The sequence below is a fragment of the Bos indicus genome, chromosome 3 (assembly GCF_029378745.1).
Source record: "Bos indicus isolate NIAB-ARS_2022 breed Sahiwal x Tharparkar chromosome 3, NIAB-ARS_B.indTharparkar_mat_pri_1.0, whole genome shotgun sequence".
In the NCBI taxonomy this organism is placed as follows: Eukaryota; Metazoa; Chordata; class Mammalia; order Artiodactyla; family Bovidae; genus Bos; species Bos indicus.
The window spans coordinates 119,235,945-119,295,206 of record NC_091762.1 but is presented as its reverse complement, the minus strand read 5'-3'; the positions used below and the strand labels follow the sequence as shown (position 1 = coordinate 119,295,206).

The window sequence follows — 59,262 nt, the reverse complement described above, 5'->3', positions numbered from 1 at the left end:
TAGAAATTGTATTGGTGAAGGGTTTTTCACTTATTGGGCCAATGTTTGCTGTTAAGTCTCCATACTCCTTACCTACTGTGTCCTTGGCAATGTATTGATTGATATAATGGGTGTATAGAAATGTAAGTAGTAGCCTCAATGGTTGTAACCTTGGACTCTTGAGTTAATTCTTTTCTTGATTGAGCCCACCTCACCTTTGCCCTATAGGAATGCAGCTTTGTCCAATGCTTTTTTGGAGGCTGGTGCCTGAATTTGGAATAATCACCTTTAGAGAAAGATAAGTTTCTTAAAATGTTAACAGGCCTCCTGGCCAGAAGATGATGTAATTCACCTGAACTTTTGCATACGATAAGTTTGAAAGCCTGGCTTCGATTAGGACCAGGAACTGCTGTCCTTGCTTGACTCCACCCTTCCCCCATTATCCTCTATGCACAACTTAAGGTATAAAAACTACTTTGGAAAATAAAGTGCGGGCCTTGTTCACTGAAACTTGGTCTCCCCATGTTGCTCTCTCTCTCAAATTCTGGCTGAGTCTCCATCTGGAGCGCAGAACCCACCATGCTTGCTAATTATGCCTGGGCTTCTAAGATCCGACCGGGGAGGCCTCAGTGTCTCCTCTCCTTCGGGAGAACGGAAGGACGCCTGCGGCCTACGTAAGTGGTGCAAACTTCTTGTCTTGAAGTTTTATTGGTCTCCCGCGTAAACCAAGCTACTCAGCCTCTTTTCTCCACTGAATTTTCCTACTGAGCTATCCTCATTCTATTACTCTTTATATCCTTAATTAACGTTTAATTAAGCAGTTGTTTCCTGATGCTCACCGATGCCATCCCCGCTTCGAATACCCTGGATCAGCCGGGGCTGGCCCCGGCAATGCTTCTCTCTGTAACTGATAAAGCAAGCAGAAATATTGTTATATGATAGAATTGGTTCAAAGTATCAACCACATGGACCTCCCTGGCATCAGTTCAGTTCAGCACTAAGTTGTGTCCGATTCTTTGAGACCCCATGGATTGCAGTATGCCAGGGTTCCCTGTACATCACCAACTCCTGGAAAATTGCTCAAACTCATAACCATGAGTAAACGATGCCATCCAACCATCTCATCCCCTGTCGTCCCCTTTTTCTCCTGCCTTCAATCTTTCCCAGCATTAGGGTCTTTTCTAATGAGTCAGTTCTTTGCATCAGGTAGCCAAGGTATTGGAGTTTCAGCTTCAGCATCATTCCTTCCAATGAATACTCAGGACTGACTTCCTGTAGGATTAACTAGTTTGATTTCCTTGCAGTCCAAGGGACTCTCAAGAGTCTTATCCAACACCACAGTTCAAAGGCATCAATTCTTCAGTGCTCAGCTTTCTTTATAGTCCAACTCTCACATCCATACACGACTACTGGAAAAACCATAGCTTTGACTAGACGGACTTTTGTTGGCAAAATAATGTCTCTGCTTTTTAATATGCTGTCTAGGTTTGTCATAGCTTTTCTTCCAAGGAGCAAGCATCTTTGAATTTCATTGCTGCAGTCACCATCTGCAGTGATTTTTGAGCCCCACCCCCAAAATAAAATCTGTCATTGTTTCCACTGTTTCCCCATATATTTGCCATAAAGTAATGGGACCAGATGCCATGATCTTAGTTTTCTGGATGTTGAATTTTAAGCCCGTTTTTTCAATCTCCTCTTTATCTTTCATCAAGAGGCTCTTTAGTTCTTCACTTTGTGCCATTAGGGTGGTATCATCAGCATATCTAAGGTTATTGATATTTCTCCCGGCAATCTTGATTCCAGCTTGTGCTTCATCAGCCTGGCATTTTGCATGATTTACTCTGCATAGAAGTAAAATAACGAGGAGACAATATACAGCCTTGATGTACTCTTTTCCCAATTTGAAATCAGTGTGTTGTTCCATGTCTGGTTCTAACTGTTCCTTCTTGACCTGCATCCAGATTTCTAAGGAGGCAGGTAAGGTGTTCTGGTATTTCTATCTCTTGAAGAATTTTCCAGTTTGTGGTGATCCACACAATCAAAAGCTTTGATGTAGTCAATGAAGCAGAAGTAGATGTTTTTCTGGAATTTTGAGCAATACTTTGCTGACATGTGAGATAAGTGCAATTGTGCGGTAGTTTGAGCATTCTTTGCATTGCCTTTCTTTGGGATTGGAATGAAAACTGACTTTTCCAGTCCTGTGGCCACTGCTGAGTTTTCCAAATTTTCTGACATATTGAGTGCAGCATTGTCATAGCATCATCTTTTAGGATTTGAACTAGGTCAACTGGTATTCCATCACCTCCACTAGCTTTCTTCATAGTGATGCTTCCTAAGGCCCTCTTGACTTTGCATTCCAGGATGTCTGGCTCTAGGTGAGTGATCACACCATCCTGGTTATCTGGGTCATGAAGATCTCTTTTTTGTATAGTTCTTCTGTGTATTCTTGCCACAGTCAGCTCCCAGTCTTGTTTTTGCTAACTGTATGGAGCCTCTCCATCTTTGGCTACAAAGAATATAATCAATCTGATTTTGGTATTGACATCTGGTGATATCCATATGTAGAGTCATCTCTTGTGTTGATGGAAGAGGATACTTGCTATGACCAGTGTGTTTTCTTGGCAAAACTCTGTTAGCCTTTGCTCTGCTTCATTTTGTACTCCAAGGCCAGACTTGCCTGTTAGTCCAGGTGTTTCTTGACTTCCTACTTTTGCATCCCCATCCCCTATGATGGAAAGACATGTTTTTTTGGTGTTACTTCTAGACAGTCGTGTAGGTCTTCACAGAAACATTGCAACTTCACCTTATTTGGCATTAGTGGTTGAGACATAGACTTGGATTATGGTGATATTGAATGGTTTGCCTTGGAAATGAACAGAGATCATTCTGTCGTTTTTAAGAAAGCACCCCAGTACTGCATTTTGGACTCTTGTTGACTATGAGGGCCACTCTATTTCTTCTAAGGGATTTTTGCCCACAGTAGTAGATAAAATGGTCGTCTGAATTAAATTCACCCATTCCAGTTCATTTTAGTTCACTGATTCCTAAAATGTCGACGTTTATTCTTGCCATCTCCTGTTTGACCATTTCCAATTTACCTTGATTCATGGACCTAACATTCCAGGTTCCTATGCAATATTGTTCTTTACAGCATTGGACTTTACTTCCATCACCAGTCAATTCCACAACTGGCTGTTGCTTTTACTTTGGGTCTGTCTCTTCATTCTTTCTGGAGTTATTTCTCCACTCTTCACAGTTCATTCAGTTCAGTTCAGTCGCTCAGTCGTGTCCGACTCTTTGCGACCCCATGAATCGCAGCACGCCAGGCCTCCCTGTCCATCACCAACTCCTGGAGTTCACTCAGACTCATGTCCATCGAGTCGGTGATGCCATCCAGCCATCTCATCCTCTGTCGTCCCCTTCTCCTCCTGCCCCCAATCCCTCCCAGCATCAGGGTCTTTTCCAATGGGTCAACTCTTCGCATGAGGTGGCCAAAGTACTGGAGTTTCAGCTTTAGCATCATTCCTTTCAAAGAAAGAAATCCCAGGGCTGATCTCCTTCAGAATGGACTGGTTGGATCTCCTTGCAGCCCAAGGGACTCTCAAGAGTCTTCTCCAACACCACAGTTCAAAAGCATCAGTTCTTCAGCGCTCAGCTTTCTTCACAGTCCAACTCTCACATCCATACATGACCACTGGAAAAACCATAGCCTTGACTAGACAGACCTTTGTTGGCAAAGTAATGTCTCTGCTTTTAATATGCTATCTAGGTTGGTCATAACTTTTCTTCCAAGGAGTAAGCGTCTTTTAATTTCATGGCTGCAGTCACCATCTGCAGTGATTTTGGAGCCCCCCAAAATAAAGTCTGACACTGTTTCCACTGTTTCTCCATCTATTTCCCATGAAGTGATGGGACTGGATGCCATGATCTTTGTTTTCTGAATGTTGATCTTTAAGCCAACTTTTCACTCTCGTCTTTCACTTTCATCAAGAGGCTTTTTAGTTCCTCTTCACTTTCTGCCATAAGGGTGGTGTCATCAGCATATCTGAGGTTATTGATATTTCTCCTGGCAATCTTGATTCCAGCTTGTGTTTCTTCCAGCCCAGCATTTCTCATGATGTACTCTGCATAGAAGTTAAATAAGCAGGATGACAATATACAGTCTTGACGTACTCTTTTTCCTATTTGGAACCAGTCTGTTGTTCCATGTCCAGTTCTAACTGTTGCTTCCTGACCTGCACACAAATTTCTCAAGAGACAGGTCAGGTGGTCTGGTGTTCCTATCTCTTTCAGAATTTTCCACAGTTTATTGTGATCCACACAGTCAAAGGCTTTGGCATAGTCAATAAAGCAGAAATAGATGTTTTTCTGGAACTCTCTTGCTTTTTCCATGATCCAGCAGATGTTGGCAATTTGGTCTCTGGTTCCTCTGCCTTTTCTAAAACCAGCTTGAACATCTGGAAGTTCATGGTTCATGTATTGCTGAAGCCTGGCTTGAGAATTTTCAGCATCCCTTTACTAGCGTGTGAGATGAGTGCAATTGTGCAGTAGTGTGAGCATTCTTTGGCATTGCCTTTCTTTGAAATTGGAAAGAAAACTGACCTTTTCCAGTCCTGTGGCCACTGCTGAGTTTTCCAAATTTGCTGGCATATTGAGTGCAGCACTTCCACAGCATCATCTTTCAGGATTTGAAAGAGCTCAACTGGAATTCCATCATCTCCACTAGCTTTGTTCGTAGTGATGTTTTCTAAGGCCCACTTGAATTCACATTCCAGGATGTCTGGCTCTAGGTGAGTGATCACACCATTGTGATTACTGGGTCATGAAGATCTTTTTTGTACAGTTCTGTGTATTCTTGCCATCTCTTCTTAATATCTTCTGCTTCTGTTAGGTCCATACCATTTCTGTCCTTTATCGAGCCCATCTTTGCATGAAATGTTCCCTTGGTATCTCTAATTTTCTTGAAGAGATCTCTAGTCTTTCCCATTCTGTTGTTTTCCTCTATTTCTTTGCATTGATCACTGAGGAAGGCTTTCTTATCTCTTCTTGCTATTCTTTGGAACTCTGCATTCAGATGCTTATATCTTTCCTTTTCTCCTTTGCTTTTCATTTCTCTTCTTCTCACAGCTGTTTTTAAGGCCTCCCCAGACAGCCATTTTGCCTTTTTGCATTTCTTTTCCATGGGGATGGTCCTGATCCCTCTCTCCTGTACAATGTCACGAACCTCATTCCATAGTTCATCAGGCACTCTATCTATCAGATCTAGTCCCTTAAATCTATTTCTCACTTCCACTGTATAATCATAAGGGATTTGATTTAGGTCATACCTGAATGGTCTAGTGGTTTTCCCTACTTTCTTCAATTTCAGTCTGAATTTGGCAGTAAGAAGTTCATGATCTGAGCCACAGTCTGCTCCCGGTCTTGTTTTTGTTGACTGTATAGCAAAGAATATAATCAATCTTCTACAGTAGCATATTGGGCACCTGGGGAATTCATCTTTTAGTGTCCTATCTTTTTGCCTTTTCATACCCTTCCTGGGGTTCTCAAGGCAAGAATACTGAAGTGGTTTGCCATTCCCTTCTCCAGTGGACCATGTTTTGTCAGAACTCTGCACCATGACCGGACTGTCTTGGGTGGCCCTACATAGCATGGTTCATAGTTTCTTTGAGTTACACAAGGCTGTGGTCCATGGGATCAGTTTGATTAGTTTTCTATGATTGTGGTTTTCCTTCTGTCTGCCCTCTGATGGCTAAAGACAAGAGGCTTATGAATTTTCCTGATGGGAGAGACTGACTTAGGGGAAAATGGGTGTTGTTCTGATGGGTAGGACCATGCTCAGTAAATTTTAATCCAATTTCTGTTGATGGGCAAGGCTGTGTTCCCCCCCCCCCCATTGTTTAACCTGTTTAATGGTAGGTGTAATGAAGATAATCACATGTATGGATGTAAGAGTTGGAGTATAAAAAATCTATAAAGACTATAAGGAGTGAAGGCAGGAGAAGGAGATGACAGAGGATGAGATGGTTGTATGGTATCACCAACTTGGTTGACATGAGTTTGTGTAAGCTCTGGGAGTTGGTGATGGACAGGGAATCCTGGCATGCTGCAATCCATGGGGTTGCAAAGAGTCAGACAGGACTGAGAGACTGAACTAAAGTGAACGAAGATAATGGCAACCTCTTTCAAAAGTCTTGTGCATGCACTGTTGCATTCAGTGTAGCCATTTTATTATTGAAGATGAAAGAAAAAAACAACATTTTGGCATATTATGCTTTATTATTTCAAGAAAGGTTGAAATGCAACTGAAAAAAAAAAAAGTGTTCACTGTATGCAGAAGGTGCTGTGACTGACCTTATTGAAACATTGTATGTTTCAAAGTGATTTGAAAAATTCTGTCCTGGAGATTTCTCACTGAATGATAATCCATGGTGAGGTACACCAGTTGAAGATGAGAGTGATCAAGTCAAGACATTAATTGAAAAAAATCAGCATTGTACCATATGGGAGATAGCCAACATATTGGAAATACCCACATCCAGCATGGTAAATCATTTACTCAGCTTGGTTATGTTAAGCATTTTGTTGTTTGGGTTCCATGTAAGTTAAGCAAAGAAAACCTTCTTGACTGTATTTCAGCTTCCAATTTTCTAATTAAATGTGACAAATGTTTCAGTTTTAAAACAAATTGTGACACGGGATGAAAAGTGGATACTGTACAATAATGTGGAACAGAAAGGATGATGGGACAAGTGAAATGAACCACCACCAATCACATCAAAAACTGACCTTCATTCAAAGTAAGTGATGTTGCATATGTGGTGGGTTTGGAACGGAGTCGTCTATCGTGAGCTCCTCCTGGAAAAGAAAGCAATTAATTCCAACAAGCACTGCTACCAATGAGACCAACTGAAGCATCACTCAATGAAAAGCATCCGGAATTAGTCAACATATACTGTAGAATCTTTCATCAGGATAATTCAAGACCACATGTTTCTTTGATGACCAGGCAAAACTGTTATAGCTTGGCTGGGAAGTTCTGATTCATTCACCATATTCAGCAAACACTACACCTTCAGATTTTGATTTATTTAGGTCTTTACAAAATTCTCTTAATGGAAAACATTTTAATTTCCTGGAAGACTGTAAAAGGTACCTAAAGCAGTTCTTGGCTCAAAACGATCAAGAGTTTTGGGAGGATGGAATTGTAAAGTTTCCTGAAAAATGGCAGAAGATAGTGGAACAAAATGGTGAATACATTGTTCAATAAATTCTTTGTGAAAATGAAAAATGTGCCTTTTATTTTACTTAAAAACAAAAAGAGTGTTTTGGTAAATCCAATATATAAAAATATATATACAATATATATAAAATCCTAAAGATAGACACAAATCTGTTATAATAGCAAATTTAGCATAGTGTCAATATACGAAGCCAACACATTAAAATCAGCAGCATTACTATGCACTGTCAATGAACTATTTAACAAAGAATTAATAAAGCCAATCATTTACAAAAATATCAAAAAGAAAAAGTACTGAGGACTCAACTTAGCCAGGGAAACAAAAGAGTTATAGAACTAGAAACCATAGCTGAAAGCGATTAAAGGTATCAACATAAATGAAAGATATCCCATGTGCATGAGTTGGAAAATGGGAAAATTACCCACTGTGATCTAAGATTCAGTGTAATCCTTATCAAAATCATAATGCTGTTTTTTTGCAGAAAATGAAAATTATGTTTTAAAATTCATATGGAGTCTCAAGAAAGACCAAATAGCTAAAAAAAAAAAAAATCTTGGAAACAAAGTTGGTGGTCTCAGAATTCTAAATTTGAAATATATTACAAATCTACAGTAATCAAAACTGGTGGTACTGGCACAAAGACAGATCTGTAGAACAACGGAGGTGAACAGAGAGCCCAGAAATGAAACTTCATGGATATAATCAAATGATTGAAAACAAGAGTGCCAAGACATCTCATGGGGAAAAGACAACTCTTTCAACAAACAGCACGGGGAAACTGTGTGCAAAAGTATAAAGTTGACCCCTTAGCTTGCATCGTAACAAAAAGTAACTCAAAATGGATTAAAAACATCACTGTATGACATCAACCTCTTAAATTCCCAGAAGAAAACGTACAAGAAAAAGCTTTATGCTGTCGGATTTGGCAATGATTTTTCGGCTATGACTCCAAAAGCACAGGACACAAAAGTAAAAATAGGAAACAAGATGGCGGTGGAGGAGGTGGACGTGGGGTACGTCTCTCTCCACAGATACATCAGTGATACACCTTCAGACAGCAGTGCATGCAGAACACCAGCTGCGAGCGGACAGGAGGACCTGACCAGAGGAAAAGAATCTATAGAACCACGCAGAACTCGGTAGGATGAAGGAACAAGGGGGAAGAACAGGAGTGTTAGAAGGACTGGACCTGCCTCAGCAGGCAGGGGAACTGAAGCAGGGTACTGATCCCCACACAGGGCAATTGTCTGAGGCAGAGGAGAACATTTAAGGCTGAGAGTGAAACAGCTGATCTGTGGCAGCCTAAATGGAATGAGAATGAGACAGTCCTTGCTGCAGCCACATGTACTCTGGACAGGAATGCTGGTCTCCTGGAAGGCGTAGCAGCTGGGCATTGCAGTTTAGGGATTGTGGTGCAATCCCAGGGTGAGAGCTGCTGTTGACAATAGAGAGACTGATTGAGGGGATGTGAGGGAGGAGATTGTGGGGGAAATGCCTGTGGAGGAAAGCCAGGCAGCCATGACTGCTGAGTCGCGCGAAGCGGGTGGAGCCATGACCATAGCCTCTCCCTATACGCCAGTATGGCATGTGAACAATAGAGAGGCTGGCCCATCAAATGCCTAAGCCACTGAATTAGAGAGTAGGACCCCACCTAGTTCAGTTCAGTTCAGTCGCTCAGTCGTGTCCGACTCTTTGTGACCCCATGAATCGCAGCACGCCAGGCCTCCCTGTCCATCACCAACTCCCGGAGTTCACTCAGACTCACGTCCATCGAGTCGGTGATGCCATCCAGCCATCTCATCCTCTGTCGTCCCCTTCTCCTCCTGCCCCCAATCCCTCCTAGCATCAGAGTCTTTTCCAATGAGTCAACTCTTCGCATGAGGTGGCCAAAATACTGGAGTTTCAGCTTTAGCAGCATTCCTTCCAAAGAAATCCCAGGGCTGATCTCCTTCAGAATGAACTGGTTGGTTGTCTTTGCAGTCCAAGGCACTCTCAAGAGTCTTCTCCAACACCACAGTTCAAAAGCATCAATTTTTCTGCACTGAGCTTTCTTCACAGTCCAACTCTCACATCCATACATGAACACTGGAAAAACCATAGCCTTGACTAGACGGACCTTTGTTGGCAAAGTAATGTCTCTGCTTTTGAATATGCTATCTAGGTTGGTCATAACTTTCCTTCCAAGAAGTAAGCGTCTTTTAATTTCATGGCTGCAGTCACCATCTGCAGTGATTTTGGAGCCCAAAAAAATAAAGTCTGACACTGTTTCCACTGTTTCCCCATCTATTCCCGATGAAGTGGTGGGACCAGATGTCATGATCTTCGTTTTCTGAATCTTGAGCTTTAAGCCAACTTTTTCACTCTCCACCTTCACCTTCAGCAAAAGACTTTTTAGTTCCTCTTCACTTTCTGCCATAAAGGTGGTGTCATCAGCATATCTGAGGTTATTGATATTTCTCTTGGCAATTTTGATTCCAGCTTGTGTTTCTTCCAGTCCAGTGTTTCTCATGATGTACTCTGCATAGAAGTTAAATAAGCAGGGTGACAATATACAGCCTTGATGTACTCCTTTTCCTGTTTGGAACCAGTCTGTTGTTCCATGTCCAGTTCTAACTGTTGCTTCCTGACCTGCATATAGGTTTCTCAAGAGGCAGGTCAGGTGGTCTGGTATTCCCATCTCTTTCAGAATTTTCCACAGATTATTGTGATCCACACAGTCAAAGGCTTTGGCATTGTCAATAAAGCAGAAATAGATGTTTTTCTGGAACTCTCTTGCTTTTTTGATGATCCAGCAGATGTTGGCAATTTCTACAACCAGCTTGAACATCTGGAAGTTCATGGTTCACGTATTGCTGAAGCCTGGCTTGGAGAATTTTGAGCATTGCTTTACTAGCATGTGAGATGAGTGCAATTGTGCAGTAGTTTGAGCATTCTTTGGCATTGCCTTTCTTTGGGATTGGAATGAACACTGACCTTTTCCAGTCCTATGGCCACTGCTGAGTTTTCTGACTTTGCAGGCATATTGAGTGCAGCACTTTCATAGCATCATCTTTCAGGATTTGGAATAGCTCAACTGGAATGCCATCACCTCCACTAGCTTTGTTCGTAGTGATGCTCTCTAAGGTCCACTTGAATTCACATTCCAGGATGTCTGACTCTAGGTGAGTGATCACACCATTGTGATTATTTGGGTCTTGAAGACCTTTTTTGTACAGTTCTTCTGTGTATTCTTGCCACCTCTTCTTAATATCTTCTGCTTCTGTTAGGTCCATTACCATTTCTGTCCTTTATCGAGCCCATCTTTGCATGAAATGTTCCCTTGGTATCTCTAATTTTCTTGAAGAAATTTCTAGTGTTTCCCATTCTGTTGTTTGCCTCTATTTCTTTGCATTGATTGCTGAGCAAGGCTTTCTTATCTCTTCTTGCTATTCTTTGGAACTCTGCTTTCAGATGCTTATATCTTTTATTTTATCCTTTGCTTTTCAGTTCTCTTCTTTTCACAGCTATTTGTAAGGCCTCCCCAGACAGTCATTTTGCTTTTTTGCATTTCTTTTCCATGGGGATAGTCTTGATCCCTGTCTCCTATACAATGTCACGAACCTCATTCCATAGTTCATCAGGCACTCTATCTATCAAATCTAGGCCCTTAAATCTATTTCTCACTTCCACTGTATAATCATAATGGATTTGATTTAGGTCATACCTGAATGGCCTAGTGGTTTTCCCTACTTTCTTCAATTTAAGTCTGAATTTGGCAATAAGGAATTCATGATCTGAGCCACAGTCAGCTCCTGGCCTTGTTTTTGTTGACTGTGTACAGCTTCTCCATCTATGGCTGCAAAGAATATAATCAATCTGATTTCGGTGTTGACCATCTGGTGATGTCCATGTGTAGAATCTTCTCTTGTGTTGTTGAAAGAGGGTGTTTGCTATGACCAGTGCATTTTCTTGGCAAAACTCTATTAGTCTTTGCCCTGCTTCATTCCGTATTCCAAGGCCAAATTTGCCTGTTACTCCAGGTGTTTCTTGACTTCCTACTTTTGCATTCCAGTCCCCTATAATGAAAAGGACATCTTTTTTGGGTGTTAGTTCTAAAATGTCTTATAGGTCTTCATAGAACCATTCAACTTCAGCTTCTTCAGCATTACTGGTTGGGGCATAGACTTGGATTACTGTGATATTGAATGGTTTGCCTTGGAAATGAACAGAGGTCATTCTGTCGTTTTTGAGATTGCATCCAAGTACTGCATTTCAGACTCTTTTGTTGACCATGGTGGCTACTCCATTTCTTCTAAGGGATTCCTGCCCACAGTAGTAGATATAATGGTCATCTGAGTTAAATTCACCCTTTCCAGTCCATTTTAGTTCGCTGACTCCTAGAATGTCGACGTTCACTCTTGCCATCTCCTGTTTGACCACTTCCAATTTGCCTTGATTCATGGACCTGGCATTCCTGGTTCCTATGCAATGTTGCTCTTTACAGCATCGTACCTTGCTTCTATCACCAGTCACATCCACAACTGGGTATTGTTTTTGCTTTGGCTCCATCCCTTCATTCTTTCTGAAATTATTTCTCCACTGATCTCCAGTAGCATATTGGGCACCTACTGACCTGGGGAGTTCCTCCTTCAGTATCCTATCATTTTGCATTTTCATACTGTTCATGGGGTTCTCAAGGCAAGAACCCCACCTACGGTGTCCCTTTAAGTGCCTGATGTGCCAATCTACAGAGTAGGACCCCAGCCAGGAGGGCCCCTCTATGTTCATAATGCACCAAACAACTGAGAAGGACCCTATGCAAGGGAGCCGTCTAAGTTCTTAAATGGTCGGATCTATAGAAAAAGACTGGCTGAAGAGGCCTCCTGATCACCAGCTACAAGAGGCTCAAAACAAGACTCTGATAGGGCCGTAACTCCTGCACTGGAGGCCATCTGTGTCCCTGCACATTTGGTGCAGCCAGGATCCCTGCAAGCCAAGTAGCTACACACCTTTATGCCAGCCTTCACTGGCGCAGAGCTGCCACAGGCAAAAAAAAAAAAAAAGCCTTGTGTCTATGCTTGCAGGGTTGCTTCTGCCATTTCTGGCTTTTGCCACCCTGTGGACTGTGGCCTGCCAAGCTTCTCTGTCTGAGGAGTTCTTCAGGCTAGAATACTGAAGTGTATAGGCCAATACTCATTGCCATACCCTTCTAGAGCACTATATTTCCTGCTGCCATAGCTGACCACTCCCCTGAGTATCTGGCACTGCCAGATCCCCTGCAACCCAAGCAGCTGCACCACCTCCACACCTGGCCTTTACTGGGGCAGATTCAAGTCCTCCAGGGCAGCCTCAGGAGCAAACCCCAGTGGATGGACGACCCACATGCAGAGGTGGAAATAAAATCACAATTGAAACTCAGGGGCAGTGTGGTTAAGAAAGAAGATCCAAAACCTTCGCACCAGCTGTACAAGCTGCACATTAAATCTACGTGATCAACTGGGCAGACTCTGTGTCTATGGAATATATACAAGGACATTGAGATCTCCCACAAAAGAAAACACACTTGTTCTGATAGCTGTGGACATTGAAGGCAAGAACACACAAGATTAGCACCAGATTATAATCTGAACTGCCCTCACAGCAGGTCCAGAGACCAGCACAGTGTTGGAGGACATCCTAGGGAGGTGGGGTGGACTGTGACTCCCAGTGAGGAAAAGGACTCTGACAGCAGTGACTCAAGAAAAACATTTATTATTTTTATATTTAGACTTGTTCTGTAGATTCTTTGGGTTTTTTTCTCCCCCGACTTTCCCCCCTCCCCCCTCTGTTGCAGTTGTCAATTTTTTGTCACTATGGAATCTAATTAAGCTTTTGAGCTTTTCTTTTTTTTCCTCAGTCATATTTTTTACTATTGTTATAAACCTCTGCGTCTACATTGGGCTTTTGCAGTTCTGTGGAGTTTTCCTTTTTTTCTCTTTCTTTTTTTAAAGTTTAATTATTTTTAATTTATTGTTATTTTTTCTACATCTATTCCTTTGTTTGCTTTTCCTACTATTCTTTTCCCCTTGCAGTTAATCTGTAATGTATATAAATCTTCTTCATCTACTTCTATTTAACTTTGCATATCTATTCAGTCTTTTTTTCTTTCCTTTCTTCTCAACATATTTGTTAGTTTTGTTTTCATTGCTTTATTCTCCCCTTGGCACCCTGCATTAGTTTTCCTTCCCTGTTTGTGCTATAGTTAGTTTTGTTCTTAACTGGTAAATATAATTTTTGATTACCTTGGTTTGCTGGGTCAATCTGCTGTACTTTATTTTTGTTGGGCTGTTTTGATTTTGCTTATGGGTGTATATGTATATGTGTATATTCCATTATTTTAATTATTATTTGCCTGATTTTGTAACTGCCATTTGTCAGGGTTCATCTTTGGTTACTCATTTTGGGGTATTTGTTTTAATCTCACTTAATGCCATAAGAAACTACTTGTGGAATCTGACCAGAGATCAAGCTCAGAGCCTTTGGAGTGGGAGCACTGACTCCAAGACCCTAAAATACCAGAGAACTAACCCTAGGGAGTATCAGATAGTGAGAACTCACGCAAAGGAAACTGCTTGAATACAAGACCCGGCATCACTCAACCACCAGTAGCACCCTATGCAGGACGCCTCATCTAAACAGCAAATGAAGCAAAATTACAGACCCAATCATCAGCAGACAGGACTACCACCTCACTCAGCCTTGCCCATCAGAGGAAAAACAAACAAAAAACAAAAGAAAAAACTCAATATACTAATGCATATATATGGAATTTAGAAAGATGGTAATGATAACCCTGTATGCGAGACAGCAAACGAGACATAGATGTATAGAACAGTCTTTTGGTGGGATGATTTGGGGGAATGTCATGGAAACATGTATAATATCATATAAGAATTGAATCGCCAGTCCAGGTTCGATACAGGATCCTTGGGGCTGGGCACTGGGATGACGTGGAGTGATGGTATGGGGAGGGAGGTGGGAGGGGGGTTCAGGATGGGGAACACATGTACAGCCGTGGCGGATTCATGATGATGTGTGGCAGAACCAATACAATATTGTAAAGTAATTAGCCTCCAATTAAAATAAATAAATTTAAATTAAAAAAGATAAAATCATGAGATGTTAAAATAAAAAAGAAAAGAAAAGAAAAAACTCAGCACAAAGCTCACCATATACAAATTTTACACAAACCACTGGACTAATCTTAGAAGGGAAGAAACTGAGAGGAAGAAAGAATTCAACCTTGAAGCCTGGGAAAAGGAGACCTCAAACACAATAAGTTAAAAAAAATGATGAAAAGACAGATAAATAATACACAAATGAAAGAACAAACTAGAAATACAGAAGTCCAAATAAATGAAGAGGAAATAGGCAAACTACCTGAAAAGGAATTCAGAATAATGATAGTAAAGGTAATAAAAAACCTTGAAAACAGAGTGGAGAAAATGCAAGAATCAATTAAGAAACAGCTAGAAGAATTAAAGAATAAACATACAGAGACAAACAACACAGTTCCTGAAATCAAAAATACTCTAAAAGGAATCAATAGCAGAATATCTGAAGCAGAAGAACGAATCAGTGAGCTGGAAGATAAAATGGTGGAAATAACTTCTGAAGAGCAGAATAAAGTAAAAAGAATGAAAAGAACTGAAGATAGTCTCAGAGAACTCTTGGACAATATCAAATGCACCAATATTCGAATTATAGGGGTCCCAGAAGAAGAAGAGAAAAAGAAAGAATATGAGAAAATTTTGGAAGAGATTATAGTTGAAAATCTGCCCAACATGGAAAAGGAAATAGTCAATCAAGTTTGAGAGGTACAAAGAGTTCCATACAGGACAAACCCAAGCAGAAACACACCAAGACACATACTAATCAAACTAAGACTAAACACAAAGAAAGAATATTAAAAGCAGCAAGGGAAAAGCAACAAGTAACATACAAGGGAAATCCTCTTTGCTTAACAGCTGATTTTTCAGCAGAAAACTCTGCAGGCCAAAAGGCAATGACAGGATATATTTAAAGTACAAAAAGGGGAAAATCTACAACCAAGATTACTGTACCTGGCAAGGATTTCATTCAAAATTGATGGGGAAATAGAAAGTTTTCCAGGCAAGCAAAAGTTAAGAGAATTCAGTACCACCAAACCAGCTTTACAACAAATATTAAAGGGACCTGTATAGTCAAGAAATACAAGAGAAGAAAATCTACGAAATCAACCCCAAACAATTAAGAAAATGGCATTAGGAGCATAAATATCAATAATTACTTTAAATGTAAACAGATTAAATGCTCCAACCAAAAGACACAGACTGGCTGAATGGATGCACAAACAAGACCTATATATAAATGCTGTCTACAAGAAACCCATTTCAAACCTAACAACACATATAGATTGAAAGTGAGAGGATGGAAAAATATATTCCATGCAAATGGGAAGCAAAAGAAAGCCAGAGTAGCAATCTTCATATCAGACAAAATAGACCTTAAAATAAAGAAGATTACAAGAGATAAGGAAGGACTCTACATAATGATCAAGGGATCAGTCCAAGAGGAAGACATAACAATTGTAAATATCTCTGCACCCAACATAGGAGAGCCTCAATACATAAGACAAACACTAACAGACATAAAAGGAGAAATTGACAGTAACACAATAATAGTAGGAGATTTTAACACCCCACTCACACCAATAGACAGATCATCAAAACAGAAAATTAATAAGGAAACACAAGTCTTAAAAGATACATTAGATGAGATGGATCTCACTGATGTCTTCAGGACATTCCAACTAAAGGCAGAAGAATAGACCTTCTTCTCAAGTGCCCATAGGAAATTCTCCAGGACAGACCATGTCTTGGGTCACAACTCAGTAAATTTAAGAAAACTGAAATCATATCAAGCATCTTCTCTGATCACAATGCCATGAAACTAGATCTCAATTACAAGAAAAAAAAAGATGTAAAAAACACAAATACCACAGTACATTTCTAAATAATCAACAGGTTACTGAAGAAATCAAAAGGGAAATCAAAAAATTCTAGAAACAAATGACAATGAAAATATGACAACTCCAAACCTATGGGAGGCAGCAAAAGCAGTTCTAAGAGTTTATAGCAATTACAATCCTACCTCAAGAAACAAGAAAAAACATCGAGCAGACAACCTAACTTTACACCTAAAGTGACTGGAAAAGAAGAACCAAAAAATAAAAAATAAACCCAAGATTAGTAGAAGGAAAGAAATCATAAAGATTAGAGTGGAAATAAATGAAAAAGAAATGAAGGAAACAACAGTAAAGATTAATAAAACTAAAAGTTGATTCTTTGAGAAGATAAAGAAAATTTAGCCAGACTCATCAAGAAAAAAGAAAGAAGAATCAAATCAACAAAATTAGAAATGAAAAAGAAGAGGTTACAACAGACAGTGCAGAAATACAAAGGATTATAAGAGACTATTATGAAGAACTATATGGCAATAAAGTGGATAACCTGGAAGAAATGGACAGATTCTTAGAAAAGTTCAATCTTTTAAGATTGAACCAAGTAGAAATAGAAATTATGAACAAACCAATTACAAGGACTGAAATTGAAGCTGTGATAAAACATATCCCAAAAAACAAGAGCAAAGGACTGGATGACTTCACAGGGGAATTCTATCAAATATTTAGAGACGAGCTAATGCCTAGCCATCTAAAACTGTTTCCAAAAAATTGCAGAGGAAGGAACATTTCCAAACTCATTCTATGAGTATCATCACCCTGATACCAATTCAAAGACAACACAAAAAAATGAAAACTACAAGCCATATCAGTGATGAGCATAGATGCAAAAATCCTCAACAAAAATTTAGCAAACAGAATTCAGCAACACATCAAAAAGCTCATACACCATGAGCAAATTGGTTTTATTCAGAGATGCAAGGATTCTTCAGTATAAGAAAATCAAACAATGCGATACACCATATTAACAAATTGAAAGATAAAAGCCAAATGATAATCTCAATAGATGCAGAAAAAGCCTTTGACAAAATTCAGCACCCTATTATGATTAAAACTCTTCAAAAAATGGGCATAAAAGAAATCTACCTCAATATAGTGAAGGCCATATATGATAAGCCTACAGCAAATATTATTCTCAATGGTGAAAAGCTGAAAGCATTCCCCCTAAGATCAACAGGACAAGGGTGTCCACTTTCACCACTATTATTCAACATAGTTCTGGGAGTCATAGCTACAGCAATCAGAGAAGAAAAAGAAATAAAAGGAATCCATATTGAAAAGAAGAAGTAAAGCTCTCACCGTTTTTCAGATGACATGAAACGATACACAGAAAACCCTAAGGATAGTATCAGAAAATTATTAGAGCTAATCAGTAAATTTAGCAAAGTTGCATGATGCGACTGAGCGACTTCACTTTGACTTTTCACTTTCATGCATTGGAGGAGGAAATGGCAACCCACTCCAGTGTTCTTGCCTGGAGAATCCCATAGACAGAGGAGCCTGGTGGGCTGCCATCTATGGGGTTGCACAGAGTTGGACATGACTGAAGTGACTTAGCAGTAGCACCAGGATGCAAAATCAATACACAGAACTCACTTGCATCTCTATATACTAACAGTTTAAAATCAGAAAGAGAAATTAAGGAATCAATCCCATTCACCACTGCAACAAAAAGAATTAAATATCTAGGAATAAACCGACCTAAGGAGACAAAAGAACTGTACACAGAAACTTACAAGACACTGATAAAAGAAATCAAAGATGACATAAACAGATGGAGAGATATTCCATGTTCCTGGGTAGGAAGAATCAATACTGTGAAAGTGGCTGTACTACCAAATGCAACCTACAGATTCAATGTAATCACTATCAAATTTCCAATGGCATTTTTCACAGAACTAGAACAAAAAATTTCACAATTCATATGGAAACACAAAAGGCCCCGAATAGTCAAAGCAGTCTTGAGAAAGAAGAATGGAGCTGAAGGAATCAACCTTCCTGACTTCAGATTATACTACAAAGCTACAGTCATCAAGGCAGTATGGTACTGGCACAAAAACAGAAATATATACCAATGGAGCAAGATAGAAAGCCCAGAAATAAACCCACGCACCTATGGGTACCTTATTTTTGACAAAGGAGGCAAGAATATACAACGGGGCAAAAACCGCCTCTTCAGTCAATGGTGCTGGAAAAACTGGACAGCTACATGTAAAAGAATTAAATTAGAACACTTCCTAACACCATACACAAAGATAAATTCAAAATGGATTAAAGACCTAAATATAAGACCAGAAGCTATAAAACTCTTCCAAGGAAAACATAGGCAGAACACTCCATGACACAAATCAAAGCAAGATCCTCTCTGACCCATCTCCTAGAGAAATGGAATTAAAAATGAAAGTAAATGACTGGGACCTGATTAAACTTAAAAGCTTTTGCACAGCAAAGGAAGCTATAAGCAAGATGAAAAGACAACCCTTAGAATGGGAGAAAATAATAGCAAATGAAACTGACAAAGGATTAATTTCCAAAATATTCAAACAGCTCATACAACTCAATACCAGAAAAATAAACAACCCAATCAAAAAGTGGGAAAAAAAGACATAAACAGACATTTCTCCAAAGAAGACATACAGATGGCTAACAAGCACATGAAAAGATGCTCAACATCGCTCATTATTAAAGAAATGCAAATCAAAACTACAATGAGATATCAATCACCTCACACCAGTCAGAATGGCCATCATCAAAAAGTCTACAAGCAATAAATGCTGGAGAGGGTGTGTAGAAAAGGGAATGCTCTTGCACTGTTAGTGGGACTGTAAATTGATACAGCCACTATGGAATACAGTATGGAGATTCCTTTAAAAACTAGGAATAAAACCACCATATGACCCAGCAACCCCACCTAGGCATATACCCTGAGGAAACCAAAATTGAAAAAGACACATGTATCCCATTGTTCATTGCAGCACTAGTTACAATAGTTAGAACATGGAAGCAACCTAGATGTCCATCGACAGATGAATGCATAAAGAAGTTGTGGTACATATACACAATGGAATATTACTCAGCCATAAAAAGGAATACATTTAAATCAGTTCTAATGAGGTGGATGAACCTAGAGCCTATTATACAGAGTGAAGTAAGTCAGAGAAAGGTAAATATCATATTCTAATACATATATACAGACTCTAGGAAAATGGTACTGAAAAATTTATTTGCAGGGCAACAATGGAGAAACAGTCATAGAGAATAGACTTATGAACATGGGGAGGGGGAGGAGAGGGTGAGATGTATGGAAAGAGTAACATGGAAACTTACATTACCATATGTAAAATATATAGCCAACGGGAATTTTCTGTATGGCACAGGAAACTCAAACAGGGGCTCTGTATCAACCTAGAGGGGTAGGATGGGAAGGGACATGGGAGAGAGTTTCAAAAGGGAGGGGATATAGTGTACTTATGGCTGATTCATTTTGAGGTTTGACAGAAAACAAAATTCTGTAAAGCAATTATCCTTCAATTAAAAAATAAATTAATAGAAACAAACCAAAGAAAAGTAAAAATAGACACAAGGGACTCCATCAAAGTTGAACATCTGTGCATTAAAGTCTTAGCATGAAAAGGCAACCTGTGGGATGGTGGAAAATGTTTGCAAATCGTATGTCTGATATACAGTAGTATCCAGAATATATAGAGAGAGTTCCTACAACTTAAATTAAACATCAAAGCATTAAAGCACATATACGACATTGTGAGAAAGCACCATACAACGTGGAAGAAAACGTTGAAATCCTTTAGAAAATGATCTTACTTATATTTGCTGGCTGTGCTGGGTCTTCGTTGCTGTTCTGGCTTTCCTGTAGTTGCAGATGGTGGGGCTACTCCTCACTGTGGTGTGCAGCTGCTCACTTTGCACACTCTCATTGCTGTGGCACACACTCACTGCCCTGGCTCCTCTTTTGTGGAGCACGGGCTCTGGGGCATGCAGGCGTCAGTAGCTGCAGCTCCCCAGGTCTAGCACAGGCTCAGTAGTTGCGGTGTGCAGGCTTTGTGCTCCGCAGCATGTGGGATCTTCCTGGATCGGGATCAAACTCATGTCACCTGCATTGGTAAGCAGATTCTTTGACCACAAAGCCACCTGGGAAGCCCAAAAATGTTGAAAAATCTTATCTCTACTAAGAGGATAATATTCAGAATATATAAATAATTTCTACAATTAAACAGACCGATAACCAAATTGAAAGTGTTCACACTACTTGACGATTTCTCTAAAGATGACTTATAAATTGCAAGCAAACATATAAGAAAATGCTCAAAATCGCTAATCATTAGGAAAGTGAAAAGAAGAAAGACATAACACTTCACAATCATGATGAGGGATACTGTGAGAAAAAAACATATGTTGATTAGGATATCAAGAAACTGAAATTATTTCACACTGCTGGTGGGGATATGAAATGGTACAGCCATGATGAAAAGTACTATATGGGCTTCACAGGTGGCATTCGTGGTAAAGAACACACCTATTAATGCAGGAGATGTAAGAGACTTGGGTTTGATCCCTGGGAAGATGCCCTGGAAGAGGAAATGGTAACCCACCCCAGTATTCTTGCTTGGAGAATTCTACGGACAGAGGATCATGGCAGGCTATAGTCCATGGGGTGCAAAGAATGGATTGTTGGTGGGAATATGAAATGATACAGTTCAGTTCAGTCACTCAGTCATGTATGAATCTTTGTGACCCCATGGACTGCAGCACGCCCGGCTTGACTGCCCATTACAAACTCCAGGAGCTTCCTCAAACTCATGTCCATCGAGTCGGTGATGCCATCCAACCATCTCATCCTCTGTCATCCCCTTCTCCTCCTGCCTTCCATCTTTCCCAGCATCAGCGTCTTTTCCACTGAGTCAGTTCTTCACATCAGGTGCAGCTATGATGAAATGTCCTATATAGTTCTCTTCAAAATTAAAAAAAAAAAACGATACAATCAAACATCTGATAATATACTAAAAAAGCAGTGTCTCTGAGATATGTGCATGCCTATTTACACAGCACATTCTTTCTCATAGCTAAAAGGTGGAGGCAACCCAAGTGTCCCTTGATGGATGAAGAGATAAACAAAAATCCATCACATACACATGTGATGGAATATTAGGCTTAAAAAGGATAGAAATCCTGTCATTTGCAACATGGGCACACCTTGAGGACACTGTGCTAAGTAAAACAATCAGACGCAGAAAGACAAATGCTGTATGTTTTACTTATCTGGGGCACCTGAGGAAGTCACATTGGTAGAGACAGAAAGCAGAATGATGGCTGCCAGTGGTGGAGATAAGGGGGAAACAGGGAGTTGGGGTACGGAGTCCCAGGCTTCTAAGATGAAAACATTCCGGAGATCTGATTCACACAAGGTGAGTATGCTAAACACTACTGAACTGTACAAGGAAAATTAGTTACAGCAAAAGTTATATTTTACATTAAAAAGTAGACATTTCTGAAGCTTATTATAAAATCAACATCAAAACTACAGTATAGTCTTCCAATGTAATGTGTTTATTGTCCACCTAAACACAATAAACAAACTAGAGCTGAATCATGTATATTTTGGAGTTCAATGACTAATTAACACTGAACTCAAGTTATAATCAGGCAATAGATGTGAGTTGAGAACCTACTATGTACCAGCAGCTTGCAAAGCTATAACATGATGAAAAAATAAAAATAAATAAACCACTTCTAACATCGTACAGTGATCTTCACTACAGTCTGACATGTCGGTTTACATAGAGGTAAAGTCAAAGTGCAGAGTTTAAAAATCATGTTCTTCAAGACTGTTGGAGAATTTCTACTATATCTAATATTGAACCAGCTTTCCTGATTTAGTCAAATTCAGAATTAATGATCTTTTACTAAGATTCACTGATTCCTTAATATTTGTACCATTAAATTTTACTATGATAGATGATGGCAAATCTACACTTGCATAGAAAATATTACATTTTCCATTTTCCTTTAGAAATTTTGTTTATAATAGCCAAGACATGGAAGCAACCTAGATGTCCATCAGCAGATGAATGGATAAGAAAGCTGTGGTACATATACACAATGGAGTATTACTCAGCCATTAAAAAGAATACATTTGAATCAGTTCTAATGAGGTGGATGAAACTGGAGCCTATTATACAGAGTGAAGTAAGCCAGAAGGAAAAACATAAATACAGTATACTAACGCATATATATGGAATTTAGAAAGATGGTAACAATAACCCGGTGTACGAGACAGCAAAAGAGACACTGATGTATAGAACAGTCTTATGGACTCTGTGGGAGAGGGAGAGGGTGGGAAGATTTGGGAGAATGGCAATGAAACATGTAAAATATCATGTAGGAAACGAGTTGCCAGTCCAGGTTCGATGCATGATGCTGGATGCTTGGGGCTGGTGCACTGGGACGGCCCAGAGGGATGGTATGGGGAGGGAGGAGGGAGGAGGGTTCGGGATGGGGAACACATGTATACCTGTGGCAGATTCATTTTGATATTTGGCAAAACTAATACAATTATGTAAAGTTTAAAAATAAAATAAAATTGGAAGAATAAAAAAAAAAAAAAAGAAATTTTGATTAAGGTAGTAGAAGGAAACTTATGGAATGAAAAAATACAGTGAGGAAGAGGAAGAAGAGGGAAAGAGAAAACAATGAAGGAAGGAAGGGGGGAAGGAGGGAAAATGAGGAGCAGTGAGATGAAGAGAGAAATAGAGGAAACAAGGGAGAGTGGGAGGCAGAATGATGTAATGTGGAAAGAAAAGATATTTTGGAGAAGAACTGGCAAAGGTGGAAGGAATTATGAAGCCGGATATGAGATAGTGGGAATAAGAATTGAGCAGAGACCTTGAAGGATGTTCCATTTGAGTAGTAGTGAGCAGCAATCTGATGGCCTAGGTGTTACAGTTCCTCCCCAGCCCTCCTGAGCAGGAGAGCAGGGAGATGGAGAGCTGTGATCAGAGAGACAGGGCGCGTCCCCACTGAGGATACAGGGAAGAGAGGACAACCTCCTGGTAGTGACCACAGGAGTGATGACTCTACCAAGGGGAGATACGACAAGGAGGCCATTGACTCTCAGTCCAGGCTGTGTGTTGGGTCCATGAAGCACAAGGATGGATCTCTGAACAGGCAGGTGAAGACCAAGGATCCAGTTCCCCCAGGGAGTGTGAGACAGAGGGCCAGGGAGCTGTGCTCACCAACAAGAAAGTGCATCTTCTCTCTCCACCCCCCTGCTCTCCGCAGCAGCACCAGGACCTCCACCCTTATTCAGAGATGTCTGTGCGACAAGACACCATTTGTTAGGGTCACAAGTAGTCAGGACACTGTCACCGGTTAGGTAGATGGTAAAGCCAATAGCTTAGTGGTGAACGGTGCTGCCAGATTCATGGTCTCTAAAGGAAAAGATTTAACTCCAGGACCAAAGCCAGTCTCAGTCACTCAGGCTTTTGTGTAAATTTTACTTAAAGTGAAAGTGACAGAGAAATCTTCTGTCACATAGAAGACATCATAAGGGGGTATAGACATCAGAAGGGGACAGGAGACTACCCACCTCACTAGTTTAAGCAGGGCCTTGTATACTTCTCAACTAGCTGCTGGGAACAGATAAAAAATACCTCAAGGCTGTGGGAATTTTGTCCAGACCCTTTCCCATAACATACATCCTGGGATGACATTAGTATGAGATTACCCAGAAGGAACAGGTTAACTCGAGCTCAAGGCTATGAAAGTTTTCACCTGGACTGTCTTCCTTAACATACATCCAAAGCTCAAAAAAAAAAAAAAAAAAGGCATGCCTTTGAACAAGAGATACTGCTACCTACTTGTCTAAGGCAAAAGAATGTGAAAAAGAAGGAATGTTTACCTCATCCTTGAAGGGTCTTACTTAGGCTTGGGTTCCTTATCAACCTGCCTAAGTTAACTTTCTCAAAGGGCCAGTGGAACTTTGGGTGTCAGGCATCCATGCTGGCTCCCTGGGGCTCCCAGTGCTGTCTGAGGGGAGAAACCCAGGGCAGGGAGCACTAGGAGCATCTGAAGCAGGAGAACAGGTGCTCCCTGCTGCCCTGTTGGGTGGCAGCATCAGTGAACAGAAGGGGGAGGGGAGGAACAGCCCAGGTCGGGATTGAGGGAAGCATGGTCTTCCTAACGCCTCTGGTTGGTTCTGGGTGATCCCATGCCATCTCTAAGGAAGGACCAAGGCTGAGGGTCCCAAGGCCCCTGCTAGGAAGTTCAGGGAGATTGCTGAATGCAGATTTACAAAGATTCGGCCTTAAAGTAGAGAGAGTGATCTCACAATTTTTTAGTCATGTACCTTCACTGGTATATTTTGAATTGGGACCCATATCCTGCTTCAAACAGTCCCTGTAAATAACTCTGTCCACTGTGTGTTATCAACCTTCAAGTTTAGGGTCTTATCTGTGGACCATTAGTCTTTTGGTGGCAAAGATACTTTATCCATCTTTGCATCTCACACTTGCATATGTGTTTCATGATGTGCTTCCCTGAAAGGTTGAATAAGATGTTTAATGAAATAATGAATCGGGTCATGAGGAATGAATTTGTCAAACCAAATGCAGTGCCTCCCCCAAAGCCCTCTTGTCCTCTCCTCAGGACACATTGTCCCCATCTGGTCACCCTCCTTCATGTGGCTGTGTGTTTCTGCCCCAGTCTCCACAGGGCATCCTTCACGTCCTTGTTTCTCAGACTGTAGATGAGGGGATTCAGCATCGGGATGACCAGGGTGTAGAAGACAGAGACCACCTTGCCCTGCTCCATGGACTGCACAGCTCCCGGCTGGGCATACATGACAAAGACAGTCCCATAAAGGAGGGACACGGCTGTCATGTGGGAGCCACAGGTAGATAAGAGCTTGTGTCTCCCTCCTCCTGAGTGCATCCTCAGGATGGTCACTGTGATGTAGCTGTAGGAGATGACAATCACAAGTATGGTGCCCATGATAATGAGGCCACAAATGCCAAACAAGAGCAGCTCATTGATGGTAGTGTCAGCACAGGCAAGCTTGAGTAGAGGCGGCACATCACAGAAGAAGTGGTCAATGTGGTTGGAGCTACAGAACGGGAGGCTGAATGTGAAGCTGGTCTGCAGAATGGAGTTGAGGCAGCCCCCAGAGTAGCAGCCCAGCATCAGGCGAGCACAGACCGAGGGGCACATGGAGATAGGATAGCGCAGGGGACTGCAGATGGCCATGAAGCGGTCATAGGCCATCACGGCCAAGAGGAATCCCTCAGTGGTGACCAGCATGGAGAAGAAGAAGAACTGGGTGGCACATCCCTCAAAGGTAATGACCTTGGAGGAGGACAGGAAGTTGGCCAAGGCCTTAGGTGCAATGACAGACGAGTAACACAGGTCCACAAGTGAGAGGTTCTTGAGGAAGAAGTACATTGGGGAGTGCAGACGGGCATCCAGGGTGATGACCACCATCATGATGAGGTTCCCCAGGATGGCCACCATGTACAGGACCAGGAACAGAGCAAAGAGCAGGGCCTGGGTCTGCAGACCACCCTCAAATCCATCCAGCACAAACTCCTGCAGAGGCATCACTGAGAGGTTTCCATTTCTGTGGGGTGACATGGCCCTGAGCTGATGATACCCAGAGTAGACAGCAGAGAGCAGGCCGGGGCAGCAAGAGGGAGCAGGTCAAGGTCACAAGGTCATATCTCTTGCAGACCAGAGAGCCTTCACTGCCCACTGACTAAGAGACCACAGCTGCCCATTTCTGATGCACTCAGACTAACCTGAAATGCAAAGATTTCCTCCAATTTTACTAAATCACAAACATTCCCTCTGTGGTAAGTCTGAGCTGCTATTTATTGGGGCAGGGGCTGGGTGCTTCAGTGAGACCTTGCAGTGTGAGCAGCATTGCAGGCCCTTGTCTCTCCTCTCAGAGAAAAGCTTTCCACCCCCAAGGAAATGCCTCCTAATGGTGCCATTTCCACACTTGCTCATGTATTTTATCTTAAATTAACTGTGCCTCAGTAACTAATTCATTAATTTTAAAAATGCGAACTGAGGGCCTCATACCTACCTGCTCTTGAGTTGGTGATGACTCCATCTCCAGGCAGGGAACAGAGCAGGAACCAGCCCCCATGAGGCAAATGTGTGTTTTCTGTCTGCTTCTCCTGCAACCCCTGAGCCCCATCTCAGCTCCACTGTCTGGAGCCTGGACCACGGTGTCACGGTGTCAGCAGAGTGCTGTGTATTCTTGAGGACCTCAGGGAGCCTCCTGCCAATGTCCCAGTGTTGGAAAAAATGGAGAGGGGACACCACCTCCATGGTCTGAGAAGCAGCAGGACAGGGGCTGCGACACTTTCAGGAGATGGGCATGCCTTCCCCGCCCTGGCTCCTGGGAACACCCTGTGAGGTGACTGCTTGGAGCCATGGGAGCCTCCAACAGTCACATTTGCTCAATGTCTGCGTCTCCTGCTGGGTGCTGCTTCCTGTCTCTGTCACAGCCAAGACATCCCTTGTCTGCACTGCACAGGGCTGACCACCACACTCACATGGGACATGGGGACCCGCTGTGTGGTGGCCAGAGGAATGGTTGAGGAACGGTTGAGTGGGGAAGAATGGTGGGCACAGAGCCACAGTGCCTCTCAGGGGTGGATGGTGGGGACGGACGGTTCGTGAGAGGGTGAAGGCTGATTTCAAAGAGATCCCATGCTTCTTAGAGGTCAGATCTGCAACATCATGGAGCTGGCTGCCTTTGGAGGGAGAGAGTTCCCCAGAAGTGCATGTGTGCAGGCAGAGGGTGGTGGTGAGTGGTGCCTGTTGAGGAGCAATGGCCCCCATGTTCCCTCCCAGCCTGAAGTTCTTAGAAGGTGATCCATGAGAGGCAAGACTTTGCAGTAGAAGTGCAAGTGAAAGAGTGGGTTGTCCAGCATTTCTTTCCTGGGCTATTTGACTCCAACCCTCACATGACAGCAGAGGGGACAGTCAGACCAGGGATGCCCAGGATGGCTCCTCTCAAATCAGGTTTTGAGCTGGGTGTTACGGGTGGAGCTGGGGTCTGCCCAACACACCTTTGTCACCCAGCCTGTACATGGACCCCCTCTGTGCATTCCCCAGATGGCCATGCCCTTGTTGTCCGTCTTTGCTCACTCCTGCTCATGCACACAATGCAGCCACTTTGACCAGAGTGACCAGCTCTCTCATCCACCATTCTCAGGCAGGCTGTCTTGTTTCTTTGTCCCCTGGGCTTCCCAGTTTCCTGTTTCTGTTCTGTTTCCCAGGACAATTCATCCACCTCAGAAAACTTGGGTCATCACAACAGTGACCCTTAGGATGCCTGGGGAAGCTTATGAGGAGAGGTTGACGTTTTCATCCTAAAAGCCAAGTTGTGGTTTGATTTTTGAAAAACAAACTCACATTCCTTTGGCTTGTTGAAATGACCCAGTAGGGCTGTGGTGGTGGCTTCAGTAAACCTGCCTCTGAGTTGATCCTGACAAATACTTTCCCAGATGAAGCAGAAGAATCAGTGTTGTCTGTGAGACTCAATTTTAGTGACTGCATCCTGGATCCTTTCATTGTGAATCTAGTAACTCAGGTGTGGTCTGAGGTCCCACAGAAACAGCAGGACTGTGAGCTATTCTGAAATTCAGAGTCTCAGGCACTAATTAAAACCTATATTTATACAACATTCCCTGAATATTTCTACTCTCATTAAGCTCAGACACGTTGCCCTAACTGACCCTGCCCAGGGCAATTGAGAGTGGGGGACCAAGTTGTCCAGGATCCAGGCTCCCAGGACTCACCTGTCAGTGATGCTGACCACACCCTGCTGAGTGATGACCACACTGCTCCTGTGATGTCAGGAGGGGCATGGCTCACCCAGGACCCTGTGCTCCCGGGGAGGACAGGACTCCTCACCAGGTCTGTGCTGATGATAATGACGTGGCACTGAGAACCCCCTCCATCATCCACCTCTGGCTTGCTGTGCAGGGAAGTGAGAGGGAGGAGGGGACACGGGGGGAAGCAGGCTCTGGCTGCAGGAACTCCTGGGTCTTGATAGAAGCAGAGCAGGGGATGGACTCAGTAACCTGACTCTCCACATTATCTGTCATCTGGGCAACATGTCAGGTTCCTGTACTTTGGGGCCACTCTGTTGGGAAAATGCTCTCTATTTGCAGGTCTGGGACTTGAGGCCTCAAATGGCAAATTAGGTGAGACCTGGGCTTCTGAGTGCACTGGGACTCACAACCCCTGGGTCCCAGGAGCTGCAATCCTGTGGCCAATCGTCCTTTGATACATCTCAGTCCAGTACAGGGGAGGCAGGAAGACTGAAGTCCATTAGGGAGCCCTGAGTGTGGGTGGGGCAAACAGTAGAGAAATGCAGACAACTTATACGGAGTCTATGGATGTCCTTGGAAAGATGTCCCTGGGCAGCAGGTGGGATCTCCTGGCCCACAGCCCTTTCTCCTCCTCTGCTCCATCCTCATCTGTGGTTGTGAGGAAAAGTGACAGGTGGGGAGTCTGTACCCAGGGCAACAGCACAGCCCTTTCTATGACACTTCTTACCCTTATGACCCTTTTTCATGCTAAAATTGTCCTGTTTTGGCTATTTGCATTCTCTTCAAGGCAGCCCTACACTCAGTGTGTTCAGTAACTTCAGATGTGTCCAAATCTTTGCAACCCCATAGACTGTAGCCCACCAGGATCCTCTGTCCATGGGATTCTCCAGGCAAGAATACTGGAGTGGGTTGCCATTTTGTTCTCTGGGGGATCTTCCTGACCCAGGGATCAAACTCACGTTTCTTCTGTCTCCTACATTGGCAAGAGAATTTTTTACCACTAGCATCACCTGGGAAACACTAAATATATCCACTAAAAAAATGGTAATCCTGGCTGGAAAAGGAAAACAAATATACAAATGTGATAAATGTTCAATATTAAAACAGAAAATATGCTGGATAAAGTTGTATTGTAAACATTCTTTTAAAAAAACATAAGACTGGGTGGCTCAATAATTATTTGAAAAAGCAGATTTCAGGACTAAATGTTCATATGGTGACATTTTATAATGAGAATGTTTTATCCTGGATAATGTGAGCTTTCAACTGGATAATGTGAAATTTTAAATTTGTGTACAATTAATGGAGATTTAAAATATAAAAACTGATAGAATTAAAGTGAAATGCATACATTCAAATTATAGTTGATGTGTTAACATACCTCTCAATAACAATGAAACAAGGGAAAATTGTAGTCATTTGTTAGACTGAGTCAAAATACTAATTTAATGGACCCACTTGGCATAGATGAGCGCTATACTCAGCAATCGCAGAACATAAATTCCCTTGAAGCACACTGAACATCACTGTAGAAAGGTGAATAGTGTCTCCCTCAAAAATGTCGACCCAGACGTTCAGAAGGTGATCTTATTTTAATATAGGGTCTTTCCAAATGAATGAGTTAGGATGAGGTCATGCTGGATTAGGCGGACCCTAAATCCAATGACCGGTGTCCTTATAAGAAAAGAGACTGATACAGAGACATAAGACACGTGGATGAAAGGCATGTAAAGACTGGGCAGAGGTTGGAATGATGCAGGAACAGGGTAATGAACGCCAAGGATGCCAGGAGCCTCCAGGAAGAGGCAAGGAAGAATGCTTGTCTAGAGCTTTCAAGGGCAGCAGGCCCTGCTGACAAATTGATTTTGGACATCTTTCTCCAGACCTCAAGAGAGTAAATTCCTGTTGCTATAAGTCACCAGTTTTGGGTTAACTAGTTACAGTGGCCCTGGTGACTGACACAGGAGGGCAGGGAGGGAGTTTTCTTTTACCTGGCATGACCAGCAATAACCTCTACTCTCCTATCTCAGGGGTGGGCCATCTCTCCAGCTCTATGTAAAATGCACTCTTCAGAGATCTTGATCACCTACCTTTCTTAATTCTTCCTTATTCTAGTTCACTTATTTCTATTGTTTAAACGTGATAACATACTCTAATTACTTCTGAAATATTCTTTAGAGAAATGTTTATATTGCTTCACTTTTGAATTTTTCAATAATGTATATTATGTAATGGACATTTCCCCCCTCTAAGTGTATATCTACAAAAGAAATGGATTCCTAAGTAGAAAGATGCATTTTTCTCAATCTCATTAAGTTTCATATTAATCTTACATTATGAAGGTTCCCTTCCTTACATCTTTCTTCGTTTTTGTCAACCAATTACTCAGTACTCAGGCTAGAGGCCTTCCCTTTTAATGAAGTTCTGTGGAATTGAAGCAGTCTATAAGGTGCCCTAGTGACACAGTATTGACTAAGCATCAGCAGAAAGGTTACCCATGCCGATCCATCTCTTCTGTTCTAGTTTCTTCACCTAGTCTCTGTGTGTCTGGACTGTCTACATTCATGACTTCCATGAGGACAGGAGGATGAATTGTTCTTGCTGTAAATCATTCTGGCTGTTCAGAGTTCTTGGTGAGCAACTGCAGTATATAAAATTCCTCCTTTCTCTACTCATCTGGCCAATTTTCTTACAAAACTTTTGTAGCAATGTAACACATCCAGCAGTGTAGGAGTCTCTGTTTCTCCCATCCTTGGTCATATTGATGGGTATATCAAATCTATGCCATTTATGGAAAACCACTTCAGTATTCTTGCCTTGGGAACCCCATGAACAGTATGAAAAGCTAAAAGATAGGACACTGAAAGATGAACTCCCTGGGTCGGTAGGTGCCCAAAATGCTACTGGAGAAGGGTGGAGAAATAAATCCAGAAAGAATGAAGAGATGGAGCCAAAGCAAAAACAACACCCGGTTGTGGATGTGACTGGTGATGGAAGTAAAGTCCTATGCTGTAAAGAGCAATGTTGCATAGGAACCTGGAATGTTATATCCATGAACCAAGGCAAATTGGAAATGGTCACACAGGAGATGGCAAGAGTGAACGTCAACATTTTAGGAATCAGTTAACTAAAATGGACTGGAATGGTTAATTTAACTCAAATGACCATTATATCTACTACTGTGGGCAAGAATCCCTTAGAAGAAATGGAGTAGCCATTATAGTAGTAGTCAACAAAAGAGTAGTCAACAAAAGAGTCTGAAATGCAGTACTTGGATGCAATCTCAAAAATGACAGAATGATCTCTGTTCATTTCCAAGGCAAACCATTCAATATCACGGTAATCCAAGTCGATGCCCCAACCAGTAATGCTGAAGAAGCTGAAGTTCAATGGTTATATGAAGACCTACAAGACCTTCTAGAACTAACACCCCCAAAAGATGTCCTTTTCGTTATAGGGAACTGGAATGCAAAAGTAGGAAGTCAAGAAACACCTGGAGTAACAAACAAATTTGGCCATTGTGTACGGAATGAAGCAGGCAAAGGCTAATAGAGTTTTGCCAAGAGAATGCTGAGGAAGGTGTTCTTATCTCTCCTTGCTCTTCTTTGGAACCCTGGATTCAAAAGAGCATATCTTTCCTTTTCTCCTTTTCCTTTCACTTCTGTTCTTGTCAAAGCTACTTGTAAGGCCTCTTCAGACAATCATTTTTGCTTTTTGCATTTCTTTTTCTTGGGGATGGTCTTGATCCTTGCCTCCTGTACAATGTCACAAACCTCTGTCCATAGTTCTTCAGGCACTCTGTCTATCAGATCTAATCCCTTGAATCTATGTCTCACTTCCACTGTATAATCGTAAGAGATTTGATTTAGGTCATACCTGAATGTCCAAGATGGGCACAATAAAGCACAGAAATGGTATGGACCTAACAGAAGCAGACGATATTAATAAGAGGTGGCAAGAATACACAGAACTATACAAAAAAGATCTCACAACCCAGATAATCATGATGGTGTGATCACTCACCTAGAGCCAGGCATCCTGGAATGCAAAGTCAAGTGGGCCTTAGGAGGCATCACTACAAACAAAGCTAGTGGAGGTGATGGAATTCCAGTTGAGCTATTTCAAATCCTAAAAGATTATGCTGTGAAAGTGCTGCAGTCAATATGCCAGCAAATTTTGAAAACTCAACAGTGCCAACAGGACTGGCAAAGATCAGTTTTCATTCCAATCCCAAAGAAAGGCAATGCCAGATCATGGCATCTGGTCCCATCACTTCATAGCAAATAGGTGGGGAAACAATGGAAACATTGACATACTTTATTTTTGAGGGCTCCAAAATCACTGCAGATGGTGACTGCAGCCATGAAATTCAAAGACACTTACTCCTTGTAAGAAAAGCTGTGACCAACCTAGACAACATACTAAAAAGTAGAGACATTACTTTTCCAGCAAAGGTCCATCTAGTCAAAGCTATGGCTTTTCCAGTAGTCATGTATGGATGTGAGAGTTGGACTATAAAGAAAGCTGAGCACCAAGGAATTTATGCTTTTGAACTGTGGTATTGGAGAGTCCCTTGAACTGCAAGGGGATCCAACCAGTCCATCCTAAAGGAAATCAGTCCTGAATATTCATTGGAAGGACTGATGCTGAAGCTGAAACTCCAATACTTTGGCCACCTGATGGGAAGAAATGACTCATTTGAAAAGACCCTGATGCTGGGAAAGATTGAGGACGTGAGGAGAAGGGGATGACAGAGGATGAGATGGTTGGATGTCATCACTGACTCAACAGACATAAGTTTGAGTAAACTCTGGGAGTTGGTGTTGGAAAGGGGGGGCCTGGCATGCTGCAGTCCTTAGGGTCATAAAGAGCTGGACACGACTGAGTGACTGAATGAACTGATAATCACCAAAAGATATGTACTGAGAACTTACCTATGACAGCAGCTTACAAAGCATTTTATGGGATCTACAAACAAAATAAATCACTTCTAACATTGTGCAGTGATTTCCACTGATATCTGAAATGTAGGTAATGTAAAGAAAAAGACAATATGTAGGATTAAAAAAAAATCTTTTTCTTCAGATTATTGGAGAATTTCTATTCCATCAATATCTGACCAGCTTTCTTGATTTATTCCAAAGTCTTAATTAATGCTTTTCTAAGAACAATAAGTTGTTGTTGTCCAGTCATTAAGTCATGTCCGACTCTTTGCGACCCGATGGCCTATTGCCTGGCAGGCTCCTCAGTCCATGGGGTTTTCCAGGCAAAAGTAATGGAGTGGACTGCCATTTCCTTCTCCAGGGGACCTTGCTAGACCAGGTATTGAACCCGCATCTCCTGCATCAGCAGGCAGATTCTTTACCACTGAGCCACCAGGGAAGCCTAAGAACAATGGATACTTCACTGTTTGTACATTTAAATTTTACATGTTGATGATAATTACACTCTTGTGTAAGAAGAAAAGAATATTGCACTTGCTTTTTTCCATTCCAAATCTGGTTTAAGATTAGGAGTCCAGTGCTTTGGAAAACACATGGAATGGGAGAACAAGTGAGAGACAGGGAGTGAAACAAGCAGGAAGAGAGAAGAGGGAAGAGGAGGAGCAGGAAGAGGGTGGGAAAAAGAGGCTGGGGGTGGAACGACACTATCACTTGAAAGTTAAGAAACCATGTCATTTGTGGAGCAGAAAATGTGGGGATTTATTTTAAAAACTGCATTCTCAGATAAATATAGTCAAGTAGGACAGACATAGAATTAATTTTGGAGATCAGTGGGCAAAAGAGTTTGACAGAGACCGTGTCATACATGTTAAATTGAGTAATCGTGAGCTGCAGAACAATAACTTAGCTGTCAGCCCCTTCAGGCAGTTCTCCTGGGAGGGGAGAGCAGGGAGATGGAGATCCGTGATCCGACAGACAGGCCACATTCCTACTGACCCTACAGAGTATACAGACCATCTCCATGTCCAGGGGCCTTGGGAGTGACTGAGAGGGGATGATTCTACTAAAAGGAGACATGTTAAGGAGGCCGCTGGGCTCTGAGTCCAGGCTGTGTGTTGGGTCCATGGAGCACAAGCATGGAGCGCTGAATGGGCAGGTCAAAATTAAGGGTCCCAGGAAGTCTGGGACAGAGAGCAGGGAGTGGTGCTCACCAGCAAGAAAGTGTACCTTCCCTCTCCACCGCCTGCTCTCTGTTTCAGCCACTGTGAGCTTCATCCTTTTTCAGAGGTGTCTGTGCTGACAAGGTCCCATTTCTTATGGTCGCAAGTAGTCAGGACAGTGTCACCTGTCAGGTTGGATGGTGAACTTTGGGTGTCAGGCATCCATGTTGGCTCCCTGGGGCTCCCAGCTGCTGTCTAAGGGGAGAAACTCAGGACAGGGAGCACTAGGAGCGTCTGAAGCAGGAGTTGGGTGGTGATATCAGTGAACAGAAGGGGAAGGAGGAGGAACAGCCCCGCTGCAGGACTGAGGGGAAGCACGGTCTTCCTAACCCCCTAATTGGCTATGGTGACCCAGGCTATCACCAAGGAAGGGGCCAGGATGAGTGTCATGATGCCCGCCCCTTCTATGTGCTCCAGGGGAGATTGCTAAGCACACATTTACATTAGATTCATAGATGAAGTGGAGAGAGAGGCCTGAGACTGTTAGTTTCATACCTCCCCTGGAGGATGTTGAACCTGGAATACACGTTTTGTTTCAATACTCTGCTCATTACTCTGCCTGCTATATTATCCAGACTTTGAGATTAGAATCTTGCCCCATCATGGGCCATTATTTTTCCAGTGGCATTATCTATCTCTGCATCTCAGACTTACATGTGTGGTCCAACATGTGCTTCCACAAAGGACTGAGTGAAATGGGAGAAAAAATGAATTGCATGAAAGAATATATTCCTCAAACAAAACCCAGTGCCTCCCATAAAACCCTCTTGTTATGTTCTCAGGACACTCTCTCTCTGTCCACCCTCCTTCACGTGGCTGTGTGTTTCTGCCCCAGTCTCCACAGGGCTTCCTGCACATCCTTGTTTCTCAGACTGTAGATGAGGGGGTTCAGCATTGGGATGACCAGGGTGTAGAAGACAGAGACCACCTTGCCCTGCTCCATGGGCTGCACAGCTCCCGGCTGGGCATACATGACAAAGACAGTCCCATAAAAGAGAGACACGGCTGTCATGTGGGAGCCACAGGTGGAGAAGAGCTTGTGTCTCCCTCCTCCTGAGTGCATCCTCAAGATGGTCACTGTGATGTAGCCATAGGAGACGAGGACCACGAGTGTGGTGCCCACGATGATGAGGCCACAGATTCCAAACAAGAGCAGTTCATTGATGGTAGTGTCAGCACAGGCAATCTGGATCAAAGGAGGCACATCACAGAAGAAGTGGTCGATGTGGTTGGAGTTGCAGAATGGGAGAGTGAATGTGAAGCTGGTCTGCAGGATGGAGTTGAGGCAGCCCCCACAGTAGGAGCTCAGCACCAGGCAGGCACAGACCGAGGGACGCATAGTGATGGGGTAGAGCAGGGGGCTGCAGATGGCCATGAAGCGGTCATAGGCCATCACGGCCAAGAGGAATGCCTCACTGGTAGCCAGTAAGGAGAAGAAGAACAGCTGTGTGGCACATCCTGCAAAGGTGATGACCTTGGAGGAGGACAGGAAGTTGGCCAGGGCCTTGGGGGCGATGACAGATGAGTAACACAGGTCCACAAAGGAGAGGTTTTTCAGGAAGAAGTACATCGGGGAGTGCAGACGGGCATCCAGGGTGATGACCACGATCATGGTGAGGTTCCCCAGGATGGCCACCATGTACAGGACAAGAAACAGAGCAAAGAGCAGGGCCTGGGTCTGCGAACCTCCCTCAAAGTCCTCCAGCACAAACTCCTGCAGAGGCCTCACTGAGAGGTTTCCATTTTTGGCAATTGACATGGTCCTGAGCTGGGGGACACAGGGCAGAGAGCAGAGAGCTGGTGGGAGGCAGGGAGAGGGAGCAGGTCAAGGCCACAGGGTCATACTCTCTTGGAGAATAGGAGCCCTTCAGTGCCTTACTGCCCACTGACCAAGGGACCACCAGCTGCCCAGTTCTGCTTTCAGATGAGCTCAGACTGGCCTGAAATGGCAGACATTCCTCTGATTCATATCTTCGTATACTTGCTTGGAGCACTCCCTCCGTGAGAAACTGAGTGTTGCTGAGGATCTGAGGGGGCGTCACAGGTGTCTATCTGAGCTGAGAGCCTTCGGTGTAAAACAGCAATATAGCCATGTTTCACTCCTTTCAAGGAAATATTGCTTCACCTCAAGGATGCTCCTAAGCTGTTGCATTTACACATCTCACTTAAGTATGTAATCCTGTGTTTTCTGCACCTTATTTTACTGATTGACTAATTTCAGAAGTATTATTAAGCACTTTCTGTTTCAGGACTGACCTAGTAATTGTTCCACCGCTACACTAAGCTGGCAGCAGAGCAGGGACCAGTCCTCACCAGGCTAATTCAAGTGCTTTTTGTCTCTCTCCCCTGTGGATGCTTAGCCCCAACTCAGCATTTTTTTTTTTTTTTTTTTTTTTGAGCCAGGGCCAGTTCTATGCATCATTGAGGACCTCAGGGTGCTTCTGGCCAATGTCCAGATGTTGGACAATTCATAGAAAGGGGACAGCCCAACTCTATGGTCTGAGAAGCAGTGGGACAAGGACTGTGACACATTCAGGACCTGAGCATGTCCTCTCCTGTCCTTACTTCCATGCCCCTGGTTCTTTGGCACATCCTTGTGGGTGATTGCGTGGAGTCGTGGGAGCCTCCAACACTGTCACATCTGCTCAGTGTCTGGGTCCTCCTGTCCCTGTCACAGCCCAGACCTCCATTGTCTGTCTTGAGCAAGGCTGACCACCACACTCACGTGGGACATGGGGACCTGCTGTGTGGTGGCCAGAGGAATAGTCCGAGGAGATTGAGTCTAAGGAGGTAGGAGTGGGGAAGGAAGGTGGGCACAGAGCAACTGTGCCTCCCAGGGAGGGGAAGAGGATCAGTGAGAGGGCAGAGTCTGGTTTCAGAGAGATTCCATGTTTTCTAGGGATAAGAGCTGTAGCATCATGGATCTGGCTTTCTTTGCAGGGAGTGAGCTCCATGTGGGGGGGGTGTGCAGGCTGGGGCTGGATGGTCAGTGAAGGGGGAAGAAGGGATGATCCTCACGTTCCCTCTCATCCTGAAGTTCTCTTGGAAGGTGGTCTGTGAGAGCCATGGCATTCTAACAATACAGGGTGTGGTGAAAGAGTGGGTGGTCCAGTGTTCCTCTCCTGGGCTACTTGAGCCACTCTCACAGCAGAGGGGATGCTGGTAGACCCCCTCAAATTCAGGGTTGGACCTGGTGCTCAGGGTGGAGTTGAGGGTCTGCCCCGTACACCTTAGCTGTGCGCCTGGCCAGACCCTGTGCCCACACTCACACCTGAGGAGCGATGCCCTTGCCCTCTGCTTTGCCCACCCACGTGTTCACCCACATAATGATGTCAAATGCGACCAGAGGGGCCATCTCCTACCCACTACCCCAGATTGGGTGACCCTGCTTCTGTGTCCCCTGGGGTTTCCAGCTTCATATTTGAAACTATGTCCCAGAACAATTTGTCCACCTCACGGGCCCTTGGGTCATCACAACAGTGACACTAGGATGCCTGGGGGAGTACATGAGAAGCAGTTGGCATTTTCATTTGGGAAGCCAAGTTCCTGGTTTGGTTTTTGAAAAAACAAACTCACATTCCTTTGGCTTTTGAGTTGACCCAAGTGGGGCTGTGGTGATAGGTTCAGTAAACCTGCCTTTGAGTTGAGCCTGAAAAGTACTTTCCCAGGTGAAGCAGAAGAATCCATGCTGTCTATGAGTGTCTATTTGTAGTGACTGTGTCCTGAGCCCTTTCCTTGTGAACTCTCGTTACTCGTGTGGTCTAAGCTCCTACAGCATCAGCTTGAGAAGCCAAGAGCTTGTCAGAAATGCAGAATCTTGGGCACCAAAGTAAAACCCACATTTACTGTAGAACCCCTGATTATTTCTACTCTCATTAAGCTCAGACCCACTGTCCTAACTAACCCTGCCCAGGGCAGTGGGAAGTGGGGACCTTGTTGTCCAGGATCCAGGTTCCCAGGACTCACCTGTCAGTGAGGCTGACCATGCCCTGCTGAGTGATGACTGCACTGCCTCTGTGATGTCAGGAGGCGCATGGCTCACCCAGGACCCTGTGCTCCCTGGGAGGACAGGACTCCTGACCCAGGTCTGTGCTGATGATAATGATGTGGTGTTGAGGGCCCCCTCCCTCGTCCACCTCTGGCCTCCTGTGCAGGGAAGTGAGAGTGAGGAGGGGGACAGAGGAGGGCAGCAGGCTCTGGCTGCAGGAACTCCTGGGTCTTGATAGAAGCAGATCAGGGCATGAACTCAGTTCACCTGCCCCTCCACACTGTCCATCAGCTGGGAAGCACATTAAGCTGCCTGCACCTTGGGGACACTCTGCTGGGAAGATCTCTCCAAGGGCACAGCAGGTCTTTGGGCCTTGAATGGCCAATTAGCTGCAGTTGTTTGTGTTCTGGCCTCTAAAGTGCCTGGGACTTCCACTTCTACTGTGTCCCCTGTGGCAACCATTTTCTGACCCCTCTCACCTGCAGGGCTGGGAACCGAACCCAGAAATTCCTCTGAACCCCAGAGCAATGAATAGGAGGTAAGCGCTGAGTCTAACAGCAGAGCCCATGGCCTTCCCTCAGGGGCAAGAGGTGTGAATCCCTGGGCCCAGAGCCCCTCCTCATAACCAAGCCCTCCTTCTATATTCCCACTATGTTGGTTGAGAAAAAGTGACCTGGTGTGAAAGAGTCCTGCCTTGAGGAACTGGGTTCCTCCCTTCTATCATGGTTCTCCTCGCTCAAGCCCCATGACCTTGTGCAAATAGCTCTGTCCTTATCACACATATCAGTTAATTTAAGAGCATCCTTTTTTACATTTTTTATTTCTAACATACATATTTAAAATTATCTATTTTTAAAAAATTCAAAATGAACATCTGTTTGCAGAAATCCAAGCAATGAAGACGTGGCAAAGGAAAAACAGAAACTTTAACCCATGTAAAAACCTCAGTCCTATTTAGAACCAGGTGGATTCCCTACAGACATGTGTGCATGCTGGTGGGTTTTATTTTATTGGTTTTAACTTTTCTAAAATATGGATCATGACATTCATTAATTCTACAAGATGATCTTTTCACTAATTCTATGAATATCTAAGTCAGTTTTTTGCCTTTAATGGATATATTAACTAAATTTATTTATCCATCGTATTAGTGGACCATGAGACTATTTTTTCTGTTATAAACAATATGGGGAAGAATGCTCACTCTGTCCTCCTGGTCACATTGCTGGGGACTGGCAGCTGATATTTATGCCTATTCCCTACTGCCCTCTCAGACCTGGTACAATTTCCGCCTCTGGCATCAGCACATGAAAAATTCACATGGGTCTCCCCTCAGTACTTAACATCTTTCATCTTCTGAATATTTGTGTATCTCACATGGTGTGACGACTAGTTGCATCAATTTGACTGGGCCAGGGGATGTCCAGATATTTGGTCAAACATGATTCTAGGTATTTGGGTGAGGGTGTTTTTGGATGGATTTTAAATTGGTACACAGGGCAAAGCAGATTGCACTCCCTAATGTAGGTGGGCCTCGTCCAATCAGTTGAAAGCTGGAATAGAAGACCTTGACCCACCTCTAAATAAGAAGGAATTCCATCTGCCTGACTACCTTTTAAGCTGGGACATCAGGGTTTTCCTGTTCTGGTACTCAAAACTGAAAACAGCAGCTTTTCCTGAATCTTGAGCCTGCCAACCACAGATCTGGGGGCCTGCCGGCATCCATAATAGTGTGGGGGTGATTTCTTATAGTTACTCTCTGTCTATATATGTCTGCATTGCTGTTTAGTTGCTAGGTCATATCTGACTCTTTGCTTCCCCGTGGACTGTAGCCTGCCAGGCTCTTCTGTCCATGGGACTTCCCAGGCAAGACTCCTGCAGCGGGTTGCCATTTCTTTCTCCAGAGTATCATCCCGACCCAGGGATTGAACCCATGTCTCCTTTATTGGCAGGTGGGTTCTTTACCACTGAGCCACCAGGGAAGCCCTAAACATGCCTGTACATGTCCTACAGGCTCTGGGTCTCTGGGAAACCCCGACTGATCCGCTAGCACTAGTGTCTACTTCTAACGAGCACCACTGTTAGTGTGGACAGACATCTTTCCATACAGTCGTTGGCTGTTTGTGTTTCTAATTCTGTTATTTGCTCCTTTACAAGCACATTACTGTAATGCAATCCTACCTGGGGGCTATGATCCAAATTAGACAAGCAGGGGAGGCTGAGCCTGGACTTGCCCACTACTTTGTGGACCGCAGCCCCAGGAACACTGGCCTGATAGCCCGTATCACTGGGCTCAGTGACTCACATACTTGCTGTTCCAGTGTGAGGCAGAGCTCGTCCCATTTATTTCAGTCTTTGGCCTTAAAAATCCTACCCAGCCTCATCCTAGACTAAAGCCTGGTCCAATTCCCTACTGGGAGGAAAACTTCGCACACAACAGTCAATCTTTGCTCTCTCAGTCTCTACTTTCTATTTTACAACATATTTTTCATTTTTTTCATGGATTCTGAGCTCTTTCCATATTCAGTTCAGTTCAGTTCAGTCACTTGTTCGTGTCTGACTCGTTGCAACCCCATAGACTGCAGCACGCCAGGCTTCCCTGTCCATCACCAACTCCCAGAGTTTACTCAAACTCATGTCCCTTGAGTTGGTGATGCCATCCAACCATCTTACATACCTTGTATATCTTACATTTGTTCAATGTGCTGCTGGCTTTTGAGTGGTCTGCTTGGCTCTCATATGACTTTCTCCAGGGATACTCCCATCCTCTCCTCACCCTCCTCCTGAGGAAATTGGGGTTTCCTAAGGATTGACTACCTTCTTGACTACACATCAAGCTAACAAGTACACCCTCAATGAAGACTCCTTCTTCATGTTCATCTCATAACCTTGGAGTCTTTACTTTTTCAACAATCACATGGTTAATACATCCAGAATCCACACTGGTGTGTTCTGTGAAGCTGATGCTAATTTTTTCCCAAGCAGAAAAAGTTTACTGAATATTTTGACCTTTCCATAGTTACTGAAACCATTTTGATTTTAAAGTTATTTCTTCAAAAAATATAAAACTGTCTCTGCTTTCCAAATTTCACTGACAACCAATGTTACAAAACTTATGATTTTTTAAATTTGATAGGTGAAAAATCATATATTATTATTTTGATTTGCATTTTAAAGTTTTGAGTGAAGTTAAAGAAAAGGCAAGAGAGTTCCAGAAAAACATCTATTTCTGCTTTATTGACTATGCCAAAGCCTTTGACTGTGTGGACCACAATAAACTGTGGAAAATTCTGAAAGAGACGGGAATACCAGACCACCTGACCTGCCTTTTGAGAAACCTATATGCAGGTCAGGAAGCAACAGTTAGAACTGGATATGGAACAACAGACTGGTTCCAAATAGGAAAAGGAGGACGTCAAGGCTGTATATTGTCACCCTGCTTATTTAACTTATATGCAGAGTACCTCATGAGAAATGATGGACTGGAAGAAGCACAAGCTGGAATCAAGATTGCTGGGAGAAATATCAATAACCTCAGATATGCATATGACACCACCCTTATGGCATAAAGTGAAGAGGAACTAAAAAGCCTCTTGATGAAAGTGAAAGACGAGAGTGAAAAAGTTGGCTTAAAGCTCAACATTCATAAAACTAAGATCATGGCATCTGGTCCCATCACTTCATGGGAAATAAATGGGGAAACAGTGGAAACAGTGTCAGACTTTATTTTGTTGGGCTCCAAAATCACTGCAGATGGTGACTGCAGCCATGAAATTAAAAGATGTTTACTCCTTGGAAGAAAAGTTATGATCAACCTAGATAGCATATTAAAAAGCAGAGACATTACTTTGCCAACAAAGGTCTGTCTAGCCAAGGCTATGGTTTTTCCAGTGGTCAAGTATGGATGTGAGAGTTGGACTGTGAAGAAGGCTGAGCGCCAAAGAATTGATGCTTTTGAACTGTGGTGTTGGAGAAGACTCTTGAGAGTGCCTTGGACTGCAAGGAGATCCAACCAGTTCATTCTGAAGGAGATCAGCCATGGGATTTCTTTGGAAGGAATGGTGCTAAAGCTGAAACTGCAGTACTTTGGCCACCTCATGCGAAGAGTTGAATCATTGGAAAAGGCTCTGATGCTGGGAGGGATTGGGGGCAGAAGGAGAAGGGGATGACAGAGGATGAGATGGCTGGATGGCATCACTGACTCGATGGACATGAGTTTGAGTGAACTCCGGGAGTTGGTGATGGACAGGGAGGCCTGGCGTGCTGCGATTCATGGGGTCCTAGGGAGTCAGACAAGACTGAGCGACTGAACTGAACTGAACTGAACTGTGGTGTTGGAGAAGACTCTTGAGAGTCCCTTGGACTGCAAGTAGATCAAACCAGTCAATTCTAAAGGAAATCAGTCCTGAATATGCATTGGAAGGACTGATTTTCAAATGAAATGGAAGCTCAGATTTCACATGTGCTCTCCCATTATTTTTGTTATTGGGAACCAACATGTAATGGAAAACATGTACAATATCATATAAGAAACGAATCTCCAGTCCAGGTTCAATGCAGGATACAAGAAGCTTGGGGCTGGTGCACTGGGATGACCCAGAGGGATGGTATGCGGAGGGAGGTGGGAGGGGTGTTCAGGATGGGGAACACATGTACACCTGTGGCAGATGCATGTTGATGTATGGCAAAACCAATACAATATTGTAAAGTAAATATTAATAATAATAAATAAATAAATAAAAATAGTAAAAAAAAGAAAATCTGCAACTCACCTATACCCAAGAGAAAAATACCATGTTCATACAGGTCATCTTGCTAAGCATGTTTAGAGCTACAAAAAACACAAAATTAGAATATCAGCTTTCATAACACTGGAGTTGAAACTGTTTATAAAGCAAGTGGACTTTACACAACCAAACAAGATATTTCTGGCACAGGAGACAGTCTTAAGACTTTCTTGATAAATATAGAGAAAAAAAGAAAAAGAAAAAATGTATTAAAGAGAAGTTAATAAGTATAAAGGACAGATATGTAAAATTCAATATAAAATTAACTAACGTTGACAGAGAAAAACCAACAATGGAAGAGAAAATATTTTCAAAAACAGAATAGAAGAGAGTCTTAGAGCACAGAAGAAGGAATCCCATTGGCAATGTGTTTTTTGGAAGGGAGGGTGTTGCAGAGCAATGAACTCCAAGACACATCCTGACTAAGCATCGTGATGTGGATGAGGAGGGAGAGGAGGATATTTTAAATACACAAGAAGATATACAGATGGCTAACAAACACATGAAAAGATGCTCAACATCACTCATTATCAGAGAAATGCAAATCAAAACCACTATGAGGTACCATTTCACGCCAGTCAGAATGGCTGCAATCCATAAGTCTACAAGCAATAAATGCTGGAGAGGGTGTGGAGAAAAGGGAACTCTCTTACACTGTTGGTGGGAATGCAAACTAGTACAGCCACTATGGAGAACAGTGTGGAGATTCCTTAAAAAACTGGAAATAGAACTGCCTTATGATCCAGCAAACCCACTGCTGGGCATACACACTAAGGAAACCAGAATTGAAAGAGACACATGTACCCCAATATTCATCGCAGCACTGTTTATAATAGCCAGGACATGGAAGCAACCTAGATGCCCATCAGCAGATGAATGGATAAGAAAGCTGTGGTACATATACACAATGGAGTATTACTCAGCCATTAAAAAGAATACATTTGAATCAGTTCTAATGAGATGGATGAAACTGGAATCTATTATACAGAGTGAAGTAAGCCAGAAAGAAAAACACCAATACAGTATACTAACGCATATATATGGAATTTAGAAAGATGGTAACAATAACCCTGTGTATGAGACAGCAAAAGAGACACTGATGTATAGATCAGTCTTATGGACTCTGTGGGAGAGGGAGAGGGTGGGGAGATATGGGAGAATAGCATTGAAACATGTATAATATCATGTATGAAACGAGTCGCCAGACCAGGTTCGATGCACGGTACTGGATGCTTGGGGCTGGTGCACTGGGACGACCCAGAGGGAGGGGAGGGGAGGGAGGAGGGAGGAGGGTTCAGGATGGGGAATGCAGGTGTACCGGTGGCAGATTCATTTCGATATTTGGCAAAACTAATACAATATTGTAAAGTTTAAAAATAAAATTAAAAAAAAAAAAAAAAAAAAGACGAGCACATGGTGTAATGAGCCCCGATTACTCATTGCCCAGCTTTAATAGCCATCAACTCTTCGCCAGGCTTGTCCAGCCCCTACCCTACTCCCATAGCCCCTGTATTATTTTGAAGTAAGTATTAAACAAATAGGGTTTCAGTTATAAGTATTTCAGCATGCATCTCTAAAAGAAAAGAATATCCACAATAAATAAATTCTTTAATATCATCAAATATCACCTGTTGCTTGAATATCTATCTCATAAATGTAATAAATGCTTTTAAATGGCATTTATTTTAATTGGTATCAAAACAGGTGCTCTCTGTGATTGTCTCAGTGTCTCTAAGTCCCACCTAAGAGGGCGGGCTTCCTCTCTGTGTCTCTCCTCTCTGTGTCTCTCCTCTCTCTGTGTCTCTATCTCAGTTCCTCCCCGTCCTCCTCCCCAACTTCTCCAGTCCCTCCCCCCTTTTCCTCCTCCCCACTCCCCTTCTCCTCCACTCCCTTCCCCCTTGCCCTCTTCATCCTCCTCCTCCTCCTCTTTCTTCTTCTATGACTTCATCTAGACTAACTGTGGCACAGCCTGCCTTTCAGGTTCCTATTTCTACAAAATTGCTCCCATCAGTAAACCATTCAGCCTCAAGAGATTCATGTATCAGCCATGAATGGAAAGGTCTTGTCATGTAGAGTTGAGGTAGAGAATGTAGCCTGTTTCTATGACTCCTACCTATCCTACTTATATGACTCTGGTGTGTTGTGCTAGTCACCAGTCTTGTCCAACTCTTTGTAATCCCATGAATTGTCTCCTCTGTCCATGGAATTCTCCAGGCAAGAATACTGGAGTGGGTTGCCATTCCCTTCTCCAGGGGATCTTCCTGAGCCAGGGGTCCTACCCAGGTCTCCTGCATTACAGGCAGACTCTTTACCATCTGAGCCATCAGGAAAGTCATGACTCTACTGACTATATTACCCTAGCTTCGAGATTAGGGCCTTCATCATCATGAACCATTAATTATCTGATGGCAAAGATTTTGCCACTCACCCTTGAAATGGGCGACCCATGATTTGTTTCCAGGAAGGGTTGAATGAAATGCTGGATGAAAGAATGAATTAGATGAATAAAGAGTGAATTCCTCAAACCAAACCCAGTGCCTCCCCTAAAGTCTTCTTGTCCAGTCCTCAGGACACTGGGTCTCTCTGGTCACCCTCCTTCACTTGGCTGTGTGTTTCTGGCCCAGTCTCCACAGGGCATCCTTCACATCTTTGTTTCTCAGACTGTAGACGAGAGGGTTGAGCATCGGGATGACCAGGGTATAGAAGACAGAGACCACCTTGCCCTGCTCCATGGACTCCACAGCTCCTGGCTGGGCATACATGACAAAAAGGGTCCCATAAAAGAGGGACACGGCTGTCATGTGGGAGCCGCAGGTGGAGAAGAGCTTGTGTCTCCCTTCTCCTGAGCTCATCCTCAGGATGGTCACTGTGATGTAGCCATAGGAGACGAGAACCACGAGTGTGGTGCCCATGATGATGAGGCCAGAGAGGCCAAACATGACCAGCTCATTGGTCATAGTGTCAGCACAGGCAAGCTTGAGCAGAGGCGGCACATCACAGTGGAAGTGGTCGATGTGGTTGGAGCCGCAGAATGGGAGGGTGAATGTTAAGGGGGTCTGCACAATGGAGTTAAAGGAGCCCCCACAGTAGCAGCCCAGCACCAGGCAGGCACAGACCGAGGGGCACATGGAGATGGGATAGCGCAGGGGGCTGCAGATGGCCATGAAGCGGTCATAGGCCATCACGGCCAGGAGGAAACCCTCTGTGGTGACCAGCATGGAGAAGAAAAAGAACTGGGTGGCACATCCTGCAAAGGTGATGACCTTGGAGGAGGACAGGAAGTTGGCCAGGGCCTTGGGGTAGATGACAGATGAGTAACACAGGTCCACAAAGGAGAGGTTCTTGAGGAAGAAGTACATCGGGAAGTGCAGACGGGCATCAAGGGTGATGACCACGATCATGGTGAGGTTCCCCAGGATGGCCACCACGTACAGGGCCAGGAACAGAGCAAAGAGCAGGGCCTGGGTCTGTGGGTCACCCGCAAATCCATCCAGCACAAACTCCTGCAGAGGCATCGCTGAGACGTTTCCATTTTGGGGGGTTAACATGGTCCTGAGCTGGGGGACACAGGGCAGAGAGCAGAGAGCTGGTGGGAGGCAAGGAGAAGGGAGCAGGTCAAGGCCACAGGGTCATACTCTCTTGGAGAATAGGAGCCCTTCAGTGTCTCACTGCCCACTGACCAAGAGACAACCAGCTGCCCAGTTCTGCTGCCAGATGAGCTCAGACTGACCTGGAAAGGAACATTTCCTCCAGTTCACTGATTCATAAGTATGCAAGTTCATTCCCTCTGTCAGAGGCTCTGAGCTGCTGTCATTGTGGGGTGGGGGCATATCAGGGGCTTTGCAGAGTTCAGGACCTTCAGTGTGAGGAGTGTTGCAGCCTCTGTGCCTCCTTTAATACATGGTTTCCATCTCCAAGGGGATGCTTCTGAATTGTGTCATTACCTGTCCTTCTTCAACATCTAATCATACACTTTCTTGCCTTGTTAACCCATTCACAAATTTTGGAAATGTTTACTGAGTGCTTCCTGCCCACGTGGAAGACCAAGCTGGAAGGAGAGCAGGAATTAGCAATGATCGGGCGAATTTCTGTCGTTTTGTTTTGCAGACCCTGAGCCCCATCTCAACACCACTGTTTGAAACCTGGACTACACTATCGTTCTGTCCCCAGAGCACTGTGCATCCTTGAGGATCTCGGGGGACCTCTAGTGTTGGACAAATTTGGGAAGGAAATAACCCAGCTGCACAGTCTGAGAAGTGGCAGGACAGGGGCTGTGACTCATTCAGGAGATGGGCATGTCTTCTCCTGTCCTTACTTCCATGCCCCTGGCTCCTCTGCACACCCTGTGTAGTGATTGCTTGGAGCAGTGGGAGCCTCCAGCACTGTCACATCTGCTCAGTGTCTCAGTCCTCCTGCTGGGTGCTGCTTCCTGTCCCTGCAACAGCCCAGACCTCCCTGGTCTGCCCTGAGCAGGGCTGACCACCACACTCTCATGGCACATGGGGACCAGCTCTGTGATGGCCAGAGGAATTATCAGGGGAGATGCAGCCTGAAGGGGGAGGAGTAGTGAAGGATGGAGGGCCCAGAGCTGCAGCGTCTCCCACAGTGTAGATGAGGATCAATAAGAAGGTGTATTTCAGAGCAGAGCCCATGTGGTCTAGAGGTCAGATCTATAGCATCGCGAGCTGGCTTACTTTGGAAAGAGAGGGGGTGTGCCAGCAGAGGCTGGGTGGTCAGTGGTTCCTCTGGAGAAGCCATGACCTCCACGTTTCTTCTCAGGAACTTCTCTTGAAGTTTTCTTAGAAGGTGCCCTGAAAGATTCTATACTTTCCAACAAAGGAGTGGTTGATGACCATGGAGGTTGTCCAGCTTTCCTCTCCGGGGCTATTTGACCCCCACCCTCACATGACAGCAGAGCAGGACAGTCTGACCTGGATGTCCAGGCAGATCCCTCTCAAATTCAGGGCTGGAGCTGGTGCTCAGGGTGGAGTTGAGGGTCTGCCCTACACACGTTGGCTGCACACCCTGGTACCCAGCCAGTTCCTGTGCCCCTGTGCTCACAGCTGAGGTGGCCATGACCTAGCTGTCCACCTCTGCTCAGCCAGGTCCTCACAAACATAATCCTGGCAAATGTGACCAAAGTGACCATCTCCCACCATTCTCAGGTTGACTGGCCTTGCTCCTATGTCCTTGGGGTTCCTAGCTCATGTTTGTGAATGTTTTCCAGGACAATTCGTCTGCATCAGGGGCCTCGGGTCATCACAGCAGTGACCCTAGGATGCCTGGGGGAGCCCCAGAGGAGGGACTGGCTTTTCTTCTAGGAAGCCAAGCTACCAGCTTTGTTATAAAAAACAAACTCACACATTCCTTTGGCTTGTTGAGATGATCCAGTGAGGCTATTTTAGTGGCTTTAGTAAACCTGTGTGAATTGAGCCTGAGAAAGTCTTGCCTAATAAAGCAAAAAAAATCAGTTGTTATCTGCAAGCCTCAATTTGTATTAACTATGGCTGAATCCTTCCTTGTGAGCTGATCTCACATGTGGTCTGAGGGCCTATAGCATCCAGCAGAGCCTGGAGCTTGTCAGAAAAGAGAGCCTCAGGCAATGAACTAAACCCCACACTTATAAGAGACCCACTGATTATTTCTATTCTCTTTAAGTTCAGACCGGCTGCCCTCAACGACCCTGTGCAGTGCAGCAGGGGTGGAGGGGGGCCGGCCCCCAGGACTCACCTGTCAGTGATGCTGACCACGCCCTGCTGAGTGATGACTGCCCTGCTCCTGTGATGTCAGGAGGGGGACGGCTCACTCAGGACCCTGTGCTCCCGGGGAGGATGGGACTCCTGACCCAGGTCAGTGCTGATGATAATGACGTGGAGCCCAGGACACTACCCTGTTCAGCTCTGGCTTCCTGTGCAGGGAAGTGAGAGTGGGGAGGGGTTAGCAGAGGACTCCTGTGTTCCCAGTGAGGGTCTGTCCAGTGTCCATGTTCTTGCTGTAGGAAGCTCCTGGGTCTTAGAACAAGTAAGGGATAGGAGGATTCAGTTCACTTGCTCCTTTAGATCTGATCCTGTGCTTGGGTGGTATGTCCTGAAACCTGCACTTCATGGTCTCTCTGCTGGGGAAGATGTATCTATCTCAGTTAGCTGGGAATACAGGCCTCAAATGGCCAATTAGGTGAGACTTGGGCTCTTAGTGCACTGGGACTCCCAACACCCTGGGTCCCTGGAAGCTGCCCTCCTGTGGCCAATCTTGCTCTGATTCCCCTCAATTCAAGACAGAGGAGGCAAGAAGCCTGAACCCCCTCAGGAAGCACAGGGTGGCAACAGGAGAGAAGGAAGAGAACTTAGAGGGGCCCAGTGGCCCTCCTTGGAGCGGTGTCCTCCGGGCAGCAGGTGTGACATCTTGGTCCGTGGCCCATCCCCACCCACCCCCCCCGCCCCACCCCCACTGGTTGTTTTGAGGAAAACCTATGGGTAAGAAATCTGGACCTGTGTTCCAAGCACAGCCCTTTCTATGCATCTATTATCATTAGATGCACAGAAATAGTGTCCTGTCTTCGGTGTGGCCTGACCCTCAATGAAGACTTGAATATATGTGCTAAATCAGTTTAAATATATGTGCTGGATCACTGTAATCCTGGTTAGAAATCCAAAGTGAAAATGAGACAGTGAGTAGTTTAGTTGTGTCTGATTCTCTGCGAACCCGTGGATTGTGGCCCACCAGCCTCCTCTGTCCATGGGATTGCCCAGGCAAGAATACTGGAGTGGTTGCCATTCCCTTCTCCAGGGGATCTTCCCAACCCAGGGATTGAACCTGAGTTTCCTGCATTGCAGGCAGATTCTTCACTGTCTGAAGGTGATATGTGATTATTAGAAAAATACAGAAAGTATAATTTAAATTAATATATACATCCAAATAATTGGGAGGTTGGGACTGACCCACATACACTACTGATACAATGTATAAAATGGACGCTTAATGAGAATCTACTGTATGGCTCAGGGGACTGGACCCAACACACTGTGGTGGCCTGAACGGGGAGGAAATCCAAGGGGGAATATATGTGTACGTGTAGCTAGTTCACTGTGCTGTTCAGTAGAAATTAATGAAACGTAAAACAACTGCACTCCAATGAAATTAATTTAAAAATGAAATACATACATCCAAATAATAGTGCATATTTTATCATACATCTCCCAGTAATTGATAAAACAAGGGGAAAATTAGAGTAATACGTTAGATTTAAAATATTAACTAATTGAACCTCCTCAGCACAAATAGTCAAAAACACTCAGCAACTGCAGAATTTAAATGCCCTCGAGACACCAGAATATCACTGTAATAAGGTGAAAAGTGTCTCCCTCCAAAAAAAAAAAAATAATAATAATAATGTCTACCCAGAAAACCAGAGTAGGATCTTATTTCCAAAGGAATTGGCTAGCATGAGGTCATGCTGGATTAGGTAGGCCCTAAGTCCAATGACTGGGGTCTTTATAGGAAGAGAAAACGACACGGAGACACAAAGGCACAGGGCAAAGCACATGTAAAGATGGATGGAGGTTGGAGGGACGCAGCACAGGGGGAGGAATGCCCCAGATGCCAGGAGCCTCCAGGAAGACGCAAGGAAGAATGTTTGTCGAGAGTTTTCAAGGGCAGTGGTCTCTGCTGACAACTTGATTTTGAACATCTATCATTACGACCTCCGGAGAAGGCAATGGCACCCCACTCCAGTACTCCTGCCTGGAAAGTCCCATGGATGGAGGAGCCTGGTGGGCTACAGTCCATGGGGTCGCTAAGAATCAGACACGACTGAACAACTTCACTTTCACTTTTCACCTTCATGCATTGGAGAAGGAAATGGCAACCCACTTCAGTGTTCTTGCCTGGAGAATCCCAGGGACGGGGGAGCCTGGTGGGCTGCCCTCTGTGGGGTCGCACAGAGTCGGACACGACTGAAGCGACTTAGCAGCAGCAGCAGCAGCATTATGACCTAAGAGTAAAATTCCTTTTGCTATAAGTCACCAAATTTGTGTTAATTAGCTATGGTGGCCCTGGTGACTGAAGCAGGAGGGTGGTGAGGGAGTCTGCTTTCACTTGGCAAAGTCAGCAATACACTTTACTGTTTTATCTTGTTCTCCAGCTCTATGTCAAAATGCACTCTGCAGGGATCTTCAGCATCTTTCCCAGTTATTCCATATTCTAGTTCAGTTATTTCAATTGTTTTAAACATGATAATGTACAACAATTTACTTGTGGAATCTGCTTAGTAGAGACACTTTAGGTTGTTTCTTTATTTATATTCCTTACTCAGTAATGAATATTATGCAATGGACATCTTCCCCTCTTAAGTGGATATCTAGATGTGTATTCCTGAGTAGAAAGGCACATTTTTTTAAGCTCATTAATTTTCTCATCTTAATCTTACTTTACTAAGGTTCCTTTCCTTCCATCTTAGTTTTTGCCATTCAATTACTCTACTCAACTCTAAAACTTTCCATTTTAAGAAGTCCTGGTTCCATGGGAGAGAAGTGATCTATAAGCTGCTCCAGTGACCACAGTGTTGGATAACTGTGGGCACAGAGGGTTGATCAGTTCAGTCAGTTCAGTCACTCAGTTGTGCCCAACTCTTTGCGACCCCATGGACTGAAGCATGCCAGGCCTCTCTGTCCATCACCAACTCCCAGAGTCTACTGAAACTCATGTCCATTGAGTCGGTGATGCCATCCAGCCATCTCATCCTCTGTCATCCCCTTCTCCTGACTTCAATCTTTCCCAGCATCAGGGTCTTTTCAAATGAGTCAGCGCTTTGTATCAGATGGCCAAAGTACTGAAGTTTCAGCTTCAGCATCAGTCCTTCCAATGAATATTCAGGACTCATTTCCTTTAGTATGGACTGGTTGGATCTCCTTGCAATCCAAGGGACTCTCAAGAGTCTTCTCCAAAACCACAGTTCAAAAGCATCAATTCTTTGGCACTCAGCTTTCTTCAGAGTCCAACTCTCATATCCATACATGACTCCTGGGAAAACCATAGCTTTGACTAGATGGACCTTTGCTGGAAAAGTAATGTCTCTGCTTTTTAATAAGCTGTCTAGATTGGCCAAAACTTTTCTTCCAAGGAGCAAGTGTCTTTTAATTTCATGGCTGCGGTCACCATCTGCAGTGATTTTGGAGCCCATAAAAACAAAGTTTCTCACTGTTTCCCCATCTATCTGCCATGAAATGATGGGACCGGATGCCATGAACTTAGTTTTCTGAATGATGAGTTTTAAGTCAACTTTTTCACTCTCCTCTTTCACTTCCATCAAGAGGCTCTTTAGTTCTTCTTCACTTTCTGCCATAAGGGTGGTGTCATCTGCATATCTGAGGTTATTGATATTTCTCCTGTCAATCTTCATTCCAGCTTGTGCTTCATCCAGCACAGCGTTTCTCATGATGTACTCTGCAGACAAGTTAAGTAAGCAGGGTGACAATATACAGCCTTGACATACTCCTTTCCTGATTTGGAACCAGTTTGTTATTCCATGTCCAATTCTAACTGTTTCTTCTTGACCTGCATACAGATTTATTTCTCAGGAGGGAGGTCAGGTGGCCTGGTATTTCCATTTCTTGAAGGATTTTCCACAGTTTACTGTGATCTGCACAGTCAAAGGCTTTGGCATAGCAATAAAGCAGAATTAGATGTTTTTCTGGAACTCTCTTGCTTTTTCTATGATCCAGGGGATGTTAGCAATTTGATCTCTGGCTCCTCTGCCTTTTCTAAACCCAGTTGGAACATCTGGAAGTTCATGGTTCACATACTGTTGAAGCCTGGAGAAAGGAACGGCAAACCACTTCAGTATTCTTGCACTGAGAACCCCATGAACAGAGGATTGATAATCCATGACAATTCCTCTCCTCTGTTGCAGTTTTTTCACCAAGTCTCTATGGGTCTGGACTGCCTACATTCATAACTTCCATGAGAACAAGAGGGTGAATTGTCCTTGCTGTAAATCATTCTGCCCCTTCAGCACTCTTCATGAGCAACTGCATCACATACTATTTACCCACTTATCTGCCTAAGTATTTCTTGGCAGTAGGATTCTTTGTTTCCCCATTTACCCTTACTTTCATAAGGTGCTAAATCTCTACCCTTTTGTTTTTATCTGTGTTTCCTGCTGCCAATGAATTCTCCTAAGTTTTCAAAGTATTTTCAGGCATTGGCATTTTCTCATTTTTATACTAGATATGTGACAACACTGCAGTTTCCGCTGGAATAGCACTTAGAGGAAGTGATTTTTTTCAGGACATTTTCCTCCTGCTTCTTTTCCTTAATTCCTTTGCATATCCTTTGACATGGTGCATTCTATGTTTAATCAATTTGTTCATTGTGTAGGAACTCTATCAAGGGCGGATAGCATCAATCTATAAAATCATGAAAATCTTTAACTTTGGAGGACAACAATTTTGAACAGGCAAAAGTTATAGTGACATTTAGGCAAATTTCATTCTCTTTAGCTGCAAGATGGTGAATTCTATGAGTAAATATGACTTCATGATTTTTTCTCTAAATGTGTGTAATATAAAAATAAATCGTTTTTTCTATGCTAGATGAGAAAGGTGAATGCTGTGACTGGAGTTCTGGGCACCAACTCCAGTGCAAATACCCTCCATGCCCTTGGATGATAGACCAGGAGCCCAAGAGAGTTTCTGCCCCAAATGGAAACAAGATTTTGCCTCAGACCCCTGACCTCTCTCCTATGTGAGAGGCACTCAGCCAAAATTATTCCTACTGGCATCAGATTCACTTTAGGGAGTATTTTGGCCATGTATTTAAATTATCATTCTTGTTATTTAAAACAGGGTCATGGATATTCGGTTTGGGTGAAGTATGAAAGAAAGATTAAATATTTGGTTTCTCTTTGGAATCATCACCCATTAGGGCACAATTAAAATTTACCCATCAATCATATCTTTTGTACTAGTCATTGCTTGAGGTGTTTTATTCACATACATTATCTCAGGTGAGCCTGGCCATGCGAACATATTTTTAATTGTAGTATGTATGTGAGTCTGTGTGTGTTATAGTTGATGTTTAATCCTATGTTAGTTTCTGGTGTACAGCATAGTGATTTGACATTTACATATATTATGAAATGATCACTTGAACAAGTCTGGTAACCATCTGTCCCCACACACAGTTTTTACAACACTTTTGACTACATCCCTTATGCTGCATATGACAGCCCAGTGATTTATTTTTGCACATTCCCTTCACCTATTTATCCCCTTTAGTGTCCCCCCTTCTAGCAACCATTCATTTATTCTCTGTATCTGTGAGTTTATTTCTGTTCTGTTTGCTTATTTGTTTTTAGATTCAAAATGTAAGTGGAGTCATACGGTATTCTCTTTTCCTGTCTGACTCGTTTCACTTAGGTTAATACCCTCTAATTCCACCTACAAAGATGAACTTCCTCCTCTACTCTCCGATCCCTTTGGGCTTCAGTTCATGTAGGAGAAACAGCACACTTGCTTCTTTCTTTATCAGGAGCAGTTCAAAAACATTGAATTGATTCGTTAGCATTCTCCAATGGTGACTAAGTTTTTTTGTATTATTATGAATTCATATTGAATGTATTTGATGTATTTGAATGTATTGTAATTACTATCCTTAATAACATCAAACTGTCTCATTTTTAGCCAGTGGGCAGCTCTTCTATTTGGTCCAAATCTAGACCTGACCTACCAGCCTTTGATCACCTTTTTGTTCCTGAAATGGCACGCTGTTCTGACTTGGGCATTCCTCTAAGAATCCAGGTACCTATTGGTGCGGTATGAGTCCTTTGAAGCCACACTCTCATAGCTGATTGACCTGTTTAACCTGACTCACCAGCTGCTTCCTCCTAGCTTCCTTATGGATCTTGCACTTGCTGACTTCTGATTGTGGCAGTGCCCAGGACTCGGGGTCTGAGTTTTCCTCCTTGCTGTCACTGGCTGAATGACATCATCTGGCTTCATAGCCTTATCATCTCATCTTACAGTTCCACAATATTTCCCAGCTCAGAATCCTTTCCAATGAGTTGACTCTTTGCGCAAGGTGGTCAGTTGGAGCTTCAACTTCAGCATCAGTCCTTCCAGTGAATATTCAGGGTTGATTTCCTTTAGGATTGACTAGTTTGATCTCCTTGTTATCCAAGGACTCTCAAGAGTCTTCTCCAGCACCACAGTTTAAAAGCATCAATTCTTCAGCAATTCTTCAGTCTTCTTTATGGTCTAACTCTCATATCTGTACATGACTACTGGAAAAACCATAGCTTTGACTATATAGAACTTTGTTGGCAAAGTTAAGTCTCTGCTTTTTAATATGTTTTCTATGTTTGTCATAGCTTTTCCTCCAAGGAGCAAGTGTCTTTTAATTTTGTGGCTGTGGGTCACTGTCCTCAGCAATTTTGGAACCCAAGAAAATAAAATCTACCACTGTTTCCACCTTTTCCCCAACTATTGAAGTGATGGGACCAGATACCATGATCTTAGTTTTTAAATGTTGATTTTTAAGCCAGGTTTTTCACTCTCCTCTTTCACCCTCATCAAGAGGCTCTTTAATTTCTCTTCACTTTCTGCCATTAGGGTGGTATCATCTGTATATCTGAAGTTGTTGGTATTTCTCCTGGTAATCTTGATTCCAGCTTGTGATTCATCCAGCCCAGAATTTCATATGATGTCCTCTACATATAAGTTAAATAAATAGGGTGGCAATATACAGCTGTGACATGCTCCTTTCCCAATTTGGAACCAATCCATTGTCCCATGCCTGGTTCTAACTGGTGCTTCTTGACCTACATACAGGTTTCTCAGGAGACAGGAAAGGTGGTCTGGTATTCCCATCTCTGTAAGAATTTTCGATAGCTTGTTGTGGTCTCTTTAATGTTTCTCGAGCATGCTGGCCACACTTCCTCTTGGGTCAAAATAGCACCTGCTTTTCTTTTGTCTTCCTGGGATACTTGCTTGGCTAGTTCTTGACCTTCCCTGTGAGGACTACCTTAATGTCTGTGCTTGACAACTGTGTTCAAAACTGCAGCGACGATGGGAGGTAATCCGAGAAAAGCACAAGGAGTTGATTTCTTGCATCTTGTAATATAAAATAGCATGTCCTTGCAGCCTAAGCTGCTGCTGGGTATTGTGCCTGTAGCCAAATGTCTTCTGCCCACATTTGCCACGTTTCTGTATGTGCCCAGGTTCAGTGCTAGGTTCTCTAGACTTGGGTCACTCCTTTAAAGATGATTAAGTTTCAATTTCTGAATGTAAATAGTTTTTAATTTCTTTCTATATACACAAATATATAATTTCTTTAAATGAATAAACATTTTTATATACAGATTTTTAAGCTGTTTTTATGATTGTTGGCAGAGTTTTCTGTAGTCATTTTTCCCTTTCCTTTAAAAAATTGGATCAGTTTCCTTCCTAACATATGAGCGTATAACACAAGCTTATATGTGACCTTAGGTGCGTGCATGCTCAATAGCTAAGTCATGTCTGACTCTTTGCAACCTCATGGACTGTAGCCTGCCAGGCTCCTCTGTCCATGGGATTGCCTGGCAAGAATACTGGAATGGGTTGTCATTTCTTCCTCCAGGGGACCTTCCGAATCCAGAGATTAAACCTGAATCTCCTGCATCTCCAGCATTGAAGGTAGTCTTTTTTTTGTTGTTTTTTGTTTGTTTGTTTTACTACTGAGCCACTTAGAAAGCCCATATATGACCTTGTGTGAAAAGTGTGAAAGTGTTAGTCACTCAGTTGTGTCTGACTCTTTGCAACCCCATGGGCTGTAGCCCTCAAGGCTCCTCTGTCCATGAAGTTCTCCAGGAAAGAATACTGGAGTGGGTACCATCCCTTCTCTGGGGGATCTTCCCAAACCAGGGATAGAACCCAGGTCTCCCACATTGCATGCAGATTTTTTTACCACCCGAGCCATCAGGAAAGCCATGTATGATGTGTGTGTGTGTGTGTTACTCACTCAGTTGTGTCCAATTCTTTGTGACCCCATGCACTGTAGCCCACCTGGCTCCTTTGTCCATGAATTCTCCAGGCAAGAATACGGGAGTGGATTGCCATTCCTTTCTCCAGTGTATGACCTTGCTGCTACTGCTGCTAAGTCACTTCAGTCGTGTCCAACTCTGTGTGATCCCATAGATGGCAGCCCACCAGGCTTCCCCGTCCCTGGGATTCTCCAGGCAAAAACACTGCAGTGGGTTGCCATTTCCTTCTCCAATGCATGAAAGTGAAAAGTGAAAGTGAAGTCGCTCAGTCGTGTCCGACCCTCAGTGACCCTCTTGGATTGCAGCCTTCCAGGCTCCTCCATCCATGGGATTTTCCAGGCAAGAGTACTGGAGCAGGGTGCCATTGCCTTAGATAATCTATATTAACAATCCAGCTTACATGATTCCATATAATGTCTTTACATGGTTACACAATCATTTTGAAAAAAATTATGTTTATAAACTATGCTATACAAATGTAAGTTATCCAAGAATATGGTTGTAATTTTGTCAGTCTGTTTAGCTTTTTATTTGTTATCGGGATGGAGTGGCAATTTTTAAGAGTTTTACACGTGGAACAGGGAATCAGAGGTCCCCTTTGGCCTTTTTTATAATTCAGGTGTCTTTTTAATTCAGATATCTTATTATGGAGTTTTAAGAGTTCTTAATATACTCTAAGTATGTCTTTTATCAAATACATGTTTTGCAAATATTTTTTTCATGTCTGTTTCTTTTACTGTTTCAATGTGTCTCTGTAAACTAAATATTTTTAACTTGTATAAAGTTCTAATTATCAAATGTTTCCCTCTGTAGCTTACACAACTTGTGTCCTATCAAAGAAATGCTTGCCTAACCCAAAGTTTTAAAGATGGTCTCCTGCATTTTCTTCCACAGGTTTTAAATTTTTACACTTTATACTTAGGAATCTTGTCTGTTTTGAGTTAATCATTATTGGGGTTGATGTGTGTCTTTTTGCATATGGATGTTCAATTGTTTCAGAACAACTTGTTGAAAACACTATTTCTCCATTGAATTAGCCTGCCAGTTACGTCAAAAATAAATGGACCTTATATACATAAATTTAGTCTGTATTCTTGATTCTGTTTCAGTATGCCCAAATTACACTGTTGTGATTTCTCTGGTTTTTATAGTAAATCCTGAAATCAAGTTGTTTAAGTCCTTCGACAATTTTATTCTATTAAAATTAATTTTGCCTACTTTTTAAGTACACAAAAATTCAAGAGAACAGTTTTAGGATATTAATTCCTTGACCAAGGATCAAATCCATGCCTCCTCTCTGGCCACCCTCCTTCACGTGGCTATGTGCTTCTGGCCCAGTCTCCTCAGGGCATCCTTCACATCCCTGTTTCTCAGACTGTAGATGAGAGGGTTCAGCATCGGGATGACCAGGGTATAGAAGACAGAGACCGCCTTGCCCTGCTCCATGGACTCCACAGCTCCCGGCTGGGCATACATGACAAAGACAGTCCCAATAAGGACCGTCACTGCAGTCATGTGGGAGCCACAGGTGGAGAAGATTTTGTGGCGTCCAGCTGCTGAGTGCATCCTCAGGATGGTCACTATGATGTAGCCATAGGAGATGAAGACCACAATTGTCACACCCACAATGATGACCCCACAGATGCCAAACAAGAGCAGCTCATTGAGGGCTGTGTTGCCACAGGCAACCCGGAGCAGGGGGGGCACATCACAGAAGAAGTGGTTGACGTGGTTGGAGCTGCAGAACGGGAGGCTGAATGTGAAGCTGGTCTGCAGGATGGAGTTGAGGCAGCCCCCACAGTAGCAGCCCAGCACCAGGCGGGCACAGACTGAGGGGCACATGGTGATGGGATAGCGCAGGGGGCTGCCAATGGCCACGAAGCGGTCATAGGCCATCACGGCCAAGAGGAACCCCTGGCTGGTGCACATCAGGGAGAAGAAGAACAGTTGAGTGGCACAGCCTGCAAAAGTGATGACCTTGGAGGAGGACAGGAAGTTGACCAGGGCCTTGGGGGCGATGACAGATGAGTAGCACAGGTCCAGGAAGGAGAGGTTCTTGAGGAAGAAGTACATTGGGGAGTGCAGACGGGCATCCAGGGTGATGACCATGATCATGGTGAGGTTCCCCAGGATGGCCACCACGTACAGGGCCAGGAACAGAGCAAAGAGCAGGGCCTGGGTCTGCAGACCACCCTCAAATCCCTCCAGCAAGA

General features: G+C 43.5%; 4 protein-coding genes across 4 annotated transcripts in view; all 4 read right to left on the bottom strand.

The window, feature by feature from the left end:
* Nucleotides 1-24,930: 24,930 nt before the first annotated feature.
* LOC139180119 (olfactory receptor 9S13-like) lies at nt 24,931-25,881 on the bottom strand. Its single transcript, XM_070781391.1, has one exon. It carries the CDS (start codon nt 25,879-25,881, stop codon nt 24,931-24,933), a length of 951 nt encoding a protein of 316 aa, XP_070637492.1.
* A 9,187-nt stretch (nt 25,882-35,068) lies between these two features.
* On the bottom strand, nt 35,069-36,019 carry LOC139180114 (olfactory receptor 9S13-like). The gene has a single exon (XM_070781387.1). It carries the CDS (start codon nt 36,017-36,019, stop codon nt 35,069-35,071), a length of 951 nt encoding a protein of 316 aa, XP_070637488.1.
* Nucleotides 36,020-45,632: 9,613 nt separating this feature from the next.
* On the bottom strand, nt 45,633-46,583 carry LOC139180375 (olfactory receptor 9S13-like). The gene has a single exon (XM_070782016.1). It carries the CDS (start codon nt 46,581-46,583, stop codon nt 45,633-45,635), a length of 951 nt encoding a protein of 316 aa, XP_070638117.1.
* Nucleotides 46,584-58,360: 11,777 nt separating this feature from the next.
* LOC139180111 (olfactory receptor 9S13-like) overlaps nt 58,361-59,262 on the bottom strand; it is a 951-nt gene continuing 49 nt past the window's right edge. The window contains exon 1 of the mRNA XM_070781380.1: nt 58,361-59,262. This exon is cut by the window's right edge and continues 49 nt beyond it. Within this exon, the coding sequence (XP_070637481.1) occupies nt 58,361-59,262 (902 nt within the window).

Bases quoted from the DNA above. Each gene is read 5' to 3' on its own strand.
- LOC139180375 (XM_070782016.1), bottom strand. From the start codon at position 46,583: ATGTTAACCCCCCAAAATGGAAACGTCTCAGCGATGCCTCTGCAGGAG.
- LOC139180119 (XM_070781391.1), bottom strand. From the start codon at position 25,881: ATGTCACCCCACAGAAATGGAAACCTCTCAGTGATGCCTCTGCAGGAG.
- LOC139180114 (XM_070781387.1), bottom strand. From the start codon at position 36,019: ATGTCAATTGCCAAAAATGGAAACCTCTCAGTGAGGCCTCTGCAGGAG.